Raw genomic sequence first — 72,089 nt, 5'->3', positions numbered from 1 at the left:
CGGATCAGAAAGTGGATTCAAACTAAAATGGATCCGAGATGGTTTAATTGGATCCTAGATATCTGATGAGATATTACAGGTTCAAAGAATGAATTGGACTCTGGATATAGATTTCTGAATGAATCAGATGAAAAATCTAGGTCTGAGAAGAAATTAGACACCAGATCCAACATTAGATCTTATATCTGAATTGAAATATATCAGATCTCATATATTCATAAGATATTAGATGAAGGAATTAATCCAAGTTCGAATTTGGGGTCTGTCCTAGTTCAAAAATTGTTGGACATAGTGTCCTAGATAATTTTTATTTTTTTGGTCTTCGCCCTGCAGGGGCAAAAACATGGTACTAGACTAATTTGAACTAGATTGGATTATAATGAACTGAATCTGAAGCCAGTTATATTCAGGTGAACTAAATTTGGAACTAAAACACTAGCTCAACCAGCTGGGGCTAGCTCAATCTAGATTGAATTGAGCTAAAATGAAGATCCGAGTGTGTAAAAAGTGATTTTGAACTAAAACCGGACCATTCAAACACTAGATGCACTCATGTTAGACTGTTGAGGATAGGATCTACTGGATTTGACTGACTCGGGGATAGTTTGGCTAAAATTCGATCTAAAAAAAGGCTTATTTTGCGAGAAATGAACTAATTTTAGCTAAAATGGACTGACACTGCTCATCGTGAGCTTAGTGGAGCTAGAAATGATTGACATTCTAACTTTCATGAACTTAGAATGAGTTTGGCTAAGTCTGACAGACAAAAGGCTAAGGGTGACTTAGGGGTAAAATGGCAATTTTTGTAACGCCCCGGATTTCCAAAACAAAGTTAAGTTAAAATATTCATGAATTTCCTTTTTTTTTTCTTTGTAGCGGAACTTAGAAAAGCTTTTAGTAGTGGAATCAGAGGATAATGAGTCGTCATATTTAGAAAACTTTGAGCATGTTGCAGGTATGTGGCCAAGCAACTCATTGACCACCAAAGTGTTCCATTTTATCGAAAACCACATGTTTATTACAACATCACTGCTTGAAAAAGCAATATAGGTTCAATAAAAGGAAGTAGTACAACTCTGTCTAGAAAAACCCTGAAACTCGATGCCGCCTTGCTCCGCATATCGCCACGCAGGTCCAACACCTGAAATTCCCATTAAACGGGGTCAGAACCACTGATGGTCTGGTAAGCAAGCAAATATATGTCCATTCAACTCGAGTATATGCGATGACCACTCAGGGTCGCAATTCGTAATAACGACGCTCAAGCCTCCAAGACTTACCGTATATCGCAAGAGCCTCCTCAGGGCTATGAGTTGAACGTCTACGCAAGTCTTCATGACTTCGCATAAGCCTCTTCAGGGCTGTGAGTTGGAATAACCGCTCAAGTCTCTACGACTTAGCCTTGACCTTTTCAGAGTCACAAATGGATGTCTAGCTCAAGCCTTTATGCTTGGCACATCCGTATCCTACGAATCTAAAGACAACTCTCCGAGCTTCGCTTAGTCGTATGTATATCAATAGGGTTCTTTCCCAATCGGTCTAGTAGTATACCGATCATGACACCTTCACAAAGGTTATGCAGGACTGACTCAACAACGTCCATACACGCATACATTCAAAGTATCGTTGTACCTAAGCTAATGCTTTGTTTCGATAATTGCACCTCCCCGTGGGCTTAGGGGACTCATATCTGGGTGACAACGCGACGATCTGGGGGTTGATTATTCTATGTATTTTAGATACCCCAGAGGCCTGTTGACCCCATCCCCCTAGTAGGACGGTACAACATACCAGAAGAGATCCTTACTAGGTATTCGAATGCATTCTGCCACTGCAGTAGTTGGGTTCAATCCTTAGATATTTAAGGATAATCACGACCTCCATACCTCTGAGTGACGGAGGCCATCAATGAACTCTATCAGGTTCGGGTAAAAGATATGTCACTCAAGGTTGCACCATCATCGTCTTCCTTGGTGAGAAATTCTGAAAGGGGTCTGCTGGTCTTACAATTACTTGACGAACATTGGATGCCTATAGGGCAGCCTTTGAGAAGTATGTACCCGACCCCAATCAACCACACGGCTTTCACAGTGGAACAAAGGTTTTATTCATATGCATGCTTATCTATGCTTTTGGCACTTCGGCCTTGATGAGCACTTCACCCCTTTCGGTGGAAACAACACACTCTGACTCAACAACCCTTATGAGTTTGGTTGTCTGATAATTCACAATGAGCATGTACATGACTCGATCTCTACGGATTGGCTACTCGGCGTATTTTTACGCAACGAGCTCAGAACCTCGTCAAGGCGCTACCACTACTTCGACGCAACGGCTCTTACAAGTACGGTGCCCTTACAGGTATCAAGGAGACGAGTCATTCTGACCTCGTTTCAACAAACGGCATTGTTGTGCCACTTAACTGGTTCTGACAGCTCTTTTGCCAACCATTCTGTCAGCACCTCCTCTGCTCTATCGGCAGTGGTGTGACGAACCTTTCTATATTGTAGAAGGCATTCCATGAACTGGGTAGCACTCCACTATATGACGAAGTATCCTGCTACATTCTTTCTGAGCTATTTTTAGCTTCTTTTAGAAAGTTCAGCAGCACTTCTTCTCTTTAACGGAGAAAGTATGCGTTTCTTTTATCCATTTCAGCGGCATCTCCCCTCTTTGGTGGGAAATCGCTACGCTTAACTCGAGAAATGGATGCGCACCGTTGTGCATACTTTGCATCCATCAAGGTTGCAGGAACCCTGAGCCATAGTCAGGCCATACGTAATTGACTTAGTATTTACGTAAAGCGCATTTTGCCAAAAAGCGAAGCCTTTCTAATAGGGGCTTCATTCGTCAAGCAAAATCTTGAACGAGAAGCGGTAAGGGAATCATATTGGCGATTTGGAGTTGATCTCCATTTGAACGCTTATTTACGCGCCATATATGTAGTATAATCAAAAGCCTGTGCTTTATATAGCGGCGACGTAAAAAAATGAATATACTATTGTTCAGGGTGTGTAACTGAATGAAATATTCTACATATATATTTGCAGAAAGCAGGAGCCTTGGTGTCATTCAACACGATGATGTAAGTGAATACATAATCGAAAGTGCATTAATCGGAAATTGCAGAAAGCAGGGAGCCTTGGCATCATACGACGCGACGACAAAGGTAAATTACATAGCCTGTGCGATATAAGACGCGTTGGCAGAATCAGCAGATATACCCCTAGATCCGCATCCAACGGTAGTTACGAGGCGAGCGGATGAACACCGATGTGTTCTAAAGGGCTCAACCAAGAACTAAAGTGAGATACCATTTTGAAGAACACATATACCGCGTATTTGAACATATGTATCTAACGATAGTTACGAGACGAGCGAGTGAACACCGAAGTGTCCAAAAAGGGCTCAATCAAGAACTAAAGCAAGATACTACTTCAGAAAGTATATGCTATATACAAACAATCAAATACTTGAGAGAGATGGATTAATGAAACGAACTTACTTCAATTCGTGGAAGAAACGACTCCGGAATGCTTCGATGCTTCGAACGAGGCTCGACTTTGAAAAGGATCAACTCCGAACTTTGGACGAAAAAAGACTTGGACTTTGACTTTGAACCAAACCAGGTTCAAGTCAAGTCAACTGGGTTTGGACTTAGGTCAGGTAGGTTCAGACCTAGGTCAGGTGGGTTAGGACTAGGTCAGGCAGGCTCAGGCTAAGTCAAGCAGGCTCAGACCACGTCAGGTGGGCTAGGCTAAGTAGGAGAGGTTTTTCTAGAGAGAAAAGCTAGAGAGAGAAGGGGGGGTTGGCGATTTTTAGAGAGAGAAGGCACCCCTATTTATAGATTCTGAAACTTAAGCCCCAAGTTTCAGAATTTCCATTTTAGTCCATAGCTTTTTCAGAAATTACTTTTGATCTTATCCAAAAGAAATATTCCATGGAATATTCCCTGGAAGGTCCTGGAATATTCTAGAATATTCTAGAATATTTTCTAAGGAATATTTCTGTGGGTCCCACCAATATTTTCGCGGGTCCCGAAAAAAAGTCGAGTTTTCGTCATTTTTTTCCAATTTTTTTTGAGTAGGCCATTATCTTCGTACTGATGTAACTAAGAAAGTTGGCTCGTAGAAATATTTTGATTTTGATCAGGTAGGAAGTTATGGTTTTCAGAGTGTTTGAGCATATATTCGTGAAGATACGAATATCCTAAGTATATTTGGATTGTAGGAATCGGTTCGATTTGCTTTACTGTAAAAATACTATTTTTCACTAGAAAATGCCTCAAGAATTCATTCAGAGTTTGAACTGAAAAATTGTGGGTCTTACATTATTACCCCTTTAAAGGAATTTCGTCCGCGAAATTCAATTAAGAGTACTAAGTGAATAGCTCAGGATACTTATCCCGCATATTGGATTCGGGCTCCCAAGTGCAGTCATCAACTCTGTGAAGTTGCCATCTCACTTTAACAAGTGGAATGACCTTCGACCTAAGCACTTGCTCCCGACGGTCCACGATCTCAACTGGTCTTTCTTCCATCGTCATATTCTCCTGGATGTTGATATCTTCATGTTGGATGACATGGGAAGGGTCGTGAACGTATTTTCTAAGCATTGACACGTGAAATACGTTGTGTATCTGTGTATACTACGATGGCAATGTTACTCTTTAGGCGGTCTCTCCTATCCGGCTCAAAACCTCGAAGGGACCAACGAATCTGGGGGTGAGTTTCCCCTTCTTTCCAAAATGGAAAACACTCTTGGTTGGAGAGACTTTGATGAAGACCTTGTCTCCAACCGCAAAAGTGAGTTCCCTACGCCGCTGATCGACGTAGCTCTTCTGTCAGCTCTGAGCAGTTAATAGCTTCAATCTGATCATGTGAACCTGCTCAGTATAATGCTGCAAGACAATAGGCGAGTCCAAGGTTCGCTCACCCACTTCGCCCCAATGGATTGGTGATCGGCAGGGTCGTCCATACAGGGCTTCATATGGTGCCATCCCAATACTAGCGTGATGACTATTATTATAAGCAAATTCAGCTAACGCTAGATGGGAGTCTCAATCACCTTTCCATTCTAGCATATAGGCTCTCAGCATATCTTCGAGAGTCTGTATGGTTCGCTCAGATTGCCCATCTGTTTGGGGGTGGAAAGTCGTACTAAACTTCAGTTTTGTCCCCAGGGCTCTCTGTAGCTACTCCCAAAAGTGGGAGGTGAACTTCAGGTCACGATCAGATATGATCGTGGTCGGCACTCCGTGGAGTCTGACGATTTCCCGAATATAGATTTTTGTTAACCTTTCTGTTGAATATCTGGTGTTGATTGGCAGGAAGTGAGCAGACTTGGTGAGTCTGTCCACAATCACTCATATGGAATCGTGTTGTCTCTTGGATCGAGGTAATCCAATGATGAAATCCATCGTGATGCCCTCCCATTTCCATTCTGGAATCTCGATCTGTTGCATCTTTCCGCCAGGTCGTTGGTGTTTGATCTTAACTTGTTGGCAGATCAAACACTTCGAGACAAACGTAGCCACGTCCCTTTTCATTCCCCTCCACCAGTACTTTATTTGCAAGTCTCTAAACATTTTAGTGCCTCCAGGGTGGATAGTGTACTTGCTACTATGTGCTTTCTGGAGTACTTCTTCTCTTAGCTCAGGGTTATTTGGAATCCAGATCCTTTCTTCCATCCATATTCCTCCATTTTCTTTCAGATGGAAGAAAGTATCATCTTTTTTAGCTCGAGCCTTTAGCTCCACGTACTGGGGATCTCTCAATTGTTCGGCTACGATCCGATCCATGATTTCAGGCTGTATTATCAGGCTTGACAATCGTATTTTGCCTATATCAGCCAGGAATGGCTTTCAGTTGACGAAATCCTCCCTCAACTTTTATTGTCCGGTTAGGCTGGCCAGAGTGCCAATAGTCTTGCGACTAAGGGCATCGGCTACGACATTCGCCTTTCTAGGGTGATAGGAAAGTGTGAATTTATAGTCTTTGAGGAATTCCAGCCATCGCCGTAGCCGCATATTAAGTTTTTTTTGAGAAAATAGGTATTTTAAGCTTTTATGGTCCGACATGACCTCAAATTTCTCTCCATAAAGGTAGTGTCGCATGATTTTAAGTGCGAACACTACCGCGGCAAGCTCAAGATTGTGGGTTGGATAGTTTATCTCATGAATTCTTAACTGACGAGATGCATAGGCGATTACTTTGCCATGCTGCATCAACACGCAACCCAGACATGTTCCCGAGGCATCAGTATAAGCAATGAAGCCTCCCTGACCAGAAGGTAAGATAAGGACAGGGGCAATGGTAAGCCTCTGTTTGAGAACCTCAAAGCACTCCTTACACTGGTCAGTCCATTCGAACTTGACTCCCTTTTTCAACAATTTCGTCATCGGTACGGCGATTCGAGAGAAGTCTTGTACGAACTTCCGATAATATCCGGCAAGTCCAAGGAAGCTGCGGATCTCAGTGATATTTTCTAGCTGCTTCCAGTCTATCACAGTTTCAACCTTCGCAGGATCTACTGCAATTCCCTCCTTGGATATTACATGACTAAGGAACGTCACTTTGTCTAGCCAAAATTCACATTTTGAAAACTTGGCATAAAGTTGATTATCTTGAAGGGTTTTCAAGACGATTCTCAAGTGCTCCTTATGTTGTTCCTTGTTCTCGGAATAAACGAGGATATCATCGATGAAGACGATGATGAATGTGTCTAAGTATGGCCTGAACACCTGGTTCATCAGGTCCATAAAGGCAGCAGGCGCATTAGTGAGTCCGAAGGGCATTACTACGAACTCATAATGGCCATATCTCCTTTTGAAGGCAGTCTTAGGTATGTCCTCTTTCTTAACTTTGAGCTGATGGTACCCAGACGTGAGGTCGATCTTGGAGAACACTCTTGCCGTTCTGAGCTGGTCGAATAAGTCCTCAATCCGTGGCAACAAATACTTATTTTTAACGGTTGCCTGGTTAAGCATCCGATAATCGATGCATAACCGAAGGGATCCATCCTTCTTCTTGACAAACAGCATCAGAGCTCCCCATGGTGACATACTTGGTCGGATGAACCCTTGTTCCATCAGTTCCTCCAACTGACACTTCAACTCACTGAGTTCAGCTGGCGCCATACGATAAGGGGCTTTGGATATTGGTGCAGTCCCAGGTAAGGATTGAATTCCAAATTCAACCTCACGAAGTGGTGGAAGTCCTGGCAATTCCTCAGGAAACACTTCGGGAAACTCCCGAACCACTTCCAAACTCTCAAGGGATGGGATATTTGTTTGAGCCTTCAGCTGAAAGACTAAGTAGGAAGGCTACACAACCTTTTCTAAGGTATTTCTGTACCTTAAGAGTCGATATAAGCCACTTTTGTGGAACTGGCTTGGATATCCGATATTCTATCTTAGGCATTCCCGGTTGTGATAGAATCACCCTGCCCTCTCGGTATAAGATCCTGGCATGGTTCTGAGCTAACCAATTCATTTTCAAAATGACATCGTACTGTACCATATCGATCAATATGGCATCAGTAGGCAAGTGTTGCCCAGCTATCTCTATATCCAAATTCTTGATGCAATGGATACATTTGGTGCGTAAACCCAACGGGTTGTATACTTCGATCATTTTATCAACCGGTTGCACCGAGGCGTAGAGTTGTTCGCTGAAATCATCGGAGATGAAGGTATGAGTAGCACCACAATCAAACAAGACGTAAGTTGCATGTCCATTAATAGGTACGGTGCCTTCAATGAGGTCACCAATTTCGACTTGTTCAGTCGTTACAACGTATACACGACCTACAGTAGGCCTTTGTTCTATTCTAGGTGGGGGTCGTTGGATTTGTGATCGCTGTGGTATTTGTTGAGGGGGTCCGGCAGATCTGGCATTCCTCTTTTGCTCATTAGCAAGCTTCTTTTCGCACTGTCTTACAATGTGGCCTACTTTGCCATAGTAGATGCAACCACCTGTGTCACGTGGACATGGTCCTCTAACATGATTTACATGGCATTTTGGGCAGTTCGGGTTGGACTGCTGATTGTTTGGAGCCATGTTCTGCCTTGGCCTCACGACTTGTTGAGTAACGTTCCCACCTTGGAACTTTCTCTTTTGAAAGGGTCGTCGTGAACCCTGGCCACTTGGGAACGTTCTTTTTCGGCTCCCACCATCAACTACGAGCCTCTTTGCGATGATCACTTTTGATCGCAACCAATCCACTTGATTTTTCGAAACTGCTGCCACAACAGTTTAAAAAGTTTTGGGCATGCTGGTGATAACCCGTGACCTTAACCCTTCTCGCAGTTCGTTGATGTACTTGTCGGCCCTTTCTTGGTCGGTCTCAAATAACTGGGAGCAGTACCGCTCAAGATTTTGAAATTTGGTGGTATAGTCTATCAGACTCATACCACCCTGCTCCAATTCTAGAAACTCCATTTTTTTCTTGTTTCTGGAGTGCAACGGGAAGTAATTATCCAAGAAAGCTCTCTGAAAGTCAGTCGAAGGAATGACTTCAACTTGTGAGAACTGGATAATCTTGGTGGTATCCCACCACTTTCGTGCGTTGTCTTTGAGCCTGTACGTGCCAAAGTTGGTCTTCTTTTCTTCTGGTACTCACAGTACCAGGAAGGCGCGTTCTGTCTCTTCGACCCAACTCTCTGTCAGTTCAGGATCGACTCTACTGGCGAAGACTGGTGGATTGAGCTTGAGGAATTTTTCATAGGTTATTCTCCCAAGGTTTTCGTTTCGAGGTGCGACTGGTTCTGGCCTTGTTTCACAGATGGTAGTAACCAGATTGTTGAGCGTTTTCAGCATAAATCCTTGAGTATGGGACTCCTCGCTCGGCATGGTTCTCCTTGTCGTAGGAGCCATTTATCTATCACATACAAGCAACGTGTTTTAGTTTCTCAATGTATATATTTAAGCAAAGCTTTATTTACTTAATATACATCATATTTACACAAGCATCACCTTAAACAAAACGTCATGCCGCACTGGCAGACTTTAGGTGTTGAGAAACTATATACAAGAGTCTATTGACTCCAAAACATTATCAGTCTCTCCTAAGAACTTGATTTCTTTCTTGACCCAAACAACCCGAAGTATTGTCTGCTTCCACATTGCCTTGGTGCAGGCACAACTAGTTTTTGCTTGGGCGGCACTTCCGCACTCTCAAGCGAATCTTGTGGGTAGATCAGTGATGCCGGTCTACTTGCCCATTCAGTATCATTATGACTCGAGGAGTCCAAGATCATAACAAGATAATAGAAGTTGTATCCCTCTTCCTGGCCATTTAGGCTAGGCGTTTGTGAAGCCACTCCGTTCCCCCATATAATAGCACTATGATTCGAGAAATCTAAAATCATAATGAGATTATAGAAGGAGTTGTTGCATCCCTCATCTCGACTGTGCAAGCTAGGCATACATGATGCCTGTTGATAGCCTTGCGATTGACCAAATCCCTCAAGGAAGTTCAAGTCAAATTCTACTAGAGCTGGTAGTTCATCTGAAGTTGCTGGGGTACGGCTACTCCCCCTACAGGAGTAATGTGGTCCACTAACACGCGAAGTCTCGTCCCTAAGACCAAGCGATCCTCGCCGACCCATATCGGCAGTATATTTCATTTGGCATTCGTTGGCAGAATGCCCCTCTTCACCACAAAACTGGCAGTCTTGTACCTCATATAGGCACACCCACTCATCGTGCATAATCCCACAATGATAGCAGTAGCCTCGTGAGTCGTGAGTTGCCATATATACAAAGATGCACTCGAATTAGTAACTATTTACAAAGAGATATACTTACAATGCGATATGGTGGACAAGACGGATCTCCACTACAAGAAAATTGTTAATTAGCGACGGAAATTAGCGACAGATTTTTTTCGTCACTACTTAGCGACAGATTAGCTAGAGATAGAATCTGTCGCTAATTCGCGACGGATTAGCGAGGAAACAACTATTATCGCTAATCTGTCGCTACTTAGCGACGGATTAGCGACTGCATGTTTTTATCGCTACTTTTTATTACAAGAACACCATTTTAGCGACGGATTTAGAGAGGGAACTCTGTCGTCGCTAATCCGTCGCTAATTAGCAACGGCGTAGCGACAGAATATATTCCGTCGCTTTTTTGGTATTTTGGTTTAGCGACGGAATGTTTCCATCGCTAAGCCGTCGCTAAATGTCGCGTAAATCCCTAATCCCATCCCTCTTTCTCTTTTCCCTGTTTCGCTGTATTGCTCCCTCCCGCCGCCCGTCGACTCTCGCCACCGTCCGGCCGCCGCCGCTCGCCAGCCGCCGCTCCCCGTCCACCGCTCGCCAGCTGCCGCTCCCCGTCAACCTCCCGCCACCGTCCGGCGACACGCAGGTAATCTTCTTCTTCTTCTTCTTCTTCTTCTTCTTCTAAACGCAGGGGGTACGCCCCTTCCCTGCCGGAAACGCAGGGGGTTTAACCCCCTGCCGTGCTTTCCGGCAGGGGGGGTCGACCCCCTGCCGGAAACGCAGGGGGTCGACCCCCCTTGCCGTAAAGGCACAGCAGGGGGTCAACCCCCCATGCCGGAACTGCCTTTCCGGCAGAGGGTTTAACCCCCTTCCCTGCCGGAAAGGCAGGGGGTTTAACCCCCTGCCGTGCTTTCCGGCAGGGGGGGTCGACCCCCTGCGTTTCCGGCAGGGGGGGTCGACCCCCTGCGTTTAGCTGCCTATGTGGCTTGTCAAAAAAAAAAAGTTTTCTGTAATTCAGGCTATGCGGCCTATGTGACTTGTCAAAAAAAAAAAACTGTAATGAAGCTATGCTGCCTATGTGACTTGTCAAAAAAAATATATGCAATGAAGCTATGCTGCCTATGTGACTTGTCAAAAAAAAATCTGTAATGAAGTTATGCTGCCTAAGTGACTTGTCAAAAAAAAAAAAAGTTTTCTGTTTTTGAATGCCTATGCTGCCTATATGAATCGTTTGAAAAATAAAATCTGTAGTAGGAATAACATGCTGCCGATGTGTATTGCTTTTGAAAAAAACAATCTGTTATGAGATATATTATGTTGTCTATGTGAATTGGTTTCAAAAAAAATTGTTTTTTAATGCATATGCTGCCTATGTAAATCAGTTTGAAAAAAAAAATCTTTAGTAGGAATACTATGTTGCTTATGTGTTTGTTTGAAGAAAAAAAATTTGTTATGAGATACCTACGTTGCCTATGTGATCTGTTTTGAAAAGAATTTTTGTTATGGATACCTATGCTCCCCATGTCATCTCTTTTTTTAAAAAAAAAAAGTTATTATGTGATCCCTATGTTGTCCATGTGATTAGCTTGAAAAAAAATTTGTAATATGTGTATATAAGATGTCCATATGGTTTTAAGTGTAGTTTGCATATATGTTGTCCATATGGATTTTAAGTTGAAATTTTTTTTGTAATGTATATATACAAGTTGTCCATGTTGTTCAATTTGTTAGTTTGTTAATGTCTACTGGTAGTTAGTTTTACTTCAATTTGTTTTCTTGAAATCTGGTTAGTTAGAGTATTTCAATCTATTAGTCTTTTATAATTATATTTTTCTTAGATAGATTGGTATTTAATGTTCTCACAATCAGTTAGTTAGATTAGGGCTATTTGAATTCTTTATGATAGTGGTGGTTAAACGGAGTTCACATCTTTTCTAGTAAACTAATTGATTGATTTACTATTTCTTTGCTAAGTAGTTCAGATTAGAAATTGTCTATGACTTTATGTTAGTCGACTGGTTCAACATGTTATAGCTGGTTTGTTAAATTAGCATCTTCTAGTTAGATTTGGCTTAACATATATACTATTTTTCTTTTCTCTTCTTTCAATTAGTTAGAGTTGTTTTAATTTGTTTTAATTTTTTTAGTTAGTGTTTCATCTTGTTTCATGATTAGTTAGTTTGTTACTTAATTTGTTTTGTTTTTGTGCAGATTTTTCAACGGAACCAACTCGTGCTCGGCCACCTGTGGTAAGTAAATGACAAAAACAATGCAAATCAGGTAAATACCCGTGGTGAGTAAGTGATGCAAACGTATCACATGTTATTTAATTTATTGAATGCTGCACTTTATTGTTCACACACTCACTTAGTTGTTGATATCTAGGACTGCTTTGTTGGAGTTCGGAGATCATGCTGAGCATGATTTTAATGTAGAAATATGGAAGTGTTCTTATTTTTGGAGTACGGAGTCCATGCTAAGCATGGTAGTAGTTAGTGAGATATTGAAGTGTGTTTGCTGCAGGTATATGTTTGCCATTTATTTGATATGAATGATTATGATGTATTGCAATGTTTGATGTAATTGTATCCATGCTTGCATGTAGTTACTTTCAATTTGATTTTGACTTCCATGTAAAATTTTATAATAAAAGCATGCTTCAAATGATTGTATCGTGTCATTAATAGTTTGCACATGAAAATATTAAGTTATCAATGCATGCATCAAAATTCTTGTTATTGTTTGACATAGTATATTGCATGATAAATTTGATATTTTCTTCATCGTAGCATTCTGATTGTTTTTTTCTTAATTCGTTAGGATACTATTTGTAACATCATACGACAGAATGATTGCAAACCATGAATGGATGTACCGTAGGATAGTGGACAATGAGTTATCGCATGAATATATGGATGGTGTCGATAGTTTTATTGAATTTGCAACGGCGAGTGTCAGTACGGTAGATCCCACAGGTCGGATTAGGTGTCCCTGCAAGATTTGTAAGAATAATCGATTTGTAGAACCTCATGGCGTTAGACATCACCTATACAGGAAGGGTTTTGTGAGTGATTATCAGAACTGGACGTTTCATGGAGAAGAATTTAGAAACGATTTTGATGCACGGGTGAATGTGGTGCACGATAATCCATATACGAATTTGATATTTGATGCTGCAGGAACAGAACTGGGTTCTGCTATGAGTTCTAGTGATATAAGAACTGCCGTAGATGAAGAATCACCAAACGATGCAGCTAGTAGATTTTATGATTTACTTAAAGATGCTGATGAGCCACTTTGGAACGGTTGTGAGAGTCACACTATCTTGTCTGCAGTTCTTCAACTAATGAATTTGAAGTCCGAGTATAATTTGAGTCAATCATGTTTTGATCGTTTGTGCATGATTGTGAAGAGTATGTTGCCTAAAGATGAGAAATTGCCACAAAATTTCTATCGTGCGAAAGTTATGGTCAACGCTCTAGGTATGGGTTACAAAAAGATTGATGCTTGTCCAAATCACTGCATGTTGTATTTCAAGGAGCAGGAAAACGACATATCATGCCCGTCATGTGGGCATCCTCGGTTCAAGCCAAAGACAAGAGGCAATGGTAGCACGAGATCAAAGGAAGTTTCATACAAGTCGCTCCGCTACTTTCCTATCACTCCTAGATTGCAGCGATTGTATATGTCTTCAAAGAAAAAGGAGGCAAGAAGCAGAAAAAGGAGGCAGTGTACCATATAAGGATGTGTTTGTAGAAACACATAAATGGAAGACCACGAGAGTCTTCGTATCAGAGAAGGTGAGAACGACAACGGTATGTATTAATTCTATTAATAATCATTGCAATATATATGCAAGTTATCATAATGTTATCATTAATTATTAATGAATACTTTAAACATTATTTTGTAGGAGGCATATGAGCAACAGATGGTAGAGCGATATGGCGAAGACGCTACTCAGCATCCATCATTTGATCCTACAGCATGGGTGACTGCAGCAGGTGAACCCAAAAAAGGTCGCGTGTTCGGGTTTGGGAGTAATATGAACACTTCACCAGTTATTGGTTCTTCCAGTTACGGCTCACCGACTTCTTGCGCCGACATAAGCTCCAAGCAGCCGTCTATTCTTTCCGGTGATGATGTATGCGAGATCATTAATGAATCACTGAATAACTACTTCCAATACACCGTCGCCCCCTTTCTCCGAAATGAGATCAAGGCCGTTGTTCAGGATAGGGGATCTTCGATTCCAGGTCCCTCTCAGGTATAATCACATATATAGTTTTTTTGACTGTCTTAAAGCACATCTGAGCATGGTAGAATCACATATAGAGTTTTTCTAGATGCCTTAGAATACATATGAACATGCTATAATCACATATTCAATTTTTTTACTGCCTTAGCACACATATGAGCATGATAGAATCACATATAAAGTTGCTTTGCCTGCCTTAGAGCACATATGAGCATGCTATATTCACATATTCAATTTTTTTACTGCCTTAGCACACATACGAGCATGATCGAATCACATATATAGTTTTTTGCCTGCCTTAAAGCACATCTGAGCATGGTAGAATCACATATAGAGTTTTTTTATATGCCTTAGAACACATATGAACATGCTATAATCACATATTCAATTTTTTGACTGCCTTAGCACACATATGAGCATGATAGAATCACATATAGAGTTTTTTTATTGCCTTAGATCACACATGAGCACATGATAGAATCACATATAGTGTGTAATTTATTTCATTATATTTTGTTTATCAATACTGACTGTTCTTTTCTTGTGTAGGCTGCTAGCGATAATCAGGGTAGTGGAGCTGAAGGGACAGATAAAGACAATGAACAAGAAGACGCACAAAATCTTGGCGATGATTAGAGGACTGTGTTGAAGAAGTTCTATTTTTTTTATTTTTCCTAATTGTAATTGTTGAATTGTAAATAATTAAACTTCTTAATTTTAAGGTGGAACGATTAATTATTATAGATACTTGTTATATGAATTTTTTTGTGTGGTTTGTTTTTTATTTACAGGAAATATAAATTGTACAAGAAATAGAAATTGTACAGTTCTCGGTAATTAATTTTTAAATAATTTTTTTTTGATTTTTTTTCGTGTTTGCGACGGATTAGCGACGGATTATTCCGTCGCTATTCATATTAATCTAGCGACGGCTTAGCGACGGAACCATCCGTCACTATTCATATTAATCTAGCGACGGCATAGCGACGGAATTAAATCCGTCGCCAAGCCGTGGTCGCCGTTTAGTACCGGCGGATTGGCGACAGAATATAGCGCTCGTTATTCCGTCGCAATTAGCGACGGACCAGGCGACGGAATTATTCCGTCGCCAGTTAGCGTCGAAATATTCGCGACGTAAGCATACTGTCGCCGCGTTGTCGCTAATCCGTCGCTAACATGGTTAGCGACGGATTAGCGACGAAATGTGGTCGTCGCTAATCTACTGCTTTGTTGTAGTGCTCGAACCAGGTTTCTCAGACTCTTGCTCTGATACCAATTCTGTAACGCCCCAGATTTCCAAAACAAAGCTAAGTTAAAATTTTCATGAATTTCCTTTTTTTTTCTTTTCAGCGGAACTTAGAAAAGCTTTTAGCAGCGGAATCAGACGATAATGAGTCGTCTGTTTTAGAAAACTTCGATCACGTTGTAGGTATGTGGCCAAGCAACTAATTGACCACCAAAGTGTTCCATTTTGTCGAAAACCACATGTTTATTACAACATCACTGCTTGGAAAAGCAATATAGGTTCAATAAAAGGAAGCAGTACAACTCTGTCTAGAGAAACCCTCGAACTCGATGCCGCCTTGCTTCACATATCGCCACGCAGGTCCAACACCTGAAATCCCCATTAAACAGGGTCAGAACCACTGATGGTCTGGTAAGCAAGCAAATATACATCCATTCAACTCGAGTATATGCGATGACCACTCAGGGTCACAATTCGTAATCATGACGCTCAAGCCTCCAAGACTTAGCGTATATCGCAAGAGCCTCCTCAGGGCTATGAGTTGAACGTCTATGCAAGTCTTCATGACTTCGCATAAGCCTCTTCAGAGTTGTGAGTTGGAATAACCGCTCAAGTCTCTATGACTTAGCCTTGACCTCTTCAGAGTCACGAATGAATGTCTAGCTCAAGCCTTTATGCTTGGCACATCCGTATCCTACAAGTCTAAGGACAACTCTCCGAGCTTCGCTTAGTCGTATGGATATCAATGAGGTTCTTTCCCAATCGGTTCAGTAGTATCTCGACTATGACACCTTCACAAAGGTTATGCAGGACTGACTCAACAACGTCCATACACGCATACATTCAAAGTATCGATGTACCTAAGCTAATGCTTTGTTTCGATAATTACACCTCCCCCTGGGCTTAGAGGACTCATATCTGGGCGACAACGCGACTATCTGGGGGTTGATTATTCTTTATATTTTAGATACCTCAGAGGCCTGTTGACCCCATCCCCCTAGTAGGACGGTACAACATACCAGAAGAGATCCTTACTAGGAATTCAAATGCATTCTGCCACTGTAGTAGTTGGGTTCAATCCTTAGATATTTAAGGATAACCACAACCTCCATACCTCTGAGTGACGGAGGCCATCAATGAACTCTATCAGGTTCGGGTAAAATATATGTCACTCAAGGTTGTGCCATCACCGTCTTTCTTGGTGAGAAATTCTGAAAGGGGTCTGCCGGTCTTACAATTACTTGACAAACATTGCATGCTTATAGGGCAGCCTTTGAGAAGTATGTACCCGACCCCAATCAACCACACGGCTTTCACAGTGGAACAAAGGTTTTATTCATATGCATGCTTAACTCTGCTTTTGGCACTTCGGCCTTGACGAGCACTTCACCCATTTTGGTGAAAACAACACACTCTGACTCAACAGCCCTTATGAGTCTGGTTGTCTAATAATTCACAATGAGCATGCACATGACTCGATCTCTACGGATCGGCTACTCGGTGTATTTTTACGCAACGAGCTAAGGACCTCATCAAGGCACTACCACTACTTCGGCGCAACGACTCTTACAAGTACGTTGCCCTTACAGGTATCAAGGAGACGAGTCATTCTGACCTCGTTTCAACAAACGGCATCGTTGTGCCACTTAATTGGTTCTGATAACTCTTTTGCCAACCATTCTGTCAGCACCTCCTCTGCTCTATCAGCAGTGGTGTGATGAACCTTTCTATATTATAGAAGGCATTTCATGAACTGGGTAGCACTCCACTATATGACGGAGTATCCTGCTACGTTCTTTCTGAGCTATTCTTAGCTTCTTTTAGAAAGTTCAGCAGCACTTCCTCTCTTTAACAGAGAAAGTGTGCGTTTCTTTTATCCATTTCAGCGGCATCTCCCCTCTTTGGTGGGAAATCGCTACGCTTAACTCTGGAAATGGATGCCCACTATTGTGCGTACTTTGCATCCATCAAGGTTGAAGGAACCCTGGGCCATAGTCAGGCCATATGTAATTGACTTAGTCTTTACGTAAAGAGCATTTTGCCAAAAAGTGAAGCCTTTCCAATAGGGGCTTCATTCGTCAAGCAAAATCTTGAACGAAGAGCAGTAAGGGAATCACATTGGCGATTTGGAGTTGATCTCCATTTGAACACTTATTTATGCACCACATATGTAGTATAAGCAGAAGTCTGTGCTTTATATAGCGGCGGTAAAGAAATGCATATACTATTGTTTAGGGTGTGTAACTGAACGAAATATTCTACATATATATTTACAGAAAGCAGGAGCCTTGGTGTCATTCAACACGACGACATAAGTAAATTCATAATCGGAAGTGCATTAATCGGAAATTGCAGAAAGCAGGGAGCCTTGGCATCATACGACGCGACGGCAAAGGTAAATTACATAGCCTGTGCGATATAGGACGCGTCGGCAGAATCAACAGATATACCCTTAGATATGCATCCAACGATAGTTACGAGGTGAGCGGGTTAACACCGATGTGTTCTAAAGGGCTCAACCAAGAACTAAAGCGAGATACCATTTTGAAAAACACATATACTGCGTATTTGAACATATATATCCGATGATAGTTACGAGATGAGCAAGTGAACAACGAAGTGTCCAAAAAGGGCTTAATAAAAAACTAAAGCAAGATACTACTTCAGAAAGTATATGCTATATACAAACAATCAAATACTTAAGAGAGACAGATTAATGAAATGAACTTACTTCAATTCGTGGAAGAAACGACTCCGAAATGCTTCGATGCTTTGAATGAGGCTCGACTTTGAAAAGGATCAACTCCGAACTTCAGACGAAAAAAGACTTGGACTTGGACTTTGAACCAAACCAGGTTCAAGTCAAGTCAACTGGGTTTGGACTTAGGTCAGGTAGGTTCAGACCTAGGTCAGGTGGGTTAGGACCAGGTCAGGCAGGCTCAGGCTAAGTCAGGCAAGCTCAGACCAGGTCAGGTGGGCTCACGTGGGCTAGGCTAGGTATAGGAGGTTCTTCTAGAGAGAGAAGGAGGGGTTGGCAATTTTTAGAGAGAGAGGGCACCCCTATTTATAGATTCTGAAACTTGAGCCCCAAGTTTTAGAATTTCTATTTTAGTCCATAGTTTTTTCAGAAATTACTTTTGATCTTATCCATCTGACTGTTTGATCTTATCCAGAAGGAATATTCCATGAAATATTCCTTGGAAGGTTCTGGAATATTCTAGAATATTCTAGAATATTTTCTGAGGAATATTTCTATGGATCCTACCAATATTTTCGCGGGTCCCGCAAAACAATCGAGTTTTGGGCATTTTTTTTCCGAAAATTTCTAAGTAGGCCATTATCTTCGTATTGATGTAACTAAGAAAGTTGGCTCGTAGAAATCTTTTGATTTCGATCAGGTAGAAAGTTATGGTTTTCAGAGTGTTTGAGCATATATTCGTGAAGATACGGATATCCTAAGTATATTTAGATCGCAAGAATCGGTTCAATTCACTTTACGGTAAAAACACTATTTTTCACTGGAAAATGCCTCAAGAATTTATTCAGAGTTTGAACTAAAAAATTGCGGGTCTTATAATTTTATTGACCAAATGAGGTAAAATTGACCTCTAAACTGAGCTAAACCTAGAAGTGAGACTCGATACTGCCTTGTAGGAGGATGAGATCTATGAAATGAGGGTGTCTGAAATGAGCTTGAAAAATTTGGGGTGTTTACAGATGCCCCTCTTTGCTGCTAAGTCGGTTGAAAGTCGGGCTTAATAGCAAAGAAAAACACACCAAATTTCAAAAAAATGCCCCAGTTTAGGAAGATTTGACTGGGTAGGAAAGAAGTGATTTTGAATGGCCCCTATAAAATGAGGTTTAGGCTTAATACCTTATCTTGAATGACTTTTGAAAATGTCAAAATTCTCAAGGATGAAGTGATTTTGATAAAAAAGAATGAGAAAATCGTGATGAGACTTTTGGTTGAAGATCCCAAGATTGTGAAAAAGAGAGTTTTGATCATAGGAGTGAGATCTCATGGTTGAAAACAAGATAAGCTTTTTGAAAAAAAAATCAAGTTTAGCCCTTGACCTGGATGGGATGAAGGATACCTCGTAGAGCGAGGTTCAGGTTTGACCTTACCTGAATGGGGACAAAAAAAAAACTCATGAAACGACACTCAGGTATAATCCTTAACCTGAATGGATATGAAAAATACCTTGTAAGACGAGGCTCAGGGACAATCCTTAACCTGAATGGATATGAAAAACACCTCGTGAGATGAGGCTCAGGGACAATCCTTAAACTGAATTGATATGAAAAATGCCTTGTGAGACGAGGCTCAGGGACAATCCTTAACCTGAACGGATGTGAAAAATACCTCATGAGGTGAGGCTCAGGGACAATCCTTAACCTGAATGGATATAAGAAATATGAAATCCTCAATTGTAGAGACCATGATGGGACTTTTGAATCTGAAAAATAACTGCCCATGGCAGGACAATGAGAAAAAATAAGACATATCAAACCAGACATTAATTTCTTGCCTTGTGTTGAGATAGTAAAAAAAATATTGCCAATAAGTGGGAAAAAATAGGACATCGAACCAGACATCAATTTCTTGCCTTGTGTCAAGATAGTCAAAAAAATATCGCCAATAAGATTATAGTTGATTCAAAATGATTGAAATGTGCATATCTGTGTGAATGGTATTCCCTCTTTTGACCTAGAGTATTACTTCTAATTGGGCTAACTCCGTAAAATCAAGAATCAATATTCAAATTTGTTGTTGTTGAGTTTCTTCAAGGAAAATATCTATTTTCTTGATATGAAAAGAGAAGAAATATTCTTGGATGAAAAGATATTGATAAAAGAATTTTACATAAGAAAAGATGATTTTTGACAATTTGGCAGTTTGATATTTGGAATTTCCCATGATCTTTTTGCACCTTTTTGAGACATAAAAATTAAGCTCTTTCGAGGTTTGGCGAGAAGTTCATCGCATCATCCTTCATCTTGGAGATGTTCTGATTTCCCCTAAAAGAACTCGTCGCATTCTCCTTCAACTCAGATGTGATCAAAGTCTTCCTTGTTCCTAGGAATTAGATTGGTGATATTGTCTCTCTGATTGAAATTTTTTTTTATGGTAACATGAATCAAATATCTTTTAGGGTTTGTTGGGAGGTTTATCTCATCAACCTTCAACTAAGTGGTGATCTGAACTTTCCCTGGAAGGATACGTCACATGCCCCTTCAACTTGGAGATAATCTAAATCTTCTATGTCCCCAGGGGTCTAACTCATCTATCGATCTTCAACTTGATGATAGTAGAGAGATCCCTTTTGCAGATAATCAATTATGCTTGCATGACTTGATGAAATTGAGTGGATTCTTTTAACGCGTGGGATATTTTCACTGCCTTATTGCAAGAAGAATCGTCTTTAAGAATGATTAATGGATATGATCAATATCAATTCATTTCTGGCTTTTCAATATCATTGAATTTTCCTCTACCGGCCATATCGAGGATCTTTCTTCATCCTTTTGGTTGAACAATAGAAAAAACTTGAATTTTGTTCTTTCTTTGCAGAAGTTTTGCCCTTTTAGAGAGAATATTATAGGTAGTTCGAGGTAATTCTTTTGTGTAATGAATTTTTTGGAATCAACAGATACTTTTGCTAGCAAACTGGCAATATGTCTTGGAATCCTTTGTAAGTGAGTTACTTGATGTCATATTGATAAATCTGTGACTAAAGATTGAACTTGATAGTTCGACCAGTATGAAGACTGGATTTTGATTGATTGACTAGCACGAAAGCAGGATTTTGTTTTGACCGACCAACTCGAAAGCATGATTTTGTTTTGACTGACCACCTCAAAAGCAAGATTTTGTTCTGACTTAGCTCAAAAGCAAGATTTTGTTTTGACCAACCAGCTTGAAAGTAGGATTTTGTTTGATCGACCAACTCAAAAGTAGGATTTTGTTTGATCGACTAGCTCAAAAGCAGGATTTTGATTGACCGACCAACTCAAAAGGAGGATTTGATTGACATGCTAGCTCGAAAGCAGAATTTGATTGGCTGACCAGCTTGAAAGTAGGATTTGATTGATCGACCAACTCGAAAGCAGGATTTTAATTGACCAACCAGCTCGAAAGCAGGATTTTGATTGATCGACCAAATCAAAAGCAAGATTTTGATTAATCGACCAACTCGAAAGCAAGATTTTGATTGACTAACCAGCTCGAAAGCAGGATTAGATTAACTGACCAGCTCGAAAACAAGATTTTGATTGCTCGACCAGCTCGAAAGCAGGATTTTGATTGACCAACCAACCAGCTCAAAAGCAGGATTTTGATTAACCAACCAGCTCGAAAGCAGGATTTGATTGACTGACCAGCTCGAAAGCAGGATTTTGATTGCTTGACCAACTCGAAAGTAGGATTTTGATTGACCTACCAGTCAAAAGCAGGATTTTGATTGACAAACCAACTCGAAAGCAGGATTTTATTATAAAGGTTTTATCCCAAGGTTTGAAAATGACTAAGGCTTGATAAAATTGCAACCTGAAGGTTGGAAAATGATTGAAAATTTATAACCCAAATGTTGAAAAATGATTGACGTTGATGAAATTGTAACTCAGAGGTTTGGAAAATGATTGACATTGAGAAATTATAACCCAAAGGTTGGGAAATGATCGATATTGAGAAATTCTAACCCAAAGGTTGGTAAAATGATCGATATTGAGAAATTATAACCTGAAGGTTGAAAAATGATTGAAAAATTGTAACCCAAAGGTTTGGAAAATGATTGAAATTGATAAAATTGGTTGACCTGATGGTTTGATTGTAAAAACACGGCATTACGCATGAAGTTGAATTTGGGAGTTTGGCCTGAAAGCTAGATTTTGAAGAAAGCCTAACTCAAAAGTTTGGATTTTTAAAAGAAAGTCTGAGTCGGAACTCGTTTTTGAGGGAAAGTTTGAGTCAAAATTCGAGAAAGTTTGAGTTGGAACTCATTTTTGAAATAATGTCTGAGTCAAAACTTGTTTTTGAAACAATATTCGAGTAAGAACTCGTTTTTGAAACAATCTTTGAGTCGAAACTCATTTTTTGAAACAATGTCCGAGTCAGAACTCATTTTTGAAACAATGTCCGAGTTAGAACTCATTTTTGAAAGAATTAGACCAACTTGGAAGTTGAACAACATTTAATCTGAAAATCAAATTTTTGAAAATTCCTAGTGTGAGGATTGGATTTTTAGAAGGGTTTGATTTAAGATTGAAGATTTTGAAAATGACCAGTGTTGGGACTGAGTTTAGAAAATGATTTGATCTATGATAAATTTTTTTGAAAATGGCCAGTTCAAGGATTGGGTTTTGACTTGTAAGCTTAATTTGGTGAAATATTGGTTCTTTGAGATTTTTTTGATGATTGTAATGATAATTTTGCAAAAATTCTGGGCTTAGGAAGATTCATAATTTGAATGAATTATTATAGAGAAATGCATTATTTCTATGAATGGTCTCAGGATTATCCCTTATCCTGAATGAGAGAAAAAAGATTGATGGAAATTGTTGGAAATTGATGAAGAATTGTTGATGAAAGATTTTAGTTAGATCCTGCTTGCATATGGAATCTTTGAAGTAGAATGAAAATGTTCAGTTTAAAAACCAGTAAAAATTCATTTTGAGAAAAGGATCAACCCAAAGATTGATTTTGAAAGGGACCGGTAAAATATAATTTTTTTGAAAGAAAAGATCAACCCATGGGTTAATTTCGAGAGGATGATCAACACGAGGGTCGATTTTGGAAATTGATCAATACGAGAGTTTGAAAAAAATGATCAACATGAGAGTTGATTTTAAAAAATGATCAACAGAGGGTTGATTTCGACCAACACGAGGGTTGATTTTAAAAAATGATCAACACTGTAAACACCCCAAATTTTCCACATCCATTCTCAAACAATCCTCCTCAGGCAGTGCCAACCTTGTCAGGTCAGTGTAGGAGTCAAACACCGAGTCAGTTTCAGAAAATCACCATTTTAGCCATTTTCATTAAGAAAATTACCACTTTACCCCTAGGCCATCCCGAACACCAGTCAGTCGGAGTCAACCAAGCTCATTGGTCAGTTCAAGACAGTTAGAATATCAGTCATCTCAAGCTCATCTGAGCTCATAATGAATAAACCATTTTCATTTCTGACCATTCCTGCCAGAATGGGATCATTTCTTCAGGAATGAGCTTATTTCTCACTCAAATCCAAGCCAATTGTCTCTGAGTCAGTCATTCATAGTCAGTCATATTCCCCAGAATCTAACTTGAGCTCACTACGAGTTCAAGTGCTCCAGTTTCAGTTCAAAACAATTTCCAAGTGTCTAGAAGCCCATTTTAGTCCATTTTAGCTCTTTCAGCTGAAATTGAGTTGAGTTCAGTCAATTGAGCTAGTGTTCAAGCTTTGATTTTAGTTCATGTCAGTATTACTGACCTTTGTTCTAGCTCAAACCCAGCTCAATCCAGTTCATTTCAGTTGAATCCAGTTCAAACCCTAATTTTCAGTGTTACTCTAGCTTGGCAGAGCTCGAAAATCATTTCTTCAACCATTTTTGCAAATTTTGTCAATTTTAACACTTTTTGAACTGGTACAAGTGTCAATCGGGGTCTAACATCCAAAATTCTTCATTCAGGGTTAGCATTTCGCATAGCATTTCATGTCATTTCTCATCATTTCATATCATTTCTCAGCATTTCATAACATTTCATCACATTTCATTTCATTTTCGAAGTCCAGAACTCCAGCTTTATAAATTTCAATCCAGATTGAGTTTTAAAAGTTTTCAGAAATCAATTTCAAACCTCAGGTTTCCAAAATTGACATTTTCACCCCAGGAGTCTAAATTTGGAAATATTTTCTCAAGAAAAATAATCTGGATTTCTTTCAAAATCAAATTTTCAAGTTTTACACTGGATTTGCTTCGCAATGAGCTATTGAACTTCAAAATCTGAGCTCGTTTCAAAAACTGCCAAAAATAGCTCGTTTCGGTTGGAAGCATTTTCTCGAGAAAAACAATCTGGATTTCTTTCAAAATTACATTTTTAAATTCTACTCTGGATTTGCTTCGCAACGGGGTATTGAACTTCAAAATCCGAGCTCGTTTAAAAAACTGCCAAAAATAGCTCGTTTCGTCTAGAAACTTTCTGAAAAGACTATTTTACCCCTCTAATCTTCAAAATGAATTTCAAAATTGAAATTTGGACCCGCTCTGAGATGGCCCATTCATTTGCGCTTCTATTTTATTAAAAAAAAAAAAGATGCTTCTTTTTATTTGTTTATTTTTGTTTTTATTGATTTTTATTTATTTTTATTTTAGAGAGGTGGGACCCACTGGTCACCCAAACCTCCAGCCCCTCTATTTCTCTATTTCCTTTCTCTCCTCCTCTCCTTTCCCTTTCCTCCTTCCTTTCTTTCCTTCTTTCTTTCTTTTCTTTCTTTCTTCTTCCTTTTTCTTTTCTTTCTTTCTTTCTTTATTTCCTCCTTTCTTTCCTCTCTCTCCACTCACGTATGGTTCTTCCAGCCCCCTCTTCTTTTTCTTTCCTTTTCCTTCTTCCCCTCTTCTTTCCTTTTCCTTCCCTTCCTTCTTTCCCCTTTCTTCCTTGCTCCCTTTCCATTTCTTCCAAAGCAAAAGGGCTGCAGCCATTGACGTAGAGTCATTCATCAAAGCCATCTAATATTATTAGAAACTTAGGGTTTATATTATTAAAACCTAAGTTATCAAAAACAAAAGAGAAAAAACAAAAAAAAAAGAACTACGGCGGCCTCCCCATCTCAACTCACGTCTCTCTCTCTCTCTCTCTCTCTCTCTCTCTCTCTCTTTTGAGTTGCAGCCTCCATGGCTGCATTTTCAAGCTTTCTTCAGCCGCTCCCTCTTGCATCTCTTTGAAGTCCAACATCTTCAAATCTCACAGCACCACCAAGGAGCTTCTCTCTCCAGCCAAGGCAGCAACATCTCCAGCTCTTCAACACCATCAGCCACCTTCACCAAAAAAGCTTCAGACTTGTAGCCATCTTCAAGTGCTCCTTCTCAGCCACATATCACCTCCAGCCAGCTCACAAGCCACGGCATCCATCCAGCCTCCTTGGTAGCAGCTGATACTACCCCAACCTTCAGCCATGTTCAAGCAGCACTACCAGCTTCAGCCTCCACACCCATACGGCTGGACATCTTGGGAGGGTATTCACCCCTTCTTCTCTCTCACATTGGCTCTCGATTCACGCACACCTCTTCAGCCCATTCACGTACTTCTTCCCTCTCATTAAAACCCACTTCTCAAAAACTTAGGAAAAAAGGTTATTTCTCCCTAAGTCATCAAGATCCATCACAGCAACACACGGTTGCCTATTCATTCTCTCTCCAGCCACCCCTCTTTCTCTCTTATACCTTTTCCTTCCCTTCCTTCTTTCCCCTTTCTTCCTTGCTCCCTTTCCATTTCTTCCAAAGCAAAAGGGCTGCAGCCATTGACGTAGAGTCATTCATCAAAGCCATCTAATATTATTAGAAACTTAGGGTTTAGATTATTAAAACCTAAGTTATCAAAAACAAAAGAGAAAAAACAAAAAAAAAAGAACTACGGCGGCCTCCCCATCTCAACTCACGTCTCTCTCTCTCTCTCTCTCTCTCTCTCTCTCTCTCTCTCTCTCTCTCTCTCTCTCTCTTTTGAGTTGCAGCCTCCATGGCTGCATTTTCAAGCTTTCTTCAGCCGCTCCCTCTTGCATCTCTTTGAAGTCCAACATCTTCAAATCTCACAGCACCACCAAGGAGCTTCTCTCTCCAGCCAAGGCAGCAACATCTCCAGCTCTTCAACACCATCAGCCACCTTCACCAAAAAAGCTTCAGACTTGTAGCCATCTTCAAGTGCTCCTTCTCAGCCACACATCACCTCCAGCCAGCTCACAAGCCACGGCATCCATCCAGCCTCCTTGGTAGCAGCTGATACTACCCCAACCTTCAGCCATGTTCAAGCAGCACTACCAGCTTCAGCCTCCACACCCATACGGCTGGACATCTTGGGAGGGTATTCACCCCTTCTTCTCTCTCACATTGGCTCTCGATTCACGCACACCTCTTCAGCCCATTCACGTACTTCTTCCCTCTCATTAAAACCCACTTCTCAAAAACTTAGGAAAAAAGGTTATTTCTCCCTAAGTCATCAAGATCCATCACAGCAACACACGGTTGCCTATTCATTCTCTCTCCAGCCACCCCTCTTTCTCTCTTATACCTTTTCCTCTTAACATCCCTCCTACCTTAAAGGCATTCCCCATTAGCTGCAGCCACCCCAACTCCTCTTCTCTTTTGACAGCCACCATACAAAAGCATCTACACGGCTGAGCTCATCTTCTTCACCCTAGCAGCAGCTGGTGCTACCTTCAAGACCCTCAGTCGGTGCAGCAAGTGAAGCTCCTCTCTTATCAAGGTGACAGCCACAGCAACAAGTCTCCACCTTATTCAACAGTCCAGCATCTCCACCAAGGTAGCCCTCCTCTCCGATCAAGGTGACAGCCACAACAACAAGTCTCCTTCAAGGTAAAGTAAGAAATAAAAAAAAAAAAAGGCAAAGAGAAAAACTTTGTCTCAAGATGTAATGAAAAATTTTCATATGATGTTTACATAGATCTAACACGAATTCAGTTTAAAACTGGATTCACGAGTTTCTTTATGAAGATTGGATGATGTGAAACGGTAGTCGCCCATGTCAACGCTATGCATGTAAGATGATCCATTCGAAAGATGAATCGGGTCTCTTATGTCAAAAGCCAACAACAATCAATTTCATATCCTTTTTTTTTTTTATTATTATTATTATCATTTTTATTTTATGTTATTTTAATCATCATTTTAGTGAAAATCATATGCCTTAGGTGTTTAGCTTAATTAGTTATTGTCTTTCTTTTTTTTTTTTCTTTTATTAGTTTCATTAACACATGTCTATTGCTTTATCATTTTTTTTTTAATTCATGTATAGAGTCTAGTTGTTATCTCATGTATGAATCTTCATTGATAATTTCTAAAAATTTCGTATTAGACATTCTTGCGTGTTATTGATATCTTGTAAAAATTCTAAATTGGTTTGGGGTCGGAAATTTCATTTCAAAAGTCAAGAACCGAATCGAGTTTTGAACTCTCCAAAATATTCAATCTCTGATTTAGCAGAAAATAACCTTCGGATTCACCACCGTGGGGCATCCGGATTTTCCCCCAAAAATCACAGTGGATTCATAATTGAATCCACTAATGATCTGGAAATTTTGAGCTTTTTCCAATAAGTTTTGACCTCTGTCAAAAATCGGATTTCCCATACCCCTGGGAAAATCTTGATTTTCCTGTGTCAGGGTACAGACATACCCTAATACATCGAGTCTGTTCAATCTGTAGCCGTCTGAAAAAACTTTCAACATGAAAGTTGTTCATAACATAATTTTCTGTCATTTTCCAAAATTTGGGAATTTTTGAATCTTTTTCATTATTTTTCCCGAATTTTCTATTTCTGTCTAACAGATTCCAATGTCCAGAAATTCCAGAGATTTAGGTCTCTGATAACAGTGTGGCCTTTTCCAAACCGTAACCCGAATCCTAATAGTGTCAAAATATAAAATCTTCCTCTTTTTGTCAGGGACATTTTCCCACAATTTCAGCCATTTTCCCATCGGTCTGCTATTTTTCCCATATTTTCTACCAAAACCTATCTGTTTCCTTCATTTACTAGAGTCGCCGGATTCCGATCCGACTTGCCGGAGTGGTACAGCTCCGACCATAGGTCAAAACCAGAAAGTGTCAAAAGAACAAATCCTTTCCTTACTGTCCTCTGTCATCCCATAAAATTTGGGAAATTTTTATGGAAGTTTGATATCCTAAATCCCCTTTAGAATCAACATTTTAGGCAAAAATCACAAAATTTAAGGTTTTTATTTGAATTTCCATATTTAAAAATACAAAAAAATTATATTTCAAAGATCAATTATGTTTCTAGGGTTATTTTAGTTGTCCATGCCAAATTTGGTTTAATTACAAGTTCATTTGCTCCATGTGTTAGTTTATCTTTAAATTCAGAAGCGAAAATCAAGTTAAATTCGATATTTTATGATATTTTCGCCATGTTAGGGTTTTTATCATGTACATAAGCATGTAGAATCATATTAGAGTTAATTTTAATCTCATTTGCATTTCATATTTTTCTATTTTGAAAAATTTATTTCAGAAAACCCTGGTTTCAAGGCCATAGTCTTGTTATTGGGGGTATTTTGGTCATTTTGACCTAAATTTCGAAATTTCAATTTCTAATTCTCCAAAATTTCATGCATATCATCATATTTTATCATATTATGTTTGATTTATTTTATTTGATTTTCAAAATTCCAAAATCTACAAAAATTCTTTCAGAAAACCCTGATTTCAAGGTTATCAGGGGCATTTTGGTCATTTTGACCCCAATTTCGAATTTTCAAGTTTATTTTCGAAATTTATTCATTATTTATCATGTTTATATCAAAGGGGGTATGATTCTGGGTTTATATCTGAATAATATCCGATAATTTTCCATATTTTCGGATAAATTCAGAAAAACCTACATTTTTGTGCTAACTTTATTTTCCAGTTTTGCAGGAATATTCAAGAAGAAGACTTAGCCATTTTATTTCTTTTATTTCAATTCAATGTAAAAATCAATGTAATATTTGGAATAAGAGTTACATTTTCTGCTTAGAATAGGGTTGCATTGCATATAGTTTAATTTATGCAAATTTCAATATTTGATGTATGATTCATGTGCATTTATTTCAAATTCACTATGGTTTACACGAATGGCACGTGCACAAACTTTTATGGAGTTTATAAACTCGGTGGGATTCGTATTTATGGCCATAGTCAGAATACGAAGAAAACCAAGATTTATGATCTTTATATCAGCCACATTCAGCCTACACTCTTAGGCTAACTTCAAAAATGCACTGCATTTTTCAAAGTTTCAAAAGGATTTCCCAATTTCTCAATGAAATTCCCTTTTCAAATTCATACTCATTCATTCATATCATTCAAATTGCATTATTTTCAAACTCATTTTCCAATTTCAATTTCAGAAAATTCAATTTTCTCAAGAATTTCCAAGTCTTTCTCAGGATCTGATTTTCTCAAAATCCTAAGTTTTCAAATGACATTTCAAAGCATTTCCCAAGTTTAAATCAAGATTTTCCTATGTTTTCGAATTCTCAAATTTCAAAATCCCAAGTTTTAAGAAATTCATTTTCTCATATTTTCCAGTTTTCTTGAGAATTCATTTTCCATTTCAAAAGTCATTTTCCAATAAATTTCTTAGATTTTCTCAAGATTCTCGAATCCATTTTCTCAGAAAAGCAATTCCAAGTTTCCAATCTCAAAACCAATTTTCTCAGATTTTCAAGTTTTCCTGAGAAATCACTTTTCAATGCAAATTTCTGATTTCCCATGAAATTCAATGATTTTCCCAAAAACTCCAATTTCAAGCACTTTTTCAATCATTTTCCAAATGTATTTCAATTTTCCAAAGCAAACATCATATTTTCTCAAACTTGCATTTTTTAAAAATTCCATAGCACAAGCCTCATTCTTTGTGCATTCTAGGAAAAATAGAGCATAATTTAGATATTTGAGTCGAGTTAAAGCACATAATTGGTCCTTGGTTCAATTACCCCTGGTAAAGGCACCAGGAACGGTTGAACCTCGTACCGACAGGCGGATCCCATTCCATGGAATTTTCCCGCAAATTTTCAAAACGGAGGCGAGTAAATTTTTAAAACAATTTTCAAAACTTTGGTCGAGTTTGACTCGCAAAATTCCTTTCTTTCTCGCAAGGGAGGGGAAAAATTTTGCGATGATAACAGGTTTGGCGACCGTGATGGGACCTGTCTTCGCCTGATCAATTATGTGCTTTAACTTAGCTCAATTATCAAAATTAGGCTCTATGGAATGTCAGCTTTTAATTTCTGATATCATGTGAACCTAGGAGCCTAGACTTGAACCCAGCTGACATGGATTGCATATAGACTAGGCATGGTTTGGTAGGACCATATTGAGGAGAATTATGCATGCTCACATAGACTTAGGTCTGAAATACAACATTCCTCAATCTAGGACTTATATGAAAACAATGTTTGCTTCTTCAAAAGTTTTCAAAATTCTATCTCTTTAGGACTTAGAGCCCTCTGTTTGCCTGCATGTGATCATATTTCAAAAACCACCCCACCTATGTCTACCCGGTCTTCACGTTGCTGGGCTCTCTTCTAGAACCATAGTTCGGGACAGAGCCTCACAACTGGGCCACTTATTTGGGCTAACGCCCCCCTGCCACGTACCAAGGGCCATAGTCCAACGTATATCGGCAGGCGCTCAAGGATGTTGGGAAAACACAAGCCTAGTCCCGTAGATGAATTTTTATGCCACGTACATCGAGCCTCGATTCGAGTATATCGGCATAGCATGATTGGACACAGTTGATCTGAGCCTAGAGTCAGGATTAGGGTCCTAAAGCTCTTTCAAAATTGATGCATTTAGAGTCAGCTTCTTAGGGAATGCTGTATGTGCATAATTGTTTGTAATTGAATGTATGATAGTCACTTTCGCCTTATTTTTTTCATATTTTTTTTTCAATTTTTTCAAAATACCGAACAATTTTCCAAAATACCTCATTTTCCATCTTTTGTGAAATATCTCCTTTTTCTCAAAAACCCTGGATGATTTTTCTAAATTATCCACCTTTTCTTCAAAACTCCAGGAGATTTTCCATTCTTTCGTTCCTCTGGACTTCGAATTTCCAGCTTTCATTTTATCCTGCCTGCAATTTTCAAAATTCTTGTATTTTTCCAAAGTCTAATTCCAGTCTTCTTGTCCCTAAGTCCAATGGCATCTAGTCAGCTCGATTCTGTTTTTCCTGAGGGTCACATCTCCTACGAGGTGCGACAAAGTCTTCCTGAGCATCGATCTTTTAGCACCGGACCCTTCTTCCCCCGGTGGTACTATGTCTGGTTCAAAAATTTCTCTTGTATGTTTCCGGACCACTTGAGCGATTGTGGGTTGGAATTGGCATCTGCAGTGAAAAAGTTGACAGTCAACGACAATCTGATTCATGCACTGGCAGAGCGGTGGAATCCGCGCACTTGCACATTCTGGTTCCCGTGAGGCGAGATGACACTACTGATGAATGAATTTTCAGAGATTATGGGACTGCCTGAGCCAGCCGGTCAACCTGGAGATCCGTTAGAGCAGCAGTTTCTGATCAATGTCAAGGGTCTGGACCCCAAAGATGCCGTAGCTCGCATGACAGGGTGCAAGTCTTGGCCGCTGATTGAAGAAAATGGGAATGAGTACGTGAGTCTGATCGAGATCTACCGACAGTATGGAGAATTCGCAGAAGTCAGCTCGTTGTCCAGGACAGCTCGAGAGAGAATTCAACATGCGATGGTTTTGTGTACTGTGTGACTTGCTTTCTTTCCAGATGGACAAAATTATGTGGATGTCAGAATAGTTCAACTTTTGAGAAGATGGGGAAGTCGACAGACCAGCCGTCTCTCGATAGCCATGGCCGCGCTTGCTTTTCTATACAGAGGACTGACCCGCTTCACACTTGGAGAGTCCATCCTAGTCGAGGGATGTACCTATGCTTTTCAGTCTTGGTTCCTTCAGCATGTACCGACCAGAGCTAGTTCATTCAGATACAACGGCAAGGAGCTCCTTCCAGTTGCGCGGTACCGATTCCTGATCGACTATCTGCAGGAAGAAGAAGTGGTGTGGGACTATTTTGATCGAGAATTATCACCTCCCAGATACACCTATGCATATGGCAAGAGATTCAAGCTACTTGGCCCATTTTCCTGTACCTACTACTATCCAGAGTGATGCATCAGACAATTCTCTCAGAGACAAAAGCGCATAGAAGCTCGGCTACTATCAGGGGTTATGCCAAAGTTTGACCTTACATCAGCACAATGGTCTGAAACATACCATTCTGCCATATATGGCTGGGATTCTTTCATTATTCTCACTCTCTTCCTTGGTCCTCGTGTCTCTGTTGATCGTTAAGAGTGGTGACAGACTGTCTATATACTCCCTCTTTCTCAAGTCCACTATTGATGCAATCATATTTTTTCTTCAATAAAGAAAAAAAAAATCCTTCAATTTTCATTCTATCATGGTTTGATAACCTCGCCTAGGTGACAAGGCATATTTGCAGTTGTTCGTTCTCCTTGTAAAGAATGACAACATAATTGTCGTGACTCCAGCGGCGACCCAATCCCTAGTAATGGGATGTTCTTTCAATTATCTATCAAATTCTCATCAAATATTTTTACTATATTCATTTCTATCTTGAATCTATTTTTTTTTACAGTCTAAGAACACTTATTTGCATGATTGAATCACTATGAATTTTTTTTGACAACCATAGAACACATATATGCACGATTGAATCACTATGAGATTTTTTTGACAGCCTTAGAACACATATATGTATGATTGATACCATATAAAAACTTTTTTGACCACCTTAAAACACATATACTTCTGATTAAATTACTATAAAAATTTTTTGCCACCCTTAGAACATATATAAGCATGATTTAATCACTATGAATTTTTTTGACATCCTTAGAACACATATATGCATGACTGAATCACTATGAAATTTTTTTGACAACCTTAGAAGACATATATGCATGATTAAATCACTATAAACGTTTTTTGCAGCCTTAGAACACATATATGCATGGTTGAGTCACTATGAAATTTTTTTGATCGCTTTAGAACACATACAATTTTTTTTTAGAGCATTAGAACACATATATGCATGATTGAATCACTATATACTTTTTTGACATCTTCAGAACTGTTGTCTGCATGATTGAATCACTATCAAATTTTTTTAACAGCCTTAGAACACGTATATGCATGATTGAGTCACTATGGATTTTTTTTTACACCCTTAGAACATGTATAAGCATGATTTAATATCTATGAAATTTTTTAACAGCCTTAGATCACATATTTGCATGATTGAATTCACTATAATTTTTTTTTAACAGCGTTAGAACACATTTACGCATGTTTGAATCAATAGGTTTTTTTTTACAGCGTTAGAACACATATATGCTTGATTGAATCACTATAAAATTTTTTTGACAGCCTTAGAACACATATATGTGTTATTGAATCACTATAAATTTTTTTTGAGAGCAATAAAACACATATATTTATGATTGAATCACTATAAACTTATTTTGACAACCTTAGAACACACATATGAATGATTTAATCACTATGAATTTTTTCTAAAAACTTAAAACACATATATTCATGATTGAATCACTATAAATTTTTTTAACAACCTTAGAACACATATTTGCATGATTAAATCTCTATAATTTTTTTTTTATAGCACCAACGCACATATATGCGTGGTTATGTCATTATAATTTTTTTTGACAACTTTAGAACCCATATCTGCTTGATTGAATCACAATGAATTTTGTTTTACTGCCGTAGAACACATATATGCATGATTGAATCACTATGACATTTTTTTGATAGCCTTAGAACACATATATGTCGGATTGAATCACTATGATTTTTTGTTGACAACCTTAGAACAATTGTATGATTGAATCAATACATTTTTTTTGACAGCCTTAGAACACAAAGATGCAAGATCGAATCACTATAATTTTTTTTTGACAGACTTAGAACACATATAGGCACGATTTAATGACTACAATTTTTTTTGACAGCCTTCGAACACAATGCATGGTTGAATCACTATGAATTTTTTTGACAGCCTTAGAACACATATATGCGGGATTAAAACACTATAAGTTTTTTTTAGAGCATTAGAAAACATATATGCGTGATTGAATCACTATAATTTTTTTTGACAGCCCTAGAACACATATAAGCATGATTCAATCAATATGAATTTTTTTTGACAGACTTATAACACATATACGAATGATTGAATCACTAAATTTTTTTTTGACATCCTTATATCAAATATATGCATGATTGAATCACTATGAAATTAATTTGACATCCTTAGAAAACATATGTGCATGATTGAATCACTATAAATTTTTTTACAACATCAAAACACATATATGCATGATTGAATTTTATAAATTTGTTTTTTGACAACCTTTGAACACATATCTGCATGACAGAGTCACTATGAATTTTTTTTTATAGCCTTAGAACACACATATGCAGGATTGAATCACTATAATTTTTTTTGACAGACTTAGAATACATGTATGCATGATTGAATCACAATGGAATTTATTTGACAGACTTAGAACACATATATGCATGATTGAATCAGTATGGAATTTTTTTGACAGCCTTAGAACACATATATGAATGATCGAATCACTACGATATTTTTTGACAACCATAGAACACATATATGCATGATTGAATCAGTATGAGATTTTTTTGACAGCCTTAGAAGACATATATGCATGATTGAATCCATACAAATTTTTTTGACAGCCTTAGAACACACATATATGCTTGATTGAAATACTATCAATTTTTTTTATACCCTTAGAACACATATAAGCATGATTTAATCACTATGAATTTTTTTTGACAGCCTTAGAACACATATATGCATGATTGAATTACTATGATTTTTTTTGCAGCCTTAGAACATATAAATGCATGGTTGAGTCACTATGATTTTTTTTTTACGGTCTTAGAACACATTTAGCATGATTGAATCACTAGAAAAAAAATTTTAGAGAATTAGAACACATATATATATGATTGAATCACTATAAATTTTTTTGACATCTTTTGAACACATATCTGCATGATTGAATCACTATAAATTTTTTTTGACAGCCTTAGAACACATATATGCATGATTGAGTTACTGTGATTTTTTTTTTACACCCTTAGAACACATATAAGCAAGATTTAATTTCTATGAATTTTTTTTGACAACCTTAGAACACATATATGCTAGATTGAATCACTATAATTTTTTTTTGACAGCGTTAGAACAAATACACGCATGTTAGAATCGCTAGGAATTTTTTGTGAAGCCTTAGAACACATATATGCATGATTGAATCACTATGATTTTTTTTTAAAGCCTTAGAACATATATATGCATGATTTAATCATTTTTTGAGAGCTTTAGAACACCTATATGCATGATTGAATCACTATAATTTTTTTTGACAACCTTAGAACACATATTAGCATGATTGACTCACTATGAATTTTTTTTGACAGCCTTAGAGTACATATATTCATCATTGAATCACTATAAAATTTTGCTGACATCCTTAGAACACATATACTCATGATTGAATCTCTATAAATTTTTTTGACAACTTAGTAAATACATATACATGATTGAATCTCTATAAATTTTGTTGACAACGTCAGAACACATATATGTATGATTGAATGACTATGCAATTTTTTTGGCAGCCTTTGAACACACATATACTTATGATAGAATCAGTATGAATTTTTTTTGACAACCTTACAACACATATATGCCAGATTGATTCACTATGAATTTTTTTTGCTGCCTTAGAACACATATATGCATGATTTAATCACTATAATTTTTATTTGAGTGCATTAGAACACATATATGCATGATTGAGTCACTATAAATTTTTTTTGACAGACTTGGAACACATATATGCATGATTGAATCTCTATGAAATTTTTTGGCAGCCTTAGAACACATATACGCATGATTGAATCTCTATGATTTTTTTTGACAGCCTTGGAACACATATATGCGTGATTGAATAACTATAAATTTTTTTTAGAGCATTAGAACACATATATGCAGGATTGAATCACTATAAATTTTTTTTGACTACCTTAGGACACATATCTACATGATTGATCAATATGAATTTTTTTTATAGCCTTAGAACAGATATATGCATGATTGAATGACTATTAAATTTTTTTGACAACGTAAGAACACATATATGCATGATTGAGTCACTATGAATTTTTTTTTATAGTCTTAAAACACATATATGCCTGATTGAATCACTATGGATTTTTTTTTATAGCCTTAGAACACATGTATACATGATTTAATCTCTATAAATTTTTTTAACCGCATAACAACACAAATATACATGATTGAATCACTGTAAATTTTTTTGACAACCTTAGAAGACATATTTGCATGATTGAATCACTGTAAAAATTTTTTGATAATCATAGAACAGATATATGTATTATAGAATCACTATGAAATTTTTTGGACAGCTTCAGAACACGTATATGCATGATTAAATCACTATGATTTTTTTTTTACAGCCTTAGAAGACATGTATGCAAGCTTGAATCACTGTGGATTTTTTTTGCCAGCCTTGGATCACATATATGGATTACTGAATCACTATGAATTTTTTTGCGAGCCGTAAAACATATATATGAATGATTGAATCACTTTGAAATTTTTTTGACAACCATAGAACACATATATGCATGATTGAATCACTATGTGGTTTTTTTGACAGCCTTAAAACATATATATTTATTATTTAATAAATACAATTTTTTTTAGACAACCTTAGATCACATATATGCATGATTGAATCACTATAAAATTGTATTGACAGCGTTAGAACACACATACGCATGATTGAATCACTACAAATTTTTTTTGACATGATTAGAACACATATATGTTTGATTGAATCACTATGAATTTTTTTTGACAGCCTTAGTGCACATATATGCATAATTGAATCACTATAAATTTTTTTTGGGAGCAATAGAACACATATATGGATGATTGAATCACTATAAATTTTTTTTGACAACCTTAGAACACATATCTGCATTATTGAATCACTATGATTTTTTTTGACAACCTTAGAACACATATATGCATGACTGAATCACTATGAAATTTTTTTGATGTCCTTAGAACATATATATGCATGATTAAATCTCTATAATTTTTTTTTGACATCGTTAGAACACATATATGCATGATTGAATAAATATAATTTTTTTTTTACTACCTTAGAACACAAATGTGCATGATTGAATCACTATGAATTTTTTTTGACAACCGTAGAACAAATATATGCCTGATTGAATCACAATGAATTTTTTTTGATAGCCTTAGAAAACATATATGCCGGATTGAATCACTATGAATTTTTTTTGACAACCAGAGAACACATATATGCCTGATTGAATTGCTATAAATTTTTTTTTGACAGCCTTAAAACACATATATGCATGATTGAATCACAATGAAATTTTTTTGCCAGCTTTAGAACATATATATGAATGGTTTAATTACTATGAATTTTTTTTTACAACCATAGAAGACATATGCGCATGATTGAATCACTATGAGATTTTTTTGACAGCTTGAGAACACATATATGCATGATTGAATCAAAACAATATTTTTTGACAGCCTTAGAACAGATATATGCTTGATTGAATCACTACAAATTTTTTTTGACAACCTTAGAACACTTATATGCATCATTGAATTACTATAAATTTTTTTGATAGCCTTAGAACACTTATAAGCATGATTGAATCACTATAAAATTTTTTAGAACCTTGGAACACATATATGCATGATTGAATCACTAAGATTTTTTTTTGACAGCCTTAGAACACATATATGCATGATCGAATCACCATAATTTTGTTTGAGAGCATTAGAACACATATATTCATGATTGAATCACTATAATTTCTTTTGAACACCTTAGAAAACATATATGCATGATTGAATCACTATGAATTTTTTTTGATAGCCTTAGAACACATATATATGCATAATTGCATCACTATGAAATATTTTTCACAGCTTTAAAACACATATAAGCATGATCTAATCACTATGAATTTTTTTTTGCTGCCTTAAAACACATATATGCTTGATTGAATCACTATCAAATTTTTTTGATAGTCTTAGAACGCACATATGGATGATTTAATCACTATGATTTTTTTTTAAAGCATTAAAACACATTTATTCATGATTGAATTACTATAAATTTTGTTTAACAACCTAAGAACACATATTTGCATGATTAAATCACTATGAATTTTTTTTTAATGCCTTAGAACGCATATATGCATGATGGAATCTCTATAAAAAATTTTTGGTAGCACCAGCGCACATATATGCATGATTAAATCATTATAATTTGTTTTTTTGACAACTTTAGAAGCCATATCTGCTTGATTGAATCACTATGATTTTTTTTTACTGCCGTAGAACACATATAAGCATGATTGAATCAGTATGACATTTTTTTGACAGCCTTAGAACACATATCTTTCAGATTGAATCACTATGATTTTTTGTTGACAACCTTAGAACACATGTATGATTGAATCAATACAGTGTTTTTGACAGCCTTAGAACACATATAAGCATGATTTAATCACTATAAAAATTTTTTGACAGCCTTAAGACACATATATGCTTGATTGAATCACTATGAAATTTTTTTGACATCCTTAGAACACAATGCATGATTGAATCACTATGATTTTTTTTTGACAGCCTTAGAACACATATATGCCTAATTGAATCACTACAAGTTTTTTGTAGAGCATTAGAACACATATATGCGTGATTGAATCACTATAAATTTTTTTGAACATATATATGCATGGTTGAGTCACTATGATTTTTTTTTTACGGTCTTAGAACACATTTAGCATGATTGAATCACTATAAAAAATTTTTTAGAGAATTAGAACACATATATATATATGATTGAATCACTATAAATTTTTTTGACATCTTTTGAACACATATCTGCATGATTGAATCACTATAATTTTTTTTTGACAGCCTTAGAACACATATATGCATGATTGAGTTACTGTGATTTTTTTTTACACCCTTAGAACACATATAAGCAAGATTTAATTTCTATGAATTTTTTTTGACAGCCTTAAAACACATATATGCATGATTGAATCACTATGAATTTTTTTTTTACAGTGTTAGAACACATGTACGCATGTTTGAATCACTAGAAATTTTGTTTGCAGCCTTAGAACACATATATGCATGATTGAATCACAATGAAATTTTTTTAAAGCCTTAGAACACATTTATGCATGATTTAATCACTATAAATTTTTTTTAGTGCATTAGAACACCTATATGCGTGATTGAATCACTATAGCTTTTTTTGACAACCTTAGAACACATATTAGCATGACTGACTCAATATGACTTTTTTTGACGACCTTAGAGCACATATATTCATCATTTAATCACTATAAAATTTTGTTGACAACCTTAGAACACATATACGCATGATTGAAGCTCTATAAAAAAATTTTGACAACATAGTTACATATATAATCATTATTGAATCACTATAAATTTTTTTGACTACCTTCGAACACATATCTGTATGATTGAATCACTATAAAATTTTTTTGGCAACCTTAGCACACATATATGCTTGATTGAATCACTATCAAATTTTTTTGACAGCCTTAGAACACACATATGCATGATTTAATCACTATGATTTTTTTTTGCAGCCTTAGAACACATACTTATAATTGAATCAGTATGATTTTTTTTTTACAGCCTTAGAACACACATATCTACATGATTGAATCACTATGGATTTTTTTGGACAGCTTAGAAACACATATATGCCAGACTAAATCACTATGAGTTTTTTTTGCTGCCTTAGAACACATATATGCATGATTGAATCAATGTGAATTTTTTTTTACAACCTTAGAACACATATATGCATGATTTAATCACTATAATTTCTATTTAAGTGCATTAGAACACATATATGCATGATTGAATCACTATAAATTTTTTTTGACAGCCTTGAAACACATATATGCATGATTGACTCACTATGAAATTTTTTGGCAGCTTTAGAACACATATATGCATGATTGACTCACTATGAAATTTTTTGGCAGCTTTAGAACACATATATGCATGATTGAATCTCTATGAAAATTTTTTGACAGCCTTAGAACGCATATATGCATGGTTGAATAACTATAAATTTTTTTAGAGCATTATAACAAATATATGCATGATTTAATCACTATAATTTTTTTTTGACAGCCTTAGGACACATATCTGCATGATTGAATCAATATGAAATTTTTTTGACAGCCTTAGAACAGATACATGCATGATTGAATCACTATGAATTTTTTTTGACAACGTAACAACACATATATGCATGATTGAGTCACTATGATTTTTTTTTTACAGCCTTAGAACACATATATGCCTGATTGAATCACTGTGATTTTTTTTTGTCAGCCTTAGAACACATATATGCATGATTTAATCTCTATAAAATTTTTAACCTTATTACTACACAAACATACATGATTGAATCACTGTAAATTTTTTTTGACAACCTTAGAACACATATTTGCATGATTGAATCACTATAAAAAAATTTTGATAACCGTAGAACACATATATGCATGATTGAATCACTATGAAATTTTTTGGATTGGCTTAGAACATGTATATGCATGATTGAATCACTATGATTTTTTTTGACAGCTTTAGAAAACATGTATGCAAGATTGAATCACTATGGATTATGTTTGTCAGCCTTAGAACACATATGTAGATTACTGAATCACTATGAATTCTTTTGCAAGCCATAAAATATATATATGAATGATTGAATCACTTTGAAATTTTTTTGACAATCATAGAACACATATATGAATGATTGAATTACTATGTGATTTTTTTGACAGCCTCAAGAACACATATATTTATTATTTAATAAATACAATTTTTTTTGGACAGCCTTAGATCACATATATGCATGATTGAATCACTATAATTTTTTTTGACCGCCTTAGCAAACATATATGCATGATTGAATCACTATACATTTTTTTGACAGCCTTAGAACGCACATACGCATGATTAAATCACTACAAATTTTTTTTTACAGGCTTAGAACACATATATGTATGATTAAATCACTATGAATTTTTTTTGCAGCTTTAGAACACACATATGCATGATTGAATGACTATAATTTTCTTTTTGACAGCCTTAGTGCACATATATGCATAATTTAATCACTATGATTTTTTTGCCAGCCTTATAAGATATATTTGCATGATAGAAACACTACAAAGCTTTTTGACATTCTTTGAACACATATATGCATGATTAAATCACTATAAATTTTTTTTGAAAGCCTTAGAACACATATACGCATGATTGAATCATAATGATTTTTTTTTGGCAGTCTTAGAACACATATATGCATGATTGAATCACTATGAAATTTTAAAGATTGCCTTAGAACGCATTTAAGCATGATTGAGTCTCTATGAATTTTTTTGACAGCCTTACAAAACATATATGAAAGATTGAATCACTTTAATTCTTTTTTTGACAGCATTAGAACACATATATGCCTGATTGAATCACTATAGTTTTTTTTTGACAACCTTATAACACATATATACACGATTGAATCACTATGAATTTTTTTTGACAATCTTAGAACACACGTATTAATGATTGAGTCACTTTGAAATTTTTTTGTCAGCGTTAGAACACATATATGCATGTTTGAATCACTATAAAAAATTTTTGACAGCCTTAGAACACATATATGCATGATTGAATCACTATAAAATTTTTTTGACAACGTTGGAACAAATATATGCATGATTGAGTCACTATGAATTTTTTTTGACCGCCTTAGAACTCAGATATTTATGATTGAATCACTATATAATTTTTTTGACAGCCATAAAACATATATATACATGGTTGAATCACTACTAATTTTTTTTTACAACATTAGAACATATATATGCATGAGTGAATCACTATAATTTTTTTTTGACAACCTTGGAGCACATATATGCAATATTGAATCACGGTGAAATTTTTTTGATAGACTTACAACCCATGCATGCATGGTTGAATCACTATGAAACTTTTGGACATCATTAGAACACATATATGCTTGATTGAATCCCTATAAAATTTGTTTGACAACCTTAGAACACATATATGCATGATTGAAGGACTATAATTTTTTTTTTACAGTCTTAGAAAACATATATGCATGATTGAATGATTATGAAATATTTTTGATATCCTTTGAAAACATATATGCATGATTGAATCACTATCATCTCTTTTTTGACAATTTTAGAACACATATATGCATGATTGAGTCACTATGAAAATTTTTTGACTGCTTTAAAGCACATATATGGATGATTAAATTAGTATAAATTTTTTTTTACAGCCTTAGAACACATATATGCATGATAGAATCACTATGAAATTTTTTTGACACCCTTAGAACACATATATGCATGATTGAGTCACTATGATTTTTTTTGCCAGCCTTATAACATATATTTGCATGATAGAAACACTATAAAGCTTTTTGACATCCTTTGAACACATATATGCATGATTAAATCACTATGAAATTTTTTTGAAAGCCTTAGAACACATATATGCATGATTGAATCATAATGAATTTTTTTTTGTAGTATTAGAACACATATATGCATGATTGAATCACTATGAAATTTTAAAGATTGCCTTAGAACACATTTATGCATGATTGAGTCTCTATGAATTTGTTTTTTATAGCCTTAGAAAACATATATACAAGATTGAATCACTATAATTATTTTTTTGACAGCATTAGAACTCATATATGCATGATTGAACCACTATAAATTTTTTTTGACAACCTTAGAACACATATCTGCATTATTGAATCACTATGATTTTTTTTGACAACCTTAGAACACATATATGCATGATTGAATCACTATGAAATTTTTTTGATGGCCTTAGAACACATATATGCATGATTAAATCTCTATAATTTTTTTTGACATCGTCAGAACACATATATGCATGATTGAATCAATTTAATTTTTTTTTACTACCTTAGAACACAACTGTGCATGATTGAATCACTATGAATTTTTTTTGACAACCATAGAACAAATATATGCATGATGCTTTAGAAAACATATATGCCGGATTGAATCACAATGAATTTTTTTTGACAACCTGCGAACATAAATATGCATGATCGAATCACAATGAATTTTTTTTGACAACCATAGAACAAATATATGCCTGATGCCTTAGAAAACATATATGCCGGATTGAATCACAATGAATTTTTTTTTACAACCTGAGAACATAAATATGCATGATCGAATCACAATGAATTTTTTTTGCCAGCCTTAGAACATATATATGAATGATTGAATTACTATGAATTTTTTTTGACAATCATAAAAGACATATACGCATGATTGAATCACTATGAGATTTTTTTGACATCCTGAGAACACATATATGCATGATCGAATAAAAACAAATTTTTTTTTACATCCTTAGAACAAATATATGCTTGATTGAATCACTACAAAAATTTTTTGACAACCTTAGAACACTTATATGCATCATTGAATCACTATAAAATTTTTTTTTGATAGCCTTGGAACACTTATGAGCTTGATTTAATAAGTATGAATTTTTTTTTACAGCCTTAGAACACATACATGCAAGATTGAATCGCGATGATTTTTTTTTGACAACCATAGAACACATATATGCATGATTGAATCACTATAAAACTTTTTATAGCCTTGGAACACAAATGCATGATTGAATCACTAAAAATTTTTTTTGACACTCTAGAACACATATATGCATGATCGAATCACAATAATTTGTTTTGAGAGATAAGAACACATATATTCATGATTGAATCACTATAATTTCTTTTGAACACCTTGGAAATCATATCTGCATGATTGAATCACTATGAATGTTTTTTGATAGCCTTAGAACACATATATATGCATAATTGCATCACTATGAAATATTTTTGACAGCCTTAGAACACATATAAGCATGATTTAATCACTATGAATTTTTTTTGACAGCCATAGAAAACATATATGCACGATTGAATAACTATGATTTTTTTTTGACATCCTTAGAACACATATATGCTTGATTGAGTCACTATGAAACTTTTTTTGCTAACTTAGATCACATATATGCTTGATTGAATCGATATGAATTATTGAATCACTACAAATTTTTTTTGAGAGCATCAAAACACATATATGCATGATTGAATCACTATAATTTTTTTTTGACAACCTTAGAACACATATCATCATGATTTAATCACTATGAATGTTTTTTTGACAGCCTTAGAACACACATATGCATGATTGAAACACTATGAATTTTTTTTGACAGCCTCAAAACTCCTATATGCCTGATTGAATCTCTATAATTTTTTTTTTACAACATCAGAACACATATACGCAAGCTTGTATCACTATAATTTTTTTGACAACCTTAGAACACATATCTGCATGAGTGAATCACTATGAATTTTTTTTGACAGCCGCAGAACACATATATGCATGATTAAAACACCATGAAAATATTTAGACAGAATTAGAACACATATATGCATGATTGAATCAATAAAATTCTTTTTTAAAAGCCTTAGAACACATATATACATGATTGAATCACTATATTTTTTTTTGACGACCTTCGAACACATATTTGCATGATTAAATCACGATGAAATTTTTTTGACAGCCTTAGAACACATATAAGCATGCTTTAATCACTATTATTTGTTTTGACTGCCTTATAATACATATATGCATGATTGAATCACTATGAAATTCTTTTGACAACCTAAGAACATGAATTTTTTTTACCAGCCTTAGTACACACATCTGCATGATTGAATCACTATGATATTTTTTAATAGGCTTTGAATACATATATGCATGATTGAATCACTATGATTTTTTTTTACAGCCTTAGAACACATACATGCCTGATTGAATCACTATGATTTTTTTTGACAACCTTAGAACACATATATGCATCAATGAATCACTTTGATTTTTTTTTGCAGCCTTCAAACACATATATGCATGATTGAATCACTATAAAAGTTTTTTGACAGCCTTAAAACACATATATGCATAATTCAATCACTATATATTTTTTTGAGAGCAGTGGATCACATATCTGAATGACTGAATCACTATAACTTTTTTGACAGCCGTAGAACACATATCTGCATGACTGAATCACTATGAATTTTTTTTACAGCCTTAGAACACTTATATGCGTGATTGAATCATTAGAATTTTTTTTGAGAGCATTAGAACATATATATTCATGATTGAATCACTATAATTTTTTTTTGACAACCTTAGAACACAAGTCTGCATGATTGAATCACTATGATTTTTTTTTTAAAGCCTTAGGACACATATATGCATAATTGTATCACTATGAAATATTTTTGACAGCCTTAGAACACTTATAAGCATATTTTAATCACTATCAAATTTTTTTGACAACCTTAGAACGCATATATGCATGATTGAATAACTATGAATTTTTTTTGACAGCCTTAAAACACATATATGCTTGATTGAATCACTATGATTTGTTTTGCCAACTTAGGTCACATATATGCATGATTGAATCACTATGAAATTTTTTTGACAGCCTCAAAACACAAATATGAATTATTGAATAACTACAAATTTTTTTAGAGCATTAGAACGCATATATGCATGATTGAATCACAATAAATTTTTTTTGACAACCTTAGAACACATCATCATGATTTAATCACTATGAATTTTGTTTGACAGCCTTAGAACACGTATTTGCGTGAGTGAATCTCTATGAATTTTTTTTGACATCCTTAGAACACATATATGCCAGATTGAATCTATATAATTTTTTTTGACAACCTTAGAACACATATCTGCATGATTGAATCACCATGAAATTTTTTGACAGCCGCGGAACACATATATGCATGATTGAATCAGTATAATTCTTTTTGGAACACGTATATGCATGTTTGAATCACAATAAATTTTTTTTGACAACATCAGAACACAAATATGCGTGATTGAGTCACTGTAAAATTTTTTTGACAACCTTTGAACATATATTCGCATGATTGAATCACTTCAAACTTTTTTTGACAGCCTTAGAACACATATATGTCGGATTGAATCACTATGATTTTTTTTTGACAGACTGAAAACACATTTATGTAGGATTGACTCAATATGATTTTTTTTTGACAGCCTTAGAATACATATATGCATGATTGAAACACTATGTATTTTTTTTAACTGCCATAAAACACATATATGCATGATTGAATCACTATAAATTTTTTTGACAGCCGTAGAACACATATCTGCATGATTGAATCACTATAAATTTTTTTTGATAGCCTAAGAATACCTATATGCATGATTGAATCACTATGATTTTTTTTTGCAGCCTTAGAACACATATACACATGATTGAGTGACTATGATTTTGTTTTGACAGCCTTAGAACACATATATGCCTGATTGAAACACTAGAATTTTTTTTGGGGAGCATTAGAACACATATATACATAATTGAATCACTATAAGTTTTTTTTTCACAACCTTAGAACACGTATCTGCATGATTGAATCTCTATGAAATTTTTTTGACATCCTTCGAACAAATATATGCTTGATTGCATCACAATGAATTTTTTTTGCAGCATTAGAACAAATATAGCATGATTGAGTCACTATGAAAATTTTTTAACAGCCTTAGAACACATATATGGAAGATTTAATCACTATGATTTTTTTTATAGCCTTACAACACATATATGCATGATTGAATCACTATAATTTTTTTTTGACAGCCTTAGAAGACATATATGCATGATTAAATCACTATGAAATTTTTTTGATAGTCTTCGAACACATATATGCATGATTAAATCTCTATAATTCTTTTTGACAACATCAGAACATATATATGCATGATTGAATCAATAAATATTTTTTTTGATAACCTTAGAACACATATCCGCATAATTGAATCACTATGATTTTTTGTGACAGCCTTAAAAAACATATACTCAGGATTGAATCACTATGAAATTTGTTTGACAGCCTTAGAACACATATATGCATGATTGAATCACTATAAAAAATTTTTAACAGCATTAAAACACATATATTCATGATTGAATCACAATGAAATTTTTTGACAGCCTTAGAACATTTATATGAATGATTGAATCACTATGAAATTTTTTTGACAACCATAGAACACATATATTCATGATTGAATCACTATGAGATTTTTTTGACAGCCTTAGAACACATATATGCATGATTGAATCAATAAAGTTTTTTTTTGATAGCCTTAGAACACATATATCCATGATTGAATCACTACAAATTTTTTTTGACAGCTTTAGAACACATGTATGCATGATTGAATCATTATGAATTTTTTTTTATAGCCTTAGAAAACTTATAAGAATGATTTAACTACTATGAAATTTTTTTGATAGCCTTTGAACACATATATGCATGATTGAATCACTACAATTTTTTTTTGAGGGTAGTAGGACATAGATATTAATGATTGAATCACTATAAAATTTTTTGGACAACTTTAGAACACAAATATGCATGATTGAATCACTATAAACTTTTTTTATAGCCTTAGAACACATACATACATGATTGAATCACTATGAATTTTTTTTTACTGCTTTAGAACACATATATGAATGATGGAATCCCCACAAAATTTTTTTGAGGGTAGTAGAACACATATATTTATATTTGAATCACTATAATTTTTTTTTGACAACTTTAGAACACAAATCTGCATGATTGGATCACTATGATTTTTTTTATAGCCTTAGAAGCCATATATGCATGATTGCATCACTTTTAATTTTTTTTGACAGCCTTAGAACACATATATGCATGATTTAATAACTATAATTTTTGTTTGACAGCCTTACTACACATATATACGTGATTGAAAAACTATGATTTTTTTTATGCCCTTAGAACACATATATGTATGATTGAATCACTATGAATTTTTTTTTATAGCCTCATAGCACATATATGCGTGATTGAATCACAATAAGTTTTTTTTAGAGCATTAAAACACATATATGCATGATTGAATCACTATAATTTTCTTTTGACAACCTTAGAACACATGTCATCATGATTTAATCACTATGAATTTTTTTTACAGCATTAGGACACATATATGCATGATTAAATCACTATGAATTTTTTTTGACAACCTTAGAACACATATATGCATGATTGAATCTCTTAAAGTTTTTTTTGACAACATCAAAACACATATATGCAAGATTAAAACACAAAAAAAATTTGTTGACAACCTTAGAACACATATATGCACGATTTAATCTCTATGAAACTTTTTTGACAGCCACATAACACATATATGCATTCTTGAATCACTATGAATTTTTTTTGACAGCCTTAGAACACATATATGCAGGATTGAATCACTATGAATATTTTTTGACAGCCTTAGAGCACATATATGCGTGATTGCATCAATACAATTTTTTTTGACAACCTTAGAACACATATCTGCAAGATTAAATCACTACAAATTTTTTTTGACAACGTAGAACACATATATGCATTATTGAATCACTATGATTTTTTTTTGAGAGCCTTAGATCACATATAAGCATGATTTAATCACTATGAATTTGTTTTGATAGCCTTAGAACACATACATGCATGATTGAATCACTATGTTTTTTTTGATAGCGTTAGAACACATATATGCATGAATTAATCACTGAAAATTTTTCAATAGCCTTACAACACATATATGCAAGATTGAATCGCTATAATTTTTTTTTAGAGCATTAGTACACATATATGCAGATTGAATCACTATAATTTTTTTTTGACAAATGTAGAACACATATCTCCATGATTGAATAACTATAAATTTTTTTTTATAGCCTTTGAACATATATCTGCATGATGGAATCACTATGAATTTTTTTGACACCCTTAGAACACATATAAGCTTGATTAAATTAATATATTTTTTTTTGAGAGCCTTAGAACACATATATGCATGATTGAATCACTGTGAATTTTGTTTGACAGCCTTAGAACACATATATGCATGATTGAATCACTATGGAGTTTTTTTGACAGCCTTAGAACAAATATATGCATGATTCAATCACAACGAAATTTTGTTGACAGCCTTAGAACATAGATATGAACGATTGAATCACAATGAAATTTTTTTGACAACCATAAAACACATATATGCATGATTAAATCACTATAATTGTTTTTTGACAGCCTTAGAACACATGTATACATGATTGATTCACAATGAATTTTTTTTTATATCCTTAGAACACTTATAAGGATGATTTAATCACTATGAAATTTTTTTGTTAGCCTTTGAACTCATATATGCATGATTGAATCACTATAAATGTTTTTTGGGAGCAGTAGAATACATATATTAATGATTGAATCACTATAAATTTTTTTGACCGCTTTAGAACACAAATATGCATGATTGAATCACTATAAAATTTTTTTACAGCCTTGGAACACATATATGCATGATTAAATCACTATGAAATTTTTTTGACAGTGTTAGAACACATATATGCATGATTGAAACCTTACCATTTTTTTTAGAGTAGTAGAACACATATATTCATGATTGAATCACTATAAATTTTTTTTGACAACTTTAGAACACAAATCTGCATGATTGGATCTCTATGAATTTTTTTTTATAGCCTTAGAAGCCATATATGCATGATTGCATCGATATAATTTGTTTTGACAGCCTTAGAACACATATAAGCATGATTTAATCACTATAATTTTTTTTAAACCCTTAGAACACATATATGCATGATTGAAAAACTATGATTTTTTTTTACGCCCTTAGAACACATATATTTTGATTGATTCACTATGAAATTTTTTTGACAGTCTCAAAGCATATATATGCGTGATTGAATCTCAATAAATTTTTTTTGGAGCATTAAAACACATATATGCATGATTGAATCACCATAAATTTTTTTGACAACCTTGGAACACATATCATCAAGATTTAATCACTATGATTTTTTTTTAGACACATATATGCATGATTGAATCACTATGATTTTTTTTTGATAGCCTTAGAACACGTATATGCATGATTAAATCTCTATAATTTTTTTGACAGCATCAGAAGACATATATGCAAGATTGAATCACTATAAATTTTTGTCAACAATGTTAGAACATATAGATGCACGATTAAATCACTATGACACTTTTTTGACAGCCGCAGAACACATATATGCAGGATTGAATCACTATGATTTTTTTTGCAGCCTTAGAACACATATACACAGGATTGAATCACGCTGAATATTTTTTGACATCCTTAGAGCACATATATGCATGATTGAATCACTATAATTTTTTTTTACCACATTAAAACACCTATATAAATGATTGAATCACTACGATTTTTTTTTACAACCTTAGAACACATATAAGCATGATTTAATCACTATGAGATTGTTTGGACAGCCTTAAAACACATATATGCATGATTGAATCACTATGATTTTTTTTTGACAGCCTTAGAACACATGTATGCATGATTGAATCACTAAGAAATATTTTCAACAGCCTTACTACACATATATGCATGATTGAATCACTATAAATTTTTTTTAGAGCATTAGTACACATATATGCATGATTGAATTACTATAATTTCTTTTTTGACAAACCTAGAACATATATCTGTATGATTGAATCACTATAATTTTTTTTGATGGCCTTTGAACATATATATGCATGATTGAATCACTATGAGATTTTTTTGACACTCTTAGAACACATGTAAGCTTGATTAAATTACTATAATTTTTTTTTGAGAACCTTAGAACACATATATGCAAGATTGAATCACTGTGATTTTTTTTTACAGCCTTAGCACACTTATATGCGTGATTGAATCACTATGATTTTTTTTTGGCAGCCTTAGAACATAAATATGCAGGATTGAATCAGTATGGAAAATTTTTGACAGCCTTATGACACAAATATGCAAGATAAAATCACTATAGAAATTTTTTGACAGCCTTAGTACACATATATGTATGCTTCAATCACTATGAATATTTTTTGTCAGCCTTAGAACACATATATGCTTGATTAAATCACTAAATTTTTTTTTTAACAGCTTTAGAACACATATATGAGTGATTGAATCACTACAAATTTGTTTTTGAGAGCATTAGAACACATATATGCATGAATGAATCACTATAATTTTTTTTTGACAACCTTAGAACACATATCTGCATGATTGAATCAATGTAAAATTTTTTTAACAGCCATAGAACACATATATGCATGATTAAATCACTACAAATTTTTTTTTACAGCGTTAGAACACATATATGAATGATTGAATCACTATAAATTGTTTTTGACAACCTTAGAACATATATCTGCAAGATTGAATCACTATGAACTTTTTTTGAAATCCTTAGAGTACATATATGCAGGATTGAATCACTATGATTTTTTTTTACAGACTTAAAACACATGCATAATTGAATCACTGTTAAATTTTTTTGACAGCCTTAGAACAAATATATGCATGATTGAATTTGTATAAATATTTTTGACAACCTTAGAACACAAATCTGCATGATTGAATCACTATGATTTTTTTTGACAGCCTTAGAACACATATCTGCATGTTTGAATCACTATAACATTTTTTTTAGAGCATTAGAACAAATATATGCATGAATGAATCACTATATATTTTTTTTGACAACCTTAGAACACATATCCCCATGATTGAATCACTATGATTTTTTTTTGACAGCCTTAGAACATATATATGCATGATTGGATCACTATGAATTTTTTTTGCAGCCTTAGAACACAAATCTGTATTATTGAATCACTATGAAATTTTTTGGACAGTCTTACAACCCATATATGCATGATTGAATCACTACAAATTTTTTTAAGAGCATTAGAACAGATATATGCATGATTCAATCACTATAATTTTTTTTTGACAACCTTAGAACACATATATGCATGATTGAATCACTATAAATTTTTTTTGACAGCAATAGAACATATATATGCATGATTGAATCACTATGGTTTTTTTTTGCAGTTTTTTAACACATATATGCATGATGGAATCACTATAGTTTTTTTTGACAGCCTTAGAACACATATATGCATGATTAAATAACTATGATTTTTTTTACAGCCTTTAAACACATATAATCATGATTTAATCACTATGATTTTTTTTGACAACCTTAGAACACATATATGCATGATTGAATCTTATAATTTTTTTATGACAACCTTAGAACACATATATGCATGATTGAATCACTAAGAAATTCTTTTCACTGCCTTAGAACACATATATGCCTGATTGGATAACTATGATTTTTTTTTACAGACTTAGAACACATATATGAATGATTGAATCACTTTGAACCTTTTTTCGGTAAACATAGAACACATATATGCATGATTAAATCACTATGACATTTTTTTCACAGCCTTTGTACAAGTACATGCATGATTGAATCCATATAATTTTTTTTTGACAGTCTTAGAACACATATATATGCTTGATTAAATGACTATAACATTTTTTTGACAGCCTTAGAACACACATATGCATGATTCAATCACTATGAAGTTTTTTTGACAGCCTTAGGACACATATATGCTGGATTGAATGAGTATGAAATTTTTTGACAGCCATAGAACACATATATGCAGTATTGAATCACTATGAAATTTTTTTGACAGCCTTAGAACTCATATATGCATGATTGAATCACTATGGAATTTGGTTGACAGCCTTAGAACATATATCTGCATGATTAAATCACTATGAAATTTTTTTGATAGCCTTTGAACACATATATGGAAGATTGAATCGCTATAAAAAAATTTTGGTAGCATTAGAACACATATATTAATGATTGAATCACTATAAATTTTTTCGCAACTTTAGAACACAAATATGCAAGATTGAATATCTATAATTTTATTTTACAGCCTGGGAACACATATATGCATGATTGAATCAGTATGAAATTTTTTTGACAGCGTTAGAACACATATATGCATGATTGAATCCCCATAAATTTTTTTTAGAGCAGTAGAACACATATATTCATGATTGAATCACTAAATTTTTTTTTGACAACTTTATTACACAAATCTGCATGATTGGATCACTATGATTTTTTTTATAGCATTAGAAGCCATATATGCATGATTGCATCACTATAATTTTTTTTGACAGCCTTAGAACACATATAAGCATGATTTAATCATTATAATTTTTTTTTTAAACCCTTATTGCACATATATACATGATTGAAAAACTATGTTTTTTTTTATGCCCTTAGAACACAAATATGTATGATTGAATCACTATGAAGTTTTTTTAGAGCATTAAAACACATATATGCGTGATTGAATCACAATAAATTTTTTTTAGAGCATTAAAACACATATATGCATGATTGAATCACCATAAATTTTTTTGACAACCTTAGAACACATATCATCAAGATTTAATCACTATGATTTTTTTTTAAGACACATATATGCATGATTGAATCACTACAAATTTGTTTTTGAGAGCATTAGAACATGTATATGCATGATTGATTCACTATAAATTTTTTTTGACAACCTTATAACACATATCTGCATGATTGTATCAATATAAAATTTTTTTAACAGCCATAGAACACATATATGCATGATTAAATCACTATGAAATTTTTTTGGCAGTATCAGAATACATATATGAATTAATAAACCTCTATAATTTTTTTTGACAACCTCAGAACACATATATGAATTATTCAATCACTATAAATTGTTTTTGACAACCTTAGAACATATATTTGCATGATTGAATCACTATGCACTTTTTTTGAAAGCCTTAGAATACATATATGTTGGATTGAATCACTATGAATTTTTTTGAGAGACTCAAAACACATATGCATGATTGGATCACAGTTAAATTTTTTTGACAGCCTTAGAACACATATATGCATGATTGAATCTGTATAAATTTTTTTGACAACCTTAGAACACAAATCTGCATGATTGAATCACTATGAATTTGTTTTGACAGCGTTAGAATACATATCTGCATGTTTGAATCACTATGACATTTTTTGTAGAGCATTAAATGAAATATATGCATGAATGAATCACTATATATTTTTTTCGACAACCTTAGAACACATATCTCCATGATTGAATCACTATGATTTTTTTTGACAACCTTAGAACACATATATACATGATTGGATCACTATGAATTTTTTTTGCAGCCTTAGAACACAAATCTGCAAGATTGAATCACTATGAAAGTTTTTGGACAGTCTTAGAACACATATATGCAAGATTGAATCACTATAATTTTTTTTAAGAGCATTAAAATAGATATATGCATGATTGAATCTCTATAAAATTTTTTTGACAACCTTAGAACACATATATGCAGGATTGAATAACTATAAAATTTTTTTGACAGCCTTAGAACACAGATACGCATTATTGCGTCATTATGAATTTTTTTTTACAGCCTTAAAAAATTTATATGCATGATTTAATCACTATAAACTTTCTTTAGCAGCCTTAGAACACATATATACATGATTGAATTAGTAGATTTTTTTTTAGAGCATTAGAACACATATATGTAGGATTGAATCACTATAAATTTTTTTTGACAACCTCAGAACACATACCTGCATGATTCAATCACTATAAATTTTCTTTTACTGCCATAGAACACATATATGCATGATTGAATCACTATGAAATTTTTTTGACAGCCTTACAATACATATAAGCAAGATTTAATCACTATGATTTTTTTTTGAAAGCCTTAGATTACATATATGCATGATTGAATGAAAATAACTTTTTTTTGACTGCCTTATAACACAAATATGCAAGATTGAATCACTATGATTTTTTTTTGTACCCTTAGAACATATATATGTATGATTGAATCACTATGAATTTTTTTTGAAAACCTTAGAATACACATATGCGTGATTGAATCTCTATAAAAAAATTTTGCGCGCATTAAAACACATATCTACATGATTGAATCACTATAAAAAAAAATTGACAACCTTAGAACACATTTCTACATGAATGAAAGACTATGAATTTTTTTTGATTGCCTTAGAACACATATAAGCATGATTGAATCACTATGATTTTTTTTGACAGCCTTAGAACACATATATGCTAGATTGAATCTTTATAAAAGTTTTTTGACATCATCAGAACACATATATGCTTGATTGAATCACTATAAATTTGTTTTGACAACCATAGAACACATATCTGCATGATTGAGTCACTATGAAATATTTTTGAAAGCCGTAGACCACATATATGCGTGATTGAATCACTATGAATTTTTTTTCCAGCCTTAGAACATATATATGAATGATTGAATCACTATAAAAATTTTTTGACCACCATAGAACACATATATGCATGATTGAATCACTATGAGATTTTTTTGACAGCCTTAGAACACATATATGCATGATTAAATCAATATAAAAATTTTTTGACTGCCTTTGAACACATATAAGCATGATTGAATCACTATGATTTTTTTTTAACTGCCTTAGAACCCATATTTGCATGATTGAATCACTATGAATTTTTTTGACAGCCTTAGAACCCATATTTGCATGATTGAATCACTATGAAATTTTTTTAACAGCCTTAGAACCCATATTTGCATGATTGAATCACTATGAATTTTTTTGACAGCCTTAGAACACATATATGCATGTTTGAATTACTATAAAAAAAATTTGACTGCCTTATAACACATATAAGCATGATTGAATCACTATCAATTTTTTTCGTAGTCTTAGAACACATATATGCATGATTGAATCACTATAATTTTTTTTGAGAACATTAGAACACACATATGCATGACTGAGTCACTATAATTTTTTTTGACAACCTTAGAACACATATCTGCATGATTGAATCAATATGAATTTTTTTTTAGAGCTTTGGAACACATCTATGCATGATTGAATCACTCTGAATTTTTTTTGAAAGCCTTAGAACACCTATATACATGATTGAATCTTTATAAATTTTTTTTGGCAACAACTGAACACATATATGTATGATTGAATCAATATAATTTTTTTTTGAAAACTTTAGAACACATACCTGCATAATTGAATCACTATGAAATATTTTTTAGTCATAGAACACATATATGCATCATTGAGACACTATGATTTTTTTTTGAAAGACTTAGAACACATATATACAGGATTGAATCACTACGAATTTTTTTTTACTGCCTCAGAACACATATATGCATGATCGAATCATAATGGATTTTTTTTACTGCCTTAAAACACATATATGCATGATTGAGTCACAATACAATTTTTTTGCCAGCCTTAGAACATATATATGAATGATTGAACCACTATAAAAAAATTTTGACAACCGTAGAACACATATATGCATGATTGAATCACTATAATTTTTTTTTCACAGCCTTAGAACACAGATATGCAGGATTGAATCACTCTAAAATTTTTTAAATAGCCTTAGAACACTTATAAGGATTATTTAATCACTATGAATTTTTTTTGAAAGCCTTTGAACACATATATTCAAGATTGAATCACTATGATTTTTTTTTACCTCCTTAGAAAACATATATCCATGATTTAATCACTATAATTTTTTTTTACGGCCTTGAAACTCATATATGCATGATTGAATCAATATGATTTTTTTTTTGACAGCCTTAGAACACATATATGCATGATTGAATAACCATAAAAATTTTTTAGTGTAGTTGAACACATATATTCATGATTGAATCACTATAATTTTTTTTGACAACCTAAGAACACATCTGCTTGATTGAATCACTATGGATTTTTTTTGACAGCCATAGAACACATATATGCATGATTGAATCACAATGAAATTTTTTTGCGGCCTTAAAACACTTACATGCATGATTAAATCACTATGAAATTTTTTTGATAGCCACAAAACACATATATGCGTGATTAAATCACTATTATTTTTTTGAGAGCATTAGAACACATATATGAATGAATGAATGAATCACTATAATTTTTTTGGACAACCTTAGAACTGATATCATCATGATTTAATCACTATGATTTTTTTTGACAGCCTTACAACACATATATGCATGACTGAATCATTATGATTTTTTTTTTGACAGCCTTAGAACACATATACGTATGATTGAATCACTATAAAAAATTTTAGACAACTGTAGAACACATATATCCATGATTGAATCACTATGAGATTTTTTTGATACCCTTAGAACACATATATGCAATATTAAATCGATAAAGTTTTTTGTGACAGCTCTAGAACACAGATATGCATGATTCAATCCCTATAAACTTTTTTTGACAGGCTTAGAACACAGATATGCATGATTAAATCACTTTGAAATTTTTTTGATTGCCTTAGAACACTTATAAGCATGATTTAATCACTATGAATTTTTTTTGAAAGCCTTTGAACACATACATGCAAGTTTGAATCACTATGAATTTTTTTAGACAGCCTTAGCACACATATATGCATGATTGAATCACTAGAAAATTTTTTTGAGAGCATTAGAGCAAATCTATGCATGAATGAATCACTATATATTTTTTTTGACAACATTAGAACACATATCTCCATGATTGAATCACTATGATTTTTTTTGCCAGCCTTAGAACATATATAAGCATGATTGGATCACTATGAATTTTTTTTTGCATCGTTAGAACATAAATCTGCATGATTAAATCACTATGAATTTTTTTGGACAGTCTTAGAACACATATATGCATGACTGAATCAATACATTTTTTTAAGAGCATTGGAACACATATATGCATTATGGAATCATTATAAATTTTTTGACATCCTTAGAACAGATATATGCATGATTGAATCACTATGAATTTTTTTTATAGCCTTAGAACACATATAAAACTGATTTAATCACTATAATTTTTTTTGACAGCCTGAGAATACATATATGCATGAATGAATCACTATGAATTTTATTTGTAGTTTTAGAATACATATATGCAAGATTGAATCACTATAAATTTTTTTTGACTGCCTCAGAACACATATATGCATGATTGAATCAGCAAATTTTTTTTTTGAGTGCATTAGAACAAATACATGCATGATTGAATCACTATAAATTTTGTTTGTCAACCTTAGAACACATACCTGACTGATTCAATCACTATGATTTTTTTTTATTGCATAGAACACATATATGCATGATTGAATCACTATGAAATTTTTTTGACATCCTTAGAACACATATAAGCAAGATTTAATCACTATGAATTTTTTTTGACAACCTTAGAATACATATATGCATGATTGAATCAAAATAGATTTTTTTTTACAACCTTAGAATAGAGATTTGCAAGATTGAATTACTATGAATTTTTTTTGTAGCCTTAGAACATATATATGTGTGAATGAATCTCTATGAATTTTTTTTGGCAACCTTAGAACACATATATGCATGATTGAATCACTATTTTTTTTTTGCGAGCATTAGAACACATATGTGGATGACTGAATCACTATAAACTTTTTTTGGCAACCTTAGAACACAAATCTGTATGAATGAATCACTATAAATTTTTTTTTTAGTCGTAGAACACATATATGCATGATGGAATCACTATGATTTTTTTTTACAGCCTTAGAAGACATATATGCATAATTGAATTTTATAAAAGTTTTTTGACCACATCAGAACACATATATGCTTTATTGAATCACTATAAATGTTTTTTGACAACCTTAGAACACATATCTACATGATTGAGTCACTATGAAATTTTTTGACTCCCATAGAACACATATATGCATGATTGAATCACTATAATTTTTTTTTGCAGCCTTAGAACATATATATGAATGTTTGAATCACTAAAAAATTTCTTTGACCCCCATAGAACACTTATATGAATGATTAAATCACTATGAGATTTTTTTGACAGCCTTAGGACACATATATGCATGATTGAATCAATATATTTTTTTTGACACTCTTAGATCAAATATATGGATGATTGAATCAATATAAATTTTTTTTGACAGCCTTAGATCACATATATGCATGATTGAATCACTATGAAATTTTTTTGCAGCCTTAAAACACCTATATTTATGATTGAATCACTATGAATTTTTTTTTACCACCTTAGAACATATATATGAATGATTGGCTCACTATGAAATTTTTTTAACAGCCATAGAACACATATATGATTGATTGAATCTTTACAATTTTTTTTTGACAGAATTAGAACACATATATGTGTGATTGAATCACTATAATTTTTTTTTGACAACCTTAGAATACATATCATCGTGATTGAATCAATATGAAAATTCTTTGACAGCCTTAGAACACTTATATGGATGATAAGATCACTATGAAATTTTTTTGACAGCCTTAGAACAGATATATGCAAGATTGAATCACTACAAATTTGTTTTTCGGAGCATTAGAACACATATATGCATGATGGAATCTCAGTAAATTTTTTTTGACAACCTTAGAACACATATCTGCATGATTGAATCACTATGAAATGTTTTTAACAGCCACAGAACACATATATGTATCACTGAATCTCTATGAAATTTTTTTGACAGCCTTAGAAGACATTTTTGCTTGATTGAATCACTATGAAATTCTTTTGCAGCAAAAAAAATCATGAATGATTGAATCACTATGAATTTTTTTTGACAACCATAGAACACATATAAGCATGATTGAATCACTATAAGTTTTTTTTTACAGCCTTAGAACAAATATATGCATGATTGAATCACTATGAAATTTGTTTGACAACCTATGAAAACATATATGCAAGATTGAATCACTATGAATTTTTTTTGAGAGCCTAAGAACACATATATGCAGCAGTGACTCACAATGAAATTTTTTGACGGCCTTAGAATACATATAAGGAGGATTGAATCACTATGGAATTTTTTCGACAGCCTTAGAACACATATATGCATGATTGAATCACTATGAAATTTTTTTGACAGCTTAGAACACATATATACATGATTGAATCACTATGGATTTTTTTTAACAGCCATAGAACACATAAGTGCAAGATTGAATCACTATAAAATTTGTTTGAAAACCTTAGAACATATATAAGAGTGATGGAATCACAATCAAATTTTTTTGACAACCATAGAACACATATATGAAAGATTAAGTGACTATGAGATTTTTAGGACAACTTTAGAACACATATATTTATGATTGAATCCATACAATTTTTCTTTGACAGCCTTAGAACACATATATGCATGATTGAGTCAATGTGAATTTTTTTTTACACCCTTAGAACACATATAAACAAGATTTAATCACTATGAAATTATTTTGACAACCTTAGAACACATATCTGCATGATTGAATCAATATAAATTTTTTTGACCCCCCTAGAACAAATATATGCATGATTGAATCACTATGATTTTTTTTGACAGCCACAGAACATATTTATGCATGATTGAATCACTATAAATTTTTTTGACCCCCTTAGAACAAATATATGCATGATTGAATCACTATGATTTTTTTTGACAGCCTCAAAACATATATATGCATGATTTAATCACTATAAAATTTTTTTGGTAGCCTTAGAACACATATATGCATGATTGAATCACTATGATTTTTTTTACACCATATAACACATATATGAATGACTGAATCACTATGATTTTTTTTTGACAACCATAGAACACATATTTGTATGATTGAAACACTATGAGATTTTTTTGACAGCCTTAGAACACATATATGCACGATTGAATCCATTAAATTTTTTTTTGACAGCCTTAGAACACATATATGCATGATTGAATCACTGTGATTTTTTTTGACACCCTTAAAACACATATATATAGGATTGAATCACTATAATTTTTTTTTGGCAGCCTTAGAACACAAATATACAAGATTTAATCACTATAATTTTTTTGACAACTTAGAACATATATATACATGATTGAATCACTATGATTTTTTTTTATAGCCTTGGAACACATATAAGCATGATTTAATCTCTATAAAAAAATTTTGAGAGCCTTAAAACACATATATGCATGACTGAATCACTATGAAATTTTTTTGAGAGCCTTAGAAAGCATATATGCATGATTGAATCACTATAAAATTTTTTTGATAGTTTTAAAACACCTATATGCAGGATTGATTCACTATAAAGTTTTTTTGACAGCCTTAGAACACATATAAGCATGATTTAATCACTATAATTTTTTTTTTGACAGCTTTAGAACACATATATGCGTGATTGAATCACTATGAAATTTTTTTAGAGCTTTAGAATATATATATATGCATGATTTAATCACCATGAAATCTTTTCGACAGCATCATAAAACATATATGCGTGATTGAATCAGTATGAACTTTTTTTGCAACCTTAGAACACATATATGCATGATTGAGTCACTCGGATTTTTTTTTGACAGCCTTAGAACACATATATGATGGATTGGATCACAATGAAATTTTTTTGACAGCCTTAGAACACAAATATGTATGATTTAGTAACTATGATTTTTTTTTGACAGCGTTTAAACACATATAAGCCTGATTTAATCACTATGAATTTTTTGTGACAACCTTAGAACATATATATGCATGATTGAATCCTTTAAAAAAAATTTGACTGCCTTAGAACACATATATGTTTGATTGGATAACTATGAATTTTTCTTGCACCCTTAGAACACATATATGAATGATTGAATCACTATGAATTTTTTTTGACAACCATAGAACACATATATGCATGATTGAATCACTCTGAGATTTTTTAGAGAGTCGTTGTACAAGTACATGCATGATTGAATCCGTACAATTTTTTTTTACAGTCTTAGAACACATATATATGCTTTATTGAATCACTATGAATTTTTTTTTACAGCCTTAGAACACATATATGCATGATTCAATCACTAAGAAGTTTTTTTGACAGCCTTAGAACACATATCTGCAGGATTGAATGAGTATGAATTTTTTTGACAACCTTAGAATACATATATGCAGTATTGAATCACTATGAATTTTTTTTGACAGCCTTAGAACACATATATGCATGATTGAATCACTATGGAATTTTGTTGTCAGCCTTAGAACAAATATATGCATGATTGAATCGCTATGAATTTTTTTTAACAACCTTAGAAAATATATATAAATGATTGAATCACTACAATTTTTTTTTAACAACCATAGAACACATATATGCATGATTAAATCACTATGAGATTTTTTTGACAGCCTTAGAACACATATATGCATGATTAATCACTATGAAATTTTTGTGACATCCTTAGAGCACATATAAGCATGATTTAATCACTATGGAATTTTTTTAACAACCTTAGAACACATATATGCTTGATTGAATCACTATGATTTTTTTTCAAGAGCCTCAACATCTATACGCATGATTGAATCGCTATGAATTTTTTTTGACAGCCTTAGAACACATATATGCATGATTTAATCTCTATAAATTTTTTTGCAAACTTAGAACACATATATGCATGATTGAATCACTATGATTTTTTTTTGGTAGCCCTATAGCACATATATGCAGTATTGAATCAATATGAATATTTTTTTACAGCCTTCAAACATATATATGTATGATTTAATCACTATAAATTTTTTTTGACAGCCTTAAAACACATATATGCATGATTGAATAACAATAAAATTATTTTTGTAGCCTTAGAACATATATATAAATGATTGAATCACTATAAATTTTTTTTGACAACCGTAGAACACATATATGCATGATTGAATTGCTACAATTTTTTTTTGACAGTCTTAGAACACAAATACTTATGATTAAATCACTATGAATATTTTTTGATAGCCTCAAAACACTAATAAACAAGATTTAATCACTATGATTTTTTTACTGCCTTAGCACACTTATATGTATGATTGAATCACTATGAATTTTTTTTGATAGCCTTAGAACACATATATGCATGATTGAACCTCTATAATTTTTTTTTGACAACCTTAGAACACATATCAGCTTGATTGAATCACTATAATTTTTGTTTGAGATCATTAGTACACATATATGCATGATTGATTCACTATGAATTTTTTTTTTATAGCCTTAGGATACATATATGCATGATTTAATCACTATATATTTTTTTTGACAGCCTAAGAACACATACATGCTCTATTAAATATCTATAAATTTTTTTTGACAACATCAGAACACATATCAGCTTGATTGAATCACTATAATTTTTGTTTGAGATCATTACTACACATATATGCATGATTGATTCACTATGAAATTTTTTTGACAACCTTAGAACACATATCATCATGATTTAAATTTTTTTTTATAGCCTTAGGATACATATATGCATGATTTAATCACTATATATTTTTTTTGACAGCCTAAGAACACATACATGCTCTATTAAATATCTATAAATTTTTTTTGACAACATCAGAACACATATATGCAAGATTGAATCACTATAATTTTTTGTTGACAACCTTAAAACACATATCTGCTTGATTGAATCACTATGATTTTTTTTTACAGCCTTAGAACACATATATGCAGGGTCGAATCACTATGAATATTTTTTGACTGCCTTAGAACACATATATGCATGATTGAATCAATACTTTTTTTTTGACAACCTTTGAACACATATATGCATGATTGAATCACTATGAAATTTTTTTGCTAGCCTTAGAACCTATATATGAAGAATTGAATCACTATGAAATTTTTTTGATAGCCTTTGAACCCATATATGCAGGATTGAATCACTATAAATTTTTTTTTACACCCTTGGGACACATATAGGCTTGATTAAATTACTTTAAATTTTTTTTGATAGCCTTAGAACACATATATGCATGATTGAATTGCTGTGAATTTTTTTACTGCCTTAGCACACTTATATGTATGATTGAATCACTATGAATTTTTTTTGATAGCCTTAGAACACATATATGCATGATTGAACCTCTATAATTTTTTTTTGACAACCTTAGAACACATATCAGCTTGATTGAATCACTATAATTTTTGTTTGAGATCATTAGTACACATATATGCATGATTGATTCACTATGAAATTTTTTTGACAACCTTAGAACACATATCATCATGATTTAAATTTTTTTTTATAGCCTTAGGATACATATATGCATGATTTAATCACTATATATTTTTTTGACAGCCTAAGAACACATACATGCTCTATTAAATATCTATAAATTTTTTTTGACAACATCAGAACATATATATGCAAGATTGAATCACTATAATTTTTTGTTGACAACCTTAAAACACATATCTGCTTGATTGAATCACTATGATTTTTTTTTACAGCCTTAGAACACATATATGCAGGGTCGAATCACTATGAATATTTTTTGACTGCCTTAGAACACATATATGCATGATTGAATCAATACTTTTTTTTTGACAACCTTTGAACACATATATGCATGATTGAATCACTATGAAATTTTTTTGCTAGCCTTAGAACCTATATATGCAGAATTGAATCACTATGAAATTTTTTTGATAGCCTTTGAACCCATATATGCAGGATTGAATCACTATAAATTTTTTTTTACACCCTTGGGACACATATAGGCTTGATTAAATTACTTTAAATTTTTTTTGATAGCCTTAGAACACATATATGCATGATTGAATTGCTGTGAATTTTTTTACTGCCTTAGCACACTTATATGTATGATTGAATCACTATGAATTTTTTTTGACAGCCTTAGAACACATATATGTTGGATTGAATCATTGTGAATTTTTTTTAACAGCCATAGAACACATCTATAGATGACTGAATCACTATGAAATTTTTTGAAAGTTTTAGATTACATATATACAAGTAATCACTATGAATTTTTTTTGACAGCCTTAGAAACCATATATGCATGATCGAATCACTATAATTTTTGTTGACAACCTTCGAACACATATCTGCATGATTGAATCACCAGAATTGTTTTTTTACAGCCTTTGAACACATATATGCATAATTGAATCACTATGATTTTTTTTTTACACCCTTATAACACATATAAGCTTCGTTAAATTACTATTAATTTTTTTTGACAGCCTTAGAACACATATATGCATGATTGAATCACTGTGAATTTTTTTGACAGCCTTAGAACACATATATGTATGTTTGAATCACTATGAAACTTTTTTCACAGCCATAGAACACATATATTCATGATTGAATCACTATGAATTTTTTTTACTACCTTAGAACACAAATATGTGTTATTGAATCACTACAATTTTGTTTTTGAGAGCATTAGAACACATATATGCATGAATGAATCACTACAAATTTTTTTCATAGCCATAGAAGACATATATGCATGATTGAATCACTATAAATTTTTTTTGATAGCCTTAGAATAAATATATGCATGATTGAACCTCTATAATTTTTTTTGACAACCTTAGAACACATATCAGCTTTATTGAATCACTATAATTTTTGTTTGAAAGCATTAGTACACATATATGCATGATTGATTCACTATAAAAAAAATTTGACAACCTTAGAACACATATCTGCTTGATAGAATCAGTATATTTTTTTTTTGAGAGCATTAGTACACATATATGCATGATTGATTGACTATAATTTTTTTTGACAACCTTAGAACACATATCTGCATGATTGAATCACAATGAAAATTTTTTGATAACCTTTCAACCCATATATGCAAAATTGAATCACTGTGAAAATTTTTTGACACCTTTAGGACACATATTGGCTTGATTAAATTACTTTAAATTTTTTTTGACAGCCTTAGAACACATATATGCATGATTGAATCGCTATGATTTTTTTTTACTCTTTTAGCATACATATATGCATGATTGAATCACTATGATTTTTTTTATAGCTTTAGAACACATATATGCAGGATTGAATCACTGTGAAATTTTTTTAACAGCCATAGAACACGTCTATGCATGATTGAATCTCTATGAAAATTTTGTGATGGCCTTAGAACTTAAATATGCATGATTGAATCACTATAATTTTTTTTTGTCAGCCTTAGAACACAAATATGCATGATTGAATCCTACAATTTTTTTTTGAGAGCATTATAACTCATATATGCTTGGTTGAATCACTATAAATTTTTTTGATAGCCATTGAACCCATATATGCAGGATTGAATAACTATAATTTTTTTTTTAGAGCATTAGTACACATATATGCATGATTGATTCACTATAATTTTTTTTTGACAACCTTAGAACACATATTTGCATGATTAAATCACTATGTAATTTTTTTGATAGCCTTTGAACCCATATATGGAGGATTGAATCACTTTGAAATTTTTTTGACACCCTTGGGACACCTATTGGCTTGATTAAGTTACTTTAATTTTTTTTATAGCCTTATAACACATATATGCATGGTCGAATCACTATATTTTTTTTTAGTACCTTAGAACACATATCTGCATGATTGAATCACCAGATTTTTTTTTAACAGCCTTTAAACACATATATGCATAATTTAATCACTATGAATTTTTTTTTGACACCCTCAGAACACTTATAGACTTCGTTAAATTACTATGAAAATTTTTTGACAGCCTTAGAACACATATATGCATGATTGAATGGCTGTGAATTTTTTTGAGAGCCTTAGAACACATATATGGATGTTGGAATCACTATGAAACTTTTTTCACAGCCATAAAACACATATATGCATGATTGAATCATTATGATTTTTTTTTTACAGCCTTAGAACACATATATGCGTAATTGAATCACTACAAATTTGTTTTTGAGAGCATTAGAACACATATATGCATGGATGAATCACTATAAATTTTTTTTGACAACCTTTGAACACATATCTGCATGATTGAATCACTACAAATTTTTTTAATAGCCATAAAACACATATCTGCTTGATTGAATCACTATAATTTTTGTTTGAGAGCATTAGTACACATATATGCATGATTGATTCACTTTTTTGACAACCTTAGAACACATATCTGCTTGATTGAATCACTATGCAATTTTTTTGATAGCCTTTGAACCCATATATGCAGGATTAAATCACTATAAAATTTTTTTGAGAGCATTAGTACACATATATGCATGATTGATTCACTATAAATTTTTTTGACAACCTTAACACACATATCTGCATGATTGAATCACTATGAAATTTTTTTGATAGCCTTTGAACCCATATATGCAGGATTGAATCACTATGAATTTTTTTTTACTCTTAGGACACATATAGGCTTGATTAAATTACTTTAAATTTTTTTTTATAGCATTAGAACACATATATGTATGATTGAATTGCTGTGAATTTTTTGACTGCCTTAGCACACATATGTGTATGCTTGAATCACTATGAGTTTTTTTTTACAGCCTTAGAACACATATATGTCGAATTGAATCACTGTGAAATTTTTTTAACATCCATAGAACACATCTATATATGATTGAATCACTATGAATTTTTTTTGACAGTTTTAGATCACATATATGCAAGATTTAATCACTACAAAATTTTTTTGATGTCCTTAGAACACATATATGCATAATTGAATCACTACAAATTTGTTTTTGAGAACATTAGAACACATATATGCATGGATGAATCACTATAAATTTTTTTTGACAACCTTTGAACACATATCTGCATGATTGAATCACTACAAATTTTTTTAATAGCCATAAAACACATATCTGCTTGATTGAATCACTATAATTTTTGTTTGAGAGCATTATACACATATATGCATGATTGATTCACTATATATTTTTTTTTTGACAACCTTAGAACACATATCTACTTGATTGAATCACTATGCAATTTTTTTTATAGTCTTTGAACCCATATATGCAGAATTGAATCACTATAATTTTTTTTTGAGAGCATTGGTACTCATATATGCATGATTGATTCACTATAACTTTTTTTTGACAACCTTAGCACACATATCTGCATGATTGAATCACTATGAATTTTTTTTGATAGCCTTTGAACCCATATATGCAGAATTGAATCACTATGAAATTTTTTGACACCCTTAGGACACATATAGGCTTTATTAAATTACTTTAAATTTCTTTTGATAGCATTAGAACACATATATGCATGATTGAATTGCTGTGAATTTTTTGACTGCCTTAGCACACACATGTGTATGGTTTAATCACTATGAATTTTTTTTGACAGCCTTAGAACACATATATGTCGGATTGAATCACTATGATTTTTTTTTACAGTTTTAGATCACATATATGCAAGATTTAATCACTATGAAATTTTTTTGACAGCCTTAGAGACCATATATGCATGATCGAATCACTATAATTTTTGTTGCAAACCTTAGAACACATATCTGCATGATTGAATCACCAGAATTTTTTTTTGACAGTCTTTGAACACATATATGCATAATTGAATCACTATGAATTTTTTTTGACACCCTTAGAACTCATATAAGCTTCGTTAAATTACTATGTAATTTTTTTGACAGCCTTAGAACACACATATGCATGATTGAATCGCTGTGAATTTTTTTGACAGCCTTAGAACACATATATGTATGTTTGAATCACTATGAAACTTTTTTCACAGCCATAGAACACATATATGCATGATTGAATCACTATGAATTCTTTTTGACAACCTTAGAACACATATATGTGTTATTGAATCACTACAAATTTGTTTTTGAGAGCATTAGAACACATATATGCATGAATGAATCACAATAAAAAATTTTTGACAACCTTTGAACACGTATCTGCATGATTGAATCACTACAAATTTTTTGAATAGCCATAGAAGACATATATGCATGATTGAATCACTATGAATTTTTTTGGATAGCCTTAGAATAAATATATGCATGATTGAACCTCTATAATTTTTTTTTGACAACCTTAGAACACATATCAGCTTGATTGAATCAATATAATTTTTGTTTGAGATCATTAGTACACATATATGCATGATTGATTCACGATGAAATTTTTTTGACAACCTTAGAACACATATCTGCTTGAATGAATCACTATAATCTTTATTTGAGAGCATTAGTACACATATATGCATGATTGATTTACTATAATCTTTTTTGACAACCTTAGAACACATATCTGCATGATTGAATCACTATGAATTTTTGTTGATAGCCTTTGAACCCATATATGCAGGATTGAGTCACTATGAATTTTTTTTAACACGCTTAGGACACATATTGGCTTGATTAAATTACTTTAAAATTTTTTTGATAGCCTTAGAACACATATATGCATGATTGAATCGCTATGGAATTTTTTCGACAGCCTTAGAACACATATATGCATGATTGAATCACTATGATTTTTTTTGACAGTCTTAGAACACATATATGCAGGATTGAATCACTGTGAATTTTTTTTAACATTCATAGAACATGTCTATGCATGATTGAATCACTATGAAAATTTTGTGATAGCCTTAGAAGATAAATATGCATGATTGAATCACTATAATTTTTTTTTGTCAGCCTTAGAACACATATAAGCATGATTGAATCCTACATTTTTTTTTTGTGAGCATTATAACACATATATGCTTGGTTGAATGACTATAATTTTTTTTGACAACCTTAGAACACATATCTGCATGATTGAATCACTGTGAAATTTTTTTAACAGCCATAGAATAGATATATGCTTGATTGAATCACTATGAAATTTTTTTGACAGCCTTAGAACACATATATGCATCATTAAACATCTATAAATTTTTTTTTACGACCTCAAAACACATATATGCATGAATGAATCACTATAATTTTTTTTGACAACCTTAGAACACATATCTGAATGATTCAATAACTATGATCTTTGTTTGATAAACTTAGAACACATATATGCAGGATTGAATCACGCTGATTTTTTTTGACAGACTTAAAACACATATAAGCAGGATTGAATCACACTGATTTTTTTTTACAGACTTAAAACACATATATGCATGATTAAATCACTATGAATTTTTTTTGACACCCTTAGAACACATATATGCACGATTGAATCTGTATAACTTTTTTTGACAACCTTAGAGTATATATTTGCATGATTAAATCACTATGAAATTTTTTTGACAGCCTTAGAACACATATCTGCATGATTGAATCACTTTGAATTTTTTTTTATAGGATTTGAACATATATATGCATGATTGAATCACTATGATTTTTTTTTTCATCCTTAGAACACATATATGCATGATTGAGTCACTACGATTTTGTTTTTACTGCCTTAGAACACATATATGCGAGATTGAATCACTAGAAATTTTTTTTGAGGGCATTAGAACACATTTATGCATGAATGCATCATTATATATTTTATTTGACAACTTTAGAACATATATGTCCATGATTGATTCACTATAAAAATCTTTTTGCTAGCATTAGAACATATATATGCATGATTGGATCACTATGAATTTCTTTTGCAACCTTTGAACACATATATGCATGATTAAATCACTACAAAAATTTTTGGACAGCCCCAAAATACATATATTAATGATTGAGTCACTATAAATGTTTTTTGACAACCATAGAACACATATCTGCATGATTGAGTCAGTATGATTTTTTTTGAGAGCCGTAGAACACAAATACGCCTGATTGAAACACTATGAATGTTTTTTGACAGCCTTAGAACACATATATGCATGATTGAATCACTATGAATTTTTTTTGACAGCCTTAGAACACATATATGCATGATTAAGTCACTATGGAATTCTTTTGACAACCACAGAACACATATATTCATGATTGAATCACTATGAATTTTTTTTTACGGCTTTAGAACACGTATATGAATGATTGAAGCACTATGATTTTTTTTTTAAAAAACAATGAACACGTATATGAATGATTGAATCACTATGAGATTTTTCTGACAGCCTTAGAACATATATATAGATGATTGAATCCATACAAATTTTTTTAGACAACCTTATAACACATATAAGCATGATCTAATCACTAGGATTTTTTTTTACCACCTTAGAACACATATACACATGATTGAATGGCTATAATTTTTTCTTGATAGCATTAGAACACGCATATGCATGATTGAATCACTATAAATTTTTTCAACAACCTTAGAACACATAACTGCTTGATTGAATCACTATAAATTTTTTTTGGCAGCCTTAGAACATATATATGCATGATTGAATCACCATGAAATTTTTTTACATCCTTAGAACACCTATATGCAAGATTTAATCACTATGATTTTTTTGACAGCCTTAGAACACATATATGCATGATTCAATCACTACAAAAATTTTTTTAGAGCATTTGAACACAGATAGGAATGATTGAATTACTTTAATTTTTTTTTACAACCTTAGAACACATATCTGCATGATTGAATCATTATAAATTTTTTTTGACAGACGTAGAACACATATATGCATTATTGAAGTACTATGAGATTTTTTTGACACCCTTAGACTACATATAAGCATGATTGAATCACTATGAATTTTTTTTGACAGCCTTAGAACACATATATGCATGATTGAATCACT

This window comes from Nuphar pumila, chromosome 10 (assembly GCF_984573655.1).
Source record: "Nuphar pumila chromosome 10, dmNupPumi1.hap1.1, whole genome shotgun sequence".
Taxonomy (NCBI): domain Eukaryota; kingdom Viridiplantae; phylum Streptophyta; class Magnoliopsida; order Nymphaeales; family Nymphaeaceae; genus Nuphar; species Nuphar pumila.
Note: the sequence above shows the minus strand (reverse complement) of the source record.